Raw genomic sequence first — 72,089 nt, 5'->3', positions numbered from 1 at the left:
TTGCCCCTCCTAGCTGCAAAAATGTTAGAAATCCAAGTGTAGGAGTCAAGCAGAGCCATCAAATGCTATGGGATTTAGGTTTCCTAAATTCTCCAGCTGAGATCACGGTAGTATTCGAGGGCCATGCTATCCCTGGAGATATGGCACTTCAGGCTGTTGTGCCTTTGCTTGCCAACTCTAAAAGAAAAAGAGGGATAAATTAATCTCTTATGTGCTGCAGATGTGTTCAGCGATCCACCTAGCTTGGAAGGAGTTTATGAAAAGGCTCAATTCTACAAACATTTATTGCTACATTACTGTGACATTGTCCTGACAGAAAAAGTTGGCTTCCTATCAATTAGCCAGAAAAGAGAAAAACATCCTAAACCAGGCTCTTAACTCTAAATTCTCCTCTGTCTTTTGAGGAGCAAGTAATTATAACAGCTTGTGCTTTTATTTACTCAGGTGTAAATCAGTTGGCAGCCAATGGAGTTTTATGTAAGGAAAAATGTCACAAGTGAGACCAAACAGATCAGATAATCCCTGCTGACAGGGTGAGGTCAGTGCTTGCTTTAGCCCTTGCACCATACCAACTGCAAAGTATTATTATTATTATTACCATAATCTTATTTTTCCTCCTGCAAAGTGCATCCACGTGGCAAGATGCTGAGTACGTGGAAGTCATTTTCAATGTTCTTGTCTCTGCTTCTCTGTCCCTCACTGCACTGTCCTGAGAGGACTTTTTGTCAAGTGTAAATATCAAATTATTTGTGAAGCTGAGACTTTCTGATTTTGAAGTATCTGCCTTTGCCTGTAGGAAACCATTAAGTACTGCTGGCTGGCTAAAGAGCCAGGGGGAATGTCAGTATTTGTTGGTGTATACCTTATAAAACATTAAGTAACTTGGAGCTGTGAGACTGTGTAAGTGCCTACACTACATAGGTGAATGTTGCTGCTGAGATCCTGCTCTCCCTTGCTCTGCTCACCCCTGCAGGTACCTAGTGCAACTTTCCACTCCTTGGCATGAACAGACATCCTATTCAGGATCCAGCTGTGTTGATGGAAAAGATGCTGCTGGCAGGTGTCCATGTTCTTCATCCCTGCATCTTGCTCGTGGGGATACAGGTGGAAGTGCTTTGTAGCCTAATTCCAGCATTGGCTCAGGCCAGCAACTTTAACTGTTTTGAGTCATCCAGGATGATTTGGATTGTATGAGTCACCCAGGACGATTTGGACTTGCCTGCTTGGAAGGAGGGGGGTCCTCACATCCCCTTTGATGCTTACAGTGGGGAGGACAGCAATTACAGCTGCACCTAGAAAGGCAGGCTGCAACCCTGAATCTGAACAAGTGCAGTGGCTTAACGGAATCTATTTAAAGCTGCTATAATTATATTGATGCCTCTCTGTATGTGCAGAATAGGTGTGAAGTCTCACCTGGGCTGGTTACAGTTGCATTACATGAGAAAGAACTTGCACCTTCCTTACACTGGCATCTTTGGACACTTTTGCAATACTAACAACTGATCCCAGTGTTAATCTTGTTTGTTGGCCTTGTAACTGGAAAGAGACACCAGTGGGATGGTTTACACTGGGAAATTACATCATGTTAGAACATGTTGCTCGGGACTCCTGGTGACTACCACAGTGTAATTTCCCGTCATAAACAAGGCCTGTGAGACAGCTGTTGGGAGGCCGAGCATCAGCGGACTGGGCTGATCCTGCTCACGTCTGAGCTCCTTGGGCAGTGGGTGACTCAGCCACACGCTGCAGGCACCGCACCGGGGCAGGGCTGAGCCCCAGCCCTCAGCATCATTCCAATGGCATGGTGCAGGCACGTTGTGTGGTTTTGTTTGCTGGCTGTAAGTGCCAACAAGCTTTTTTTTTAAAAAAAAATAATAAAAAAATAATGGCCTTCAGAGAACTAGATCATGGGTGGTTTTTTTTCACAGTCTCAAAACAAGCAAAATCTCCCCTCTTCTCCCAATAGCTTTGGCAGGCTGCAGCCAAGATCAGAATAGGAAAGTGTCAATTAACAGACTGTGCATGCTCAGTTCTGTGGCTGAATGGGCAGCCAGTGCTTTTAGGCAATGATAAATATGGCAAACCATTGTGCAGGCTTTGAGGCTCCACTATTTAAAATTCAGTTGCTCCAAAACGCAAGGGTTCATTGGCTTCCTGCCTTTAGGCAGCTACAAAGAAATTAAATATAGCACCTACAAGAACTGTTAATTTAGAATTTAAATGGGAGCCTATGGTTTAATTATATATAAGGAAAAGTTAAATACCAAAGGATAGTTGGTTGTATTTCAGATTAGGTTAATTATTCCCAGGTCATGCCAAAGTGTTCAGCTCATATCTCTTCAGTCACCCTGTGCACACGCTCCATCGCTTTACACAGCGCCTTGGTGAGGGGTGGTGGTCGTGGGACTTCTCAGACCAGGTTCTTAAGCAAACTTGAAGTAAGGAGTTATTTTTGCATACTGTGCATAGTGTGTGCATATTTTATAGGGTGAAGTAGGAGATTTTTACATCAAGATAAGGGTAACTGTCAGCAGAAAATCTATAAAGATAACCAGAGGGAAAAAAAGGGGAAAAAAAAGGGAAAAAAATAAAAGTCTTCAGCCAGATCGGCTCACGTCTCTGATTTTCCACAGGGCTACAGGATTGCAAGAGCTGAAATGAGAGGAGGGAAGGAATGTACAGCCAGGGCCAAGGCAAGGGGCATCTGGAGAAAAGGAAAATCCTTCCAGTGGCAGTCCCTGTTAGGTTGCTATAAGTCATCTGTGAAACCTCAGGCCCAGTCACATCCTTTAGGATCAGCTTTTGTTCAAGGACAAAGTTTGGATAATTGAGAGTTGAGTAGAGGAAATCTAGATTACCTTTGGAATTGAGAAATTTCAAACATTGAAAGGTGGTAAATTGGGGACAGTCCTTGACATCGGAGATGGCAGGAAGACCACTTTGGACACAGGGCTCTCTTTTGGTTCAGCATAACACATAGGCTTGCTTCATACTCATCTCTGTTATTTAAGTCTACATCACAGCACTAAAGGTCCTGTGGATAGCAGATAGTGATTTCAGAGCCTTTGGTGTTTGGATGGAGTGCCTCAAAGTGATAATATTTTCAAGATGAGATGTACAAAGCTCCTACAAAGCCAGGTACCCATGAAGCATTGCTGTACGAACTGCCCAAAATGAAAGCCTATGAAACGGGCACAAATGAGGAAATGGGCACAAACTTGAATGTAAGAAGTTCCATCTAAACATGAGGAGGAACTTCTTTACTTTGAGGGTGGCAGAGCACTGGAATAGGCTGCCTAGGGAGGTGGTGGAGTCTCCTTCTCTGGAGACATTCAAAACCCGCCTGGACAAGTTCCTGTGTAACCTATTCTAGGTGGACCTGCTTTGGCAGGGGGTTGGACTAGATGATCTCCAGAGGTCCCTTTCAACCCCATGTGATGCTGTGATTCTGTGAAACCTCTAGTCACTTGAATGTCTAGCATTATTCTTCATTGGATAAATAGGAAGAATAAAGTGTGGGTAAGAGTTTAGGCTATGTAGGGACACAGGACTTGAGCCATCCCTAGAGGAGCTTTCTCTTTACTTAATTTAAAACCGCCTCCCTTTCAATTCCCGTGTATTTTTTCCCTTGTGGTTAGTATTGCACAGAATTTTACTGAGAAGAAGCTCACAATGAGCCACTTCAAAGAAAACTCTACATTTGCAAAGGAAGGAATTTCTCTCTGACAGTTCAGCAGCACCAGCATGTGCTGGAAAATAAGCATGCACCACCAGACGGTATGCTACACATGGGGAATCCTAAACAAACAAACTGCTTATAATGTGACCGCACGCAGAGATCTAACATGATTTCGAAGTAGCTGCTTTCAGTACCTTGGAGCATTGAATCAAACTGCGCAGAGCAAAGAGAAGTTGCTGTTGGTCTCCATGTGAAAATCATTATTAGGGGAAAGAGTTATCGTTTTGTCATGTTTGTACACTGGAATCTTGGTCTGTGCTAGGGAATTGTAGGTGCTACCAGAATGCAAATTTTTAACAGTAACAGACACCAAATACACCCTTCTTTGTTGAAAATATGGGGATTAGAGGAATCTGTATTCACATCTTCAATTAACATAAAATTGAGCTACTGGTACTGAGATAATTTATTATGAAAGCTTGATAATTGCAACAATCTATTTAAAACCACTGACGTATCTACACAGGGAACACTTGCAAGCCATATCCGAGGCTGATGGGTGACCTACAAAAGTTAAAATGCCTGGCAAATATGTTTTCCATTGAAATTTTTCAAATGAAATATTTTCTTTTCTTCACTCTTTTTTGTCTTTTCTGTGGTGAGATGTTCCTTCCTGGACAATTTTCAAATGTTCATTTGGAAACCTGAGCCCGAGTTGTGCTTTTTATTAGGTGTAATACAAAAAAAAACAAACCACCATTGCAAAAAAATAAGTATTCATTTTCCAAGCAGCCTTCCCAGTGCTATGATGGCTGATTAACGATAGGAAATTCACATTCAGTGATAGGTAAAGTAAAAACAGCTAAAGGTTATTTCAGCCCATTTTGACCTGAAAGTCTGTGCAGCACTACTGTACCCATGAAAGTTAGACTCCAACCCGACCCCCATCCTTTGCACAGTACAGCTCTACAGTGTGCCAGGCAGGCTGTATCAGAAGCTGCCATGCAGCAATCCCAGCTGAAAGCTGAAAGACAGCATGTTCCAAATCCCTCTTCCCTCCTGCCACCAGGGATGGGCATGCGTGTCTGGACTGGGAAGGGTTGTGACGTTGGCGTGGTGCCCGCCTGTCCGTTGGGATTTCTTGTCTCCCAAGCTAATTCTACAATCTTTTTAGCAAGCAATTATAACACCTTTTCTTCTTCTTTTTTTAGTAGTCTTTGTCTACATTTGGATTTTCAAAAGTAGCAAACTCAAGAGCTACAGGTTAAGTAAATGCAATCTCGGAACCACAGGCTTAATGACATAATACTTTGCCATTCCCATATCCCAGGACAGAGGGGAAAAAGGAGGATGTACACATATAAAAGGTTCATCCTGAAGGATAACACAAAAATAGAAAAAACAGGGGGATGAGACAAGACTTTACAGAAATGGCAAACACAGCTTGCATCCAATGTAAAAAGCTAAGGGAAACCTGTTAAAGCCTTCAAACTCCAAAATACCATTTCTCGAAGAGAATCTAAATCACCCTCAAGGAAAAAGGGAAAAAATAAAACCTCCTCAAAATGTCAAAGACCTAAAATCCCCTCTGGCTTACAGTTTCTATCTGTATCTCAGCTATTTATAAAGCCAATCTCCACGGTTTCTGTCATACATTTCAGTTATACGTGTCCTGCGCTAGCAAACTAGTGGATACAAACCTGATCTATATAACCATGGCAGTAAGTTAAGGTATCTGTGCACATCGTGCTTATTTAAATAACAAGAATTGCTGCATTTGATTTATAAAGAGATGAGTAGGTTTGTGCATGAAACTCTGCTAATAGTTGAAAAAACCTGTTCCGCTATGGACTGGAAATGGGCTCTCCCCACCCACACATGCATCTGGGATTTGATCACCGACCTTTAGGAGAAACCCACAAAACCTATTCCGCTTGGGAGAGTATATTACAGGGCAAAGGAAAACCTTGCATGCTTGAGATTTGGGTGGAATCCATTTACTCCACATGTGCAAAGACTGGATGAGGAATTGGAGGATCCGCAACAACCAAACTGAAACATCTCCATGTGTTACACACATAAGCCACTCTTGATTGAAATCCTGTAAATCTTTTCCTTATATAATATGCTTCCTTGTCTGGTAGAGCTTGATTTCAATTTATACTGTTCTTTTTTTCTTTCCATCATGTTCAAAACTATAATAAACAGTCTGTAAACTCTGTATCGCAAATGGCTTTCTAATAATAAAAAAGGTATTTTCAGAAGTAAGATCAGTTCCTCATGTCTAAGTTGAAAAAGGGACACTGTCACGCACTCCAAGGTAAAAAAAAATAAAATATCTATTCATCTTAAAATTATTATGATATGGTAAAAAATACAATAAATACAGGAAGGAATGTTCTACAGACTCTAAATAAGGAACCTAATTTCTGGCACGAAAAGAAATACTTTCCCCAAAGGAAGTTAAAACTCATGGAGCATCCCTGATGGAGGTATTTTCTATATGAATTGTTTTTAAGAACTTGAATACACATTCTAACAAAACTGTCTAGGTCTAGAAAAACCCCAAATCACAAACAAAATGTGTGTTTTCTCCACCAATGAACTTAGCTGCTTCTTCAGTGAAGCTCTTAAAATTCATCATTTGCCTGAATAAAATGTAACCTCCCCTCCCCCAACAGATACCCCCGAAAAATCCTGTTTACTTATACTGTGATAGTATTCCTCACCAAAGCAGACATCTGCATTTCTGCAGCAAATGCTTCGGGGAGCTCTACTTGCTCTTTCAGGAAACATCTGTGTCAATACACCTCAGTGAAGATGTTCTCTGCGAAAGAAATCTATCACCATGTTCTTGATTTATTATTATTTACTGTTGTGCTGTCCAAATAATCCAAAGAGTTTATCTCCATCTCTGAAGATCTGTACAGGTTTTGTTTGCTTGAATGGTTTTACAAGGATGAAAGCAGCATTTCCGAAACAGTGTAGTGAGTATTGCTGTAGTTAAAGCAAAAACATTGGACTTTGATCTTTGGCATTTATAAAAGCTAGTTTATAATCAGGATATCTTATCTGTTCTTCGAAGGCAAAGTGGTACATTTATGAAAACAGAACTTCTAAGGAAATAAACCTATTGAATCTTAATTTAAAACGCAAAGGCATAAAAAGATTTTGTCCTTTGTAATGTGAAGAAAGCTTGTTTCCAATTCCCCAAATATTTTAACAAGCAATACTGTGTATATACAAGCTTTGTGATAGCAATTGACTGGTTATTAAACATATTTGAGCTCTTCTCTCGCTCCCAGTACACTCTCACACACACAAACATATGTGATATTCATGTTAACAATTTATTTCTTGGAGGGAAGAAACCAGTGCTTTCTCAGTCCAGTTATCCTGGAGGTTGCCTCAGGTTATTTTAGTTTTTATGTTTAATATTGCAGGGATTTTATGGATTTACCAAAATACCATAATTTTTATTTTTAAATCACTTCTTTTTTTTTCCAAACAGATCCAATCCAGATCAGACCTTATCATACTCTGTTTCAGTTCACTGCCACCATATGTAAGTGTTGTCAAGGCTGTAATACATAAAGCATCTGGCTCCAGGGCTGGTTCACTGTGGTTTTGGAATACAGATTTTATAATATGCAGTTTCCTTCCTCTGAAGTCAATGGGCTATTCAATGGAATAAGGTTTCTGAGGCACAGGTCAGATCTTCAAAGGCACATAGGCACCCAAATCCTGTTTAAGGATATTCCACTGATTTGAAGCGAGGTGCTTGCCTTATCCCCTTCAAAGGTGGGGGGATTCCCCAAAACATAGCTACAGCCAGGTTAAAGAGGCACTCAGGCACTCCTCAGACAATCTCATGGCTACTTGTCCCCTAGCGTTACTGCTAGGCCTCTAACATAAGACACAGGCAGGACGTGCCCTTCTTTAGGTGAGACTCAATCGATGCAAACAGCCACCCTCAGGTTGCTCCAGCTCATGCTGTGGATTGAGATTGAAAGACCTGATGGATTTTTGGCCCTTGGATTGGCTGACGTTCCGTGATGTTTCTGCGTACACACATGCAGTGAGCTTGCTGCACAGATGGTCTGCATACACGTGCCTCTGGTATGGACATCTGACGCTTCTGGGAGGCACCAGAGTGGCTGAGCAGGAGCAAAGCAGCTGAACAGCACGTAGGCAACGGCATTGATAGTGTCCAGAAGCACTGTGCTTTTTGTGTCTTCCCTATGAACGTGCGACCTCTGAAGCTGCCCCAAAGCATCAGACCTGCTGTGTTGGTTTGTGGTGACAACAGCACGTGCCTGCAGCAGAATTTATCTGCTGCAGCACAGTAGCCACGGCTGTGAAGTCTGGAGGGGTGCCAGTGCACTTGGAGCTATTGTACCGGACCTTCAACCAAAGCTGCTGCACGCCCAGAAAGTCAGCCAAACACAGCAAAATCCTCAAAACTAAATTAAATCTCCAAGAGAGAAAAAGAAGACATGTGCTGGAAAACTCAGCTGTATGGCACTTTGACTCCCAGCTCCAGAGGAACATCACCTTGCTCAGCTGTCCCTTGGGCTCTGGCTATCTTACTTAGACTTGTACTTTCTGATAGCTCAGTGTTCTCTGACTTCTTGGGATGTGTGTGGACAGTGGCAGATTTAGGTCAAAATTTACAGTGGCAGAATAATGGCTTCAGCTCTATACATGTTCATTAAGAAAAACAGTTTTGAAAGGGTCTTTCAGGCCAAGGCTATGCTACAAAGCTTTTTTTTGCTTCAGCTGCTTTAAAAGGTGCATATGGCTGGAAGCAAAGGAAAATGTAAAACGTGTGCCCAGCTGTAGCAAAATGTAAATTGCCAAGTGTAAATTGTCAGGATGTAGACTGGGCCTATTTGGTCTGCCATAAGACAGGGAAGAAGAGACAGGGAAGAAGCCTGACTGCAGGTTCCCAAAGGTTTGCCCTTATTCTGAAGAGCTGTGTCATTGATTTCAGTAGGGGAAAAAAAAGCCCTCATACCTAGATTATAGTCTAAAACTTGTTTTAAGCAGGTATTCAACTAGGTATCCAAAGGACAGCTTTGGCTTTCTAGTGTTTGCCAGAGTGGGAAAGAGTGTGTCAGGAAAAAAATAATCACACCTCAGTTTTCCTGCTACTCATATTTTTTTCCCTAAGTCATCAGCAACCACTCTGTGTGCCCACCTCCTTCAGCCACACCTCGCAGGCAATTTATTTCAGCTAATCCCTGCCATCATTTTTCCCACAGCAAAGCTGATCCAGTACATCATTTCCATGAGACAGAAGGCAGTTTTATCGCTGCTCACTTCTCAGAGGTCTTAGACACTTGCTTTTAATCATATAGTGTATGCTGACATCTGGTGGCATTCAGTAACCAAATCTTCGTTAAACAAATAAGTTTCGGTTTTAAGCAGTCTGCATTCTTATTTTCCCTTAGTTGGGTCCAGAAACAGGATTCTTCCCAGATCACTTCAGATGTGAGATTAGTCTAACGCACACATATGGGACTGGCATGGTCCTGCAACCCTTGCGAGACACTTATGTGGGAGTGGAGTGGCCACTTACACTGGCCTCCAGGTAAGGAAGGGGCCGTCAGCCAAGGGACCTGACTTCATTCAAACACAGACCTTCCAGCACAAAATAGAACAAATGGCATCCTACCATTCCTCATTCTGAACGCAGAGAATCGTTGCACTAAAAAGGAGTGATGCAAAACTACCATGGGCTTTAGCGGGAGCAGAGCCACCGTAAAGTCTTAGGTGGTAACAGTTATCCTGTAATTTATTTTATCTTTATTTCAAATTGGAGAAAAAGAAGCAAAATGGCATGTATGAACAGCGAGTGACATGTACCAAAACCTTGTTTCATGGCAAGTGAGAATAAGTAGCATAGAGTCAGCTGTCATGGTTTAAAAGATATCCATGATGTAGCTGTTCCATTAAAATTTGGATTAAAATCATGTTTAAATTTCATTTCCTCCAGTCCTTATCCTGCTTTTGATTAGTTTTAAGAGCAGTTGATGGTCTTGTGATTTGAAGATTTTGCATTTTAAATTTTGTGTACATGGTCTGGAATTTTATGTGAAATTGTCGGTTTGATCTTTGACCTCTGTTTACTACAGTCCTGATTTGCCACTAATTTGATAGCAAGCCATAAGGGCCTACTGTAAACAAGCTGCTCACTTTACATAGCTATGTTTGGCTCCTAAATGAAGAAGTATGTATGGAATATACTTTGGGTACTGTAGCCTCCTAAAGAAATAATAAAAAACACATCACTGCTTAGCTTTCCAGGTAACGTTTACATTTGGAGAAAATAAGTTGCATGCTTAATAGAGAGAGAAAATGCAATTCTTATCCATCTTTGGTTTGTTTGTTTTAAATTGTTCTTTAAAGTATTTGAGAGGTCAGGCTGCCTCTTTTGATGTCAGTGGGAACTTTGCCATTGATTTTAAAAGATCAGGATTAAGCCTAAATTGGTAGATTCTAAAAGGTAAAAATGAAACTGTCCAAAGTCTACAAATCTCTCACTGATCCACCATCTAGGAAGGAAGGACAAACGCCTTCTCCAAGGTCTGTAATGTACATCTTGATTCCAGGACTCCTGGTTTTTGTACATTTGTAGACTTCAGGTTGGAAAGCAACTTCCAGTCAGGACTGTAATTGATAGCATATGGAGGAGTACATACTTCCACCATGGACTTGTAAAGCTGCTGGGGGAAGGGAGATGAAAGCTGCTTGTACAAATCATCAGACTGTCTGTACACATCTTCCACAAGTTGTTCTATGCTAACACTCCACAGTATACCCTTGCCTGCAACCCACCCCAGGCAGATTCCCCAGCCCACAGGTTCACTCTTACACACAGTAACTGACCCAGCAAAAGTCTGCTGGTGGACATTTAACTGAGAAACATGTCTGATCATCCTGCATGATCTTAGCACTTTTTGCATTAATCTGGCACTAGCAACCATGTCCTCAGAGCAGCAGGTCAAAGTAAGGTCTTCACCTTTCTCCTGTATCACCCAGCTGGGACTATACATCCCAGCAGTGAACTTCCTGTCACCTGGACTTTATCCTCACGGTGGGGAGCAGATGGTGGTAGAAACACCTAGGTACACTAGAGGAAGGATTGTTTTCCTACTTGGCAGAGGAGGAAACCATAACCTTTTTAATTTTCTGGGTTAGGGTGTTTTGGTAGCTGTGACAAAGGTCAGTAGTCAAGGATGTGGACTCTTCGCAGCTAAGAATGTGTTTCATCTACAGTGATGAAGTGTAAGCTCAGAGAAGTGATGGGACATGAGCAGGAAAACATGAAAGGCCCTCTTGTTTCCCCTTCAGACACCCAAGTGCCTTGCGTATCTGAAATGAAGGGACCCTGGTGCCAGGTCAAGCTATCCATGGATGACTTTAGGGGGCTAAAGAAACTAGAGGTAGGAAACTGCATAATGACCCTGTTGGTTTAAGTGGTCCTACTATCAGACAAACCAGAGTTCAGGGAGACACAGGGATCAAGCACCTTCACAGATAATCTGAACCTGAGGTCAGCAAAGCACTCATTGCAGTCTGCAAAGCCTCGTGACCCAACAGAAGAACATCATCATGATTGGGCAAAGAGTATTACATAGAAATACAGCATCAAAGTAAGGGAACACATGCAATTAAAATCCACAGTAGTCTCTTGTGTCTCCATTTTTCAGAAGTAACCCAAGCTGATAACAGCTTGATGGGAACCACTAGAGAAGGTGGATGTCATTTTCCAGGCTGTGCAACCCCTTCTTTTCTACCCTAAAATGACTGGCAAGAGAACGGGATGAGTCAAAGATTGCCATCTTGTAAATGGCTCAGTTTCATCATCCTTGAGATTTTCTAGCAATGCAACTAACTCAAGTAGCATCTACTCCATCTTCACCACTGCTACCTCCTGCTATGTGCTACCTAGAGGGACCAAGGTGTTACTCACAGGCATTGTGGTGGTTCAATCCTCTCCTGATTCTGATGTGGGTCAGTCACCACATCCAAATAAAACCCTTGCTTCTGTTGCTTTTGCCTAGGCTTAAGGACAGACCGACCCAGCAATAGCAAGTTAGGTCACCTTTCTGAAGATATTTTCCCTGAGGTATTTCTTTAGCTACCTCAGATTCCCCACAGTACAACAAGGACAATAACCAAAAATACACATGTAGGGAATCATACGTGGTGCATTCTGAACATGGCCCCAGTGATGCGTCCCTGACTCTGGTGCCAGATCTCTGCTGTGCTGTTTTGCTAATGTATTGTGGTACCCACTGAAAACACCGTGCATTTACATGGTTTTGAAGTGTCTCTGGTCTATTCTACTGGTGCACCTGGCAGAGGACACCCCTACTTTGAAGGACGCTCAAGCAGAACTCAACTTCAGGCAGAAGCTTGCAACACAGCTGAGCGCCGCTGAAAACTGGAAATAATGTTCCTCGTCAAAACATCCTGCAAATCCCATCTTCTGCTTCTACTCCATGGGACGTATCCTCGGAATATTTTAAGTGGCAGTCCCAAGAGCTTTGGTACCTTTTCAATCACCTCAGCATTACTTTCTGCCTGAAACCAGCACTGCACATAATGCGTTGGTTTTTCTAATGGAGGGTGGTAACTGAGCAGAAATAGTTTCCAAAATGCTGTTTCCCTTCTAAAAAGGGCTGGATTACAATGTAAAGAAAGGTTAAATAACTTTGGACTCTTATACATGCAAGACAATCAGAGATCTTTAATAAATAAAGGATGCCATAAGGGGCATAAGGCACATGTCTGTGTTTAGACAGAGTGGGCATATCTGGACTCAGTGTGGAACAGCAATCCATCACTGCTAGATCAACTTGAAAAGCAATTCAACAATGGCTCCACGTAGACAACATTACAGAAAACCTGTTCCAATAGCTTTCTTATGCAAGACAAAACCACAGTCACATTTGTATTTTAGGCAGTGAACCAGCAAGAACGAAGCAAAACAACCAGAATTGTCCTCAAGAGATATTTTGGGCTGCTCCTCTCCTCCCACTCCCCTTACACTCCTTTTCAATCTCTTACCAGTTTGTGCATTTTTGTCAACAGAGAACCATAGTGCAGAGGTCACTGGCAGGCTGGTGGGGACTGCTGCGGCTTTTGGCTACCAAAACCATCTTCCCCAGCCTGCCGAAGCATCAACCTCTTTGCTCCCCATTTTGAGCTGGGGCAGAGGTGGCTGTGGGTGAAGGAGGCAGAGGAATGGGAGAAGTTTCTTCAGCCCAGCAACCTTTGACAACCAGTTGCTGCTTTTCCTCTTCACCCCAGGATCTGCTATCCAACAAGTGCAAATTGAGGATGACAAATAAGAACATTAGCCTGGTGTTTCTGCTAAAATGATCCGCCTTGAAGTAGCTGATGTTGACACTTAAATTGTCAGCAGACTTCCAGTTTAGCGTTCCAGTTAGAAGAATAGGTCCATTCACACTTCCCTCTGAGCTATTGTTTCAACTCTCTCTAGACCGGGCAAATATCACTGTAGCCGTTTACACTCCAGTTCCACTTTAAAGGGTTTTTTTGCAACCATAACCCAAATTGCCTGGAAACTTTTTTTTTTTTTTTATTTTAAATATAAGCTTAGACTCCGGAGAATAATTATGCAATGCTGTAAAAATAGTCTGCAGCAATTTACATGGCCATGAAATATTGGAGCTGTTTTTTTCCAGTGTACCTATGTATACATGGCTGCAGCTAGCCCCAGTATTTACAGAGGAGTCACTGGAGCTGCGATCACAGAAACTGGTATTTCAAGTTAGGCCACACACGTGAACAAAACATTTCTTGTTATAACGCAAGGTTTTGTATTTTGGGGTGTTATATCACCATCTAACTGAAACACTACCTTGCCACTTCTGCCTTTCCTATATCAGCTGGCTGGATTCAAATAACATACTTGTGGCTAATGCAGGCATTGGTTATGTGGTCAAGTAGGAGAGTATTAATTTAACCTCAGTTTCTTTCCTGTAATTGCATGTTCTTTCCATTTTTGAACAAGTTAATCACGCTGAGGGGCTGTATCCTCATTTCTCTCTCTGCAGCCAACTTTGCTGCTGCTCATTTCTATTACCTATGATATCTCCTTTTCTGCTGGAAGCTCAGTCCCCCACCTGTTCTTCTGCATGTTGACTTCTTCTCTCTTGATGCATCTTGCATCTTGGTAGGACCACCAGTCCCACTGGAGCCAAGCAATCAATCCCACTTCTTAAGAGCAGAGAAAACTCTGCTGTATCAGGTGGTAGAATAACTGCCCACTGACCTTGTCTGCTCCACTAATTGTCAGGACTTTGGACATTTTCAAGCTCAGCTGACAAATGGGATAAACTAATATAACCCAATACTTCCAAGGTACAGTATGAGCTTTCTGGATTGCAAGCAGTGATCTTGTCCAGAGCCTGAAGATGCAGTGGCTTAATTCTTCCTGTCTGTGCTTCTCTAGAAGCCTATTTCTGTCTCCCATGTAATTCTGCCAAGCTCCCACCTTGCGAGCTCCTAATTTCCCTTTTAAGGAGCATTTTTAGTTGTTGTTTTCCCCAGGAGAGGATAAACGATCAAATGAAAACTAACAGAATGAATGGATAAAGCCACAGCCAGGGAACAAACCCCTTGCCTGAAATCTCTGCAAAGAAACTATTCAGGAAATACTTTAAAATGAATAATACATGCCAGAAGTAAGAATTTATGCAAGTGACTGTATGCATATGGGGACAACAACTTCCAACTCTTGCAACCTAGCAGTGCGGAATTAATAATTGACCATTAGATTTAGGCACTGATTTGAAGGAGTTAAATTCCCAGGCTGCCTTTTCAGAGCAGGGTGGGGCATTGGGGAAGTCAGAGAGAGGAAAAAAAAAGGCACCTGAATGCCCTGAGAAAGAGCCGCAAAACCTTCTGTCAAGCTCCCCTCCCTCTCCTATGCTACAAATACTCCCCAGCTGAGGGTCTCCTGGTGCCCACCGGCAGCTGCAGCCCTCAGCCCCACACACCTGCGAGCAGAGTGACCCACAGGAGCAGCCTTTCCCACACCAGGAAGAGAGTACCACGTCCCACTCCTGCTCGCCTCCCCTCACAGCCACCTGTACCCACTGGTGTGACAGCGCATGGCATGGCCAGCAGCAGGGGCCTGAGGGCAGGGACATGGGCATCCTCCCTGTTTCGGAGTGGGCATCCTGGAACGCATCCTTTGGGGGGCCGGGCACTGGGAGCGGGCCCCTCTCCGGCCCCTGGTACAGCACACACAAGGTAAGTGCCTGCCGTGCAGAACCATGCTGGGCCCCAGGAAGAAGTGGCTCAGGGAGAGCAGGATAATTATTTCAGCCTCTCCCCCTAGTCCTCCAACGAGCCTCCCTTCCAGCGCCTGTTTGCTGCTGACACCTGCTCCCTCGTCACCCTGCTGTTCAGCCCTCACTGCCCTGGCTTCCCCCTCCACGCAGTCCTTTCTGAGCAGCAGCCGGGCAGAGACCTGTGCGGTTCTGCTCTAAAGCATCGCTGGGTTTTGTCATTGGTGTTTCTGTCACTGTCAGTGCTGACAATGTATTTGGGCAACTGCAAAGAGGGACTGAGGTGGCCCCCGAGAACTAGCAAGTTGAAGCATCTGCTAACAATAAAAGTAAATTGGAGGTTGATTAAACCCTTTACCTTTTTCCCCTGCTTTTTGCTTCACAAACTAGGAGGCATGGGAGGAAACTCCACATTCTTGTTTTTTGCTGCGTAAGAGACAAACTACTTTTTTACAATGCAAAGTATTGGTATAAATTGTGCATAAAATGGCTTGCAACTAACTGCTCTCCGTTCTCTGCGAGCAGCCCAGTAGCAGGACATAGCCTGGGGAAGGTCCCCAAACCTTCCCCCTCTGGATTCTGCATTTGCTACTGGGTTGGATATCCAGATGGCAGGAGGCATTTCTCAGCCCCATGTTTTTGGAGGGAAGGAAACCTGTGAATTCCTGTGCTCAGGTCCCAGGAGCAGCAGGACTCCTGGGTTGATGGCTGGTTGCGGTGCTTTCCAGGACCAGAGCTGGAATCTCTTATGGGAGACAAGAGTGCAGAGCCAGGGATTGCTGTGAGTTTGGGAGTTAGGGCCCTGGGGCTGGGAGTGCTTGGAGAAGGCAGAAACAGGGAAGTCCCTTGGGATGGTGACACCCACCTGCACCTCATGGTGGGGTTATTGGTTTGCTTGCAAAACATCCCAGCCCTGCTCTTCCACTTCTTGGGTGGGTTGTGTGAGGTTTGTGTTTTAAATCTGGTAGTTTTCTGGAAAGACCTGAATCATTTTTCAGTGTTGCTTGGGTGTCAGTGGGCAAGACTGGTTTTCTCAGCTTCCATTTACTTGCAGAGTTGAAGCTTTGGAGCGGGTAATGGGTAACTATGGTTTGTGTGTTGCTGCCAACCTTAATTTTCCCAAGAGGTAAATTCTTCTGTGCATCCCCATTTTCACATTTTACATGCTCTTAAATATCAGAAACCATTTTCTCCCTCCATTCCCGGCAAATGGGCTGTCCTGGCTATGATTTAGTGGATCAGCACATTTTCAGGACTTGATGTAGAGGCTTTTTCCCTTCCCCTTTTCTTGAGGCCATTTCATCCTCTCTGTTAGGTTTCAAAGAGGAGCTCTTTCTTTTTTACCTCTACAAAGGACTATAACTGCATCAGATCTCATCTGTCTGGAAACACCCCAGGAAAGCTGAGTTGAATTGCTTTTGGGGGTGTATTTTTCAGCCTCTTCAGCCTCACAAACCATCAGGACATGAAAGAATGAGATTCCCTTTCAAGAGCCCCTAAGCATGAGGGGCTTGGCTAGGCTGCTGGTCACAGCTGCCTCAGTGCCACATGGGCATCACAGGCATCCACATGGGATCAGCAGCTCTGACACATGCATTAGGGATATCCATGGCACTAGAGTAAGCGTTAAATGACATCTGTAAACATGCAGTTCCCTGGAAGAAGTTAAAGTGCCTGTGTCCAAGCAGCTGTGCAGTATAATGCCTCCTTGTGCTGGCATTACATTTCCTTGTTTTTTATTTTAATTAGAATTATTCTTCGGCCAGGTCCCTGATTGGGCTAATTGGTGCTAGCTATTGGCGTGAGGGTAGCAGGGAGAATGCATGGTCAGGGGGGAAAAAAGGGCGGAGGTAGGACTTCTCCTTGGCATCCTTGGCATGGATGTAGCTTGGAGGATGCTGCTGGAGGAACTGCACCTCTGAAATCAGCAGCACAGGATCCTGTGCTCCCACAGCCTTCCCTGTCTCAGCCCTGCGTTGTGTGTCATGGGACATGGGTGTGTTTAACGGTGCAGTAAAATCTGATGAAATATGTACTTAGTTACCTGAAGTATTTCCTGACAAACTAAAATTATTGTAGTATTTTTGGGTCTGCTGGAGCAATGAATGTAAGAAGCCACCACATGTGGATTTGGTCTGCCTAACAGGAAGTGTATGTAATTGCTTCAGTTTAATCCATTTTTATTTCCCTCAGCACTTCTCAAAGTTTGTTTATTTATTTCCAATATTGTTGTTTATGGACAAAAATTTGCAAGATTAGTTGAGATTATTAACTACAGTATTGATCTTGGTTTGTCTTTGTATCGGAGAAGGAGAAAAGAGCTGGGGGGCAATAGCCAGTGAATGCCGGGATGTAATACTTCTTCTGTAACTCAGTAGCTCACATGACTGTTGTGTGTAGTCACAGTGTGTAGCTGTGCAAGTGCAGAAGCTGAGCTGGAGATGGAAATTAATTTCATTTCTGCTTCTTTGTCCTCCTTTGCCTGTCTCTTAATAAACTTGGAGTTATTACTGGCTGCCCAGACACTCACCTCTGGAGATTTGTTTTATTTCGTGGGTTGTGGTAATAAATCATTTCGGCTCTATATTTGAGGTTTAAAATGTTGACAGCTCCTTCAGATGGATCTGTGGCCTCTTGTCCCGTGACAATATATCACAGCCTGTCACAGGCCAATTGTGCAGGTGGTGAGTATGTGCAGCCAGGAAACCTGATCCTTGGTGTGGTCTAATCAGCGGGCAGTGGTGGCCGCTATCAGGTGTGACAAGAAAGCCCACGGATTAAACACATTGTTGTGAGGTCTTTCTACACTGCCTTCTATTGAATATAGAAATCTAGATTTCATGTGAAATGCCACAGTTAAGGTTTTTGGCTCGTCCTGTTCAAGGAGAAAGTCCTCAGTGCTTCAATTCACCCCGCCTTGCTAAGGGCTTGATGTCTAGTGCCACTGAGCCTCAGCAAGGTGTGGGTATGGTTCAGTCCAGTGGCAGCACAGTCCCTGCTGGTACTTCTGCTGCCGTGGGAGCTGCTGCCCCTGCGCTGTGAGAGACCCAGTGCAGGAGGGCAGAGAGCTGCCACCATGGAGAGGAAGATTATTTCTTCATTTCCCTCAGCTGAGGAAGCACCCCAGAAACAGTGAGGTCCTCTTCAGCTGGCACTGCCACTAGGGGAAAGAGTTCTCATGGCACATGCTACAAACATTCACCAGGATATTTTAAGCACTTAAACAATGAAATTTCCAACCATGGTTTTCAATCAGGGAAAGCTCTAGGGTAAGCCAAGGTGTCCATGGAAGTGCAGGTGGGAGCCAAAAGAGCAGCGTGGCCAAAGCACACGCAGGTTTCAACCAGGGCAGCTTTCCTCTGCAAGAAGCAACCACTAGATATTGTTAGACTTTCAAAGATGAAGGCAAACCCTCCTGTTTTTTTCCACTTCCAGTGATTTGTAGGGGTTTTTTAATGCCATTTTCTCACTCTCTTTTGGGTACTTCATACTGCAGTCTGCTCCCCAATGGACTGTTTCAGCTTAATCAGTAAGCATGTCCCCCAAGCATGGGGACAATAGAGACAAACATGTCCTCACCCAGTGCTCTGCTGCTATACTTATCTGTGAAGACTATGGTGAAAAGTTTTTCCTCTCCCCCCCCAGCTCCTTATTCTAAAACTGTTCACTGAAAGCAAACAAGGGTATCCAAGCACTGACTCTGTTTCATCATGCTGTTCTTTACCTGTCAGATTTGAAAGTTCCCACAGTTTGAGTGTCCTTTATCTTATGGAGGAATGTGTATGGGAGAAAATGCATACCATTTTCTTAGGTGGGAAATGTGTGTTATTTTCAGCTCTTATAAATCAAGTTAGGAAGAGGACTTTGTTCAGCCTTTCAAATGCATCTTGTTTGAATCGGTCATAGGGAATCCAAAAGTCAAAGCTTATAATGAAGAAGCATTGTAAACAGTTGCTGCCAGCACTGATGCACGCTCTTCTGGTGGTGTTTTGGTGTTGGGAAACCAGCAGCATTTCCATGGCTTAGACCCCATTTAACTAAGGTCTGCTAGAACAGGATGTGTGGCTCTGGGATATAAATGCAGGACTGTCAGCTGGGCCAGCTTTGCACCCAAGTTTTCAGGCTCTGCCAGAGCTGTAGGTCTGACCCGCTGGGGATTGTGCTCTGATTAGTGTTAGTGTGAGTGAGAAGCTGACATGAGAAAGCAAAAGAGAGCACTAGTTAGAAAGGATCGCCCATATCTTTTCTTACAACCTCATACATCCATTCTGCCTTGCCAAACATTGACTGCCCCTGCAGATGTAAAGATCACCACGTCTGGTGTGAAATGAGCACACAGCTTATATAAGCTGCAGCCTCCAGGTTAAAGAAAGATCAGCTGCTGCATGGGAACTCACTAATTACTCAAAGGTAAGGGTTATAAGTACAGGGGAGTCTTACCCCTTGCCTGTCCCCTTGCACAGTACCATAAGCATGTTTATATCATTGGGACTCTCAAATCCCTTAGGGAAATGTAGCAGTCACTGCAAGCAGAGTGGGAGTAAGCCATGGAGCTCTTTATACCTCTGAATATAGAAGAGGCAGGGGATGAGGCAGCAGGTCTGGAACAAATGCCTTGGGTGGGAAAGTAGTCCAAAGACTGGAGTTAACATGCAGCTTTCCAAGCCAGCCTGAGGAGTGACCTGCTTATCTGGTTTCCACCAGGCACTACTCTGGGTCCCAGAACAGTCTAATTTCCTGGTGCTGTTATTGGCAGGTCTTTATCGCCCTGCTTGGGTTTCTCCTACCAAGGCTGGAAGGAGTCAGGTGGCTGTGGCAGTTTTGCCCCAATGCCCAGCACGGTGCTGGGCAGCAGATACAGCAAACCAACTCAGCTCCCCATTTTGAGCTTGGAGCACACAGACCCAAAGCAAACCTATTGATGGGAGAGCTCATCCTCCATCTGTCCTGGACACTTTAATCTCTTCAGCATTGCTGTCAGAGCTGCTTGAATGAGAGCTTCCTAGCCTGACAGAAGCTGGTGAGCAAAGCCCTTTTATTTAGGCTGATGACTCACAGTTCATTTTGACCAAAGCAGTATTGGTGGCTCCTCCTGGACGCCTCAGCCAGGACACTGGGAATAACTGCCCTCGCAGGGCTGGAGCCGTGCTGACAACCAGCTAGAGCTCTGCCAAGTGCCTGTTCCCTGGTCCTCACTGGGCTGTTTTTCTCAAATCTCAAACTGTTTTCAATGCTTCCTCTCCCAACAGCTGCTACGGTAAAATGAGTTTTAAGTTTTTCTGAGGACGCTAAAGAACATGTGCATTTAATTTTTTTTTTTAATGATTAAGGTGACAGTGAGTTAAACAGGAGCTTTGTAATTATGCTAATCTGTTTTTAGAGGCTTGAGAATGTTAATTCAGAAATTTCTGGGCAGTAAGGAACATTACAATTCTTGTCGCTTATCAGAAAGTGGTGTGCAGTAGGCAAATGCAAGGAAACTTGAGTCACAAATTATACATATCCTTCCTAGTCCAGAAATTAGTTTTGCTTTGGACTGCTTCAGAATGGTATTTTACAGAAAGATTGTGGGCATAGTGCGCACTCTGTCTGATATCCAGCTCAGCCACCAACTGGGGCTTTAAACGTAGGTGTTATTCTTCAGCACAGTGTTCCAGAGCAGCAGAATCAGATTTAGTCTGGAGCCAGCAGAGCAGGGCAAGTGCTTCTCTTGCCTCAGTCAGCACTGACTAGGAAAGACCGGGCATGGGACGAGTCTGAATCCTTACACTGCTTTGGACGTATCTGGCTGAGTGTAGCGCCTTGCCCTCCCTGCCCCCAACTTCTAGACTACTTTGTAAATAATGGACTTTAAATTAAATTGGCCATGGTTACTGTGTTGATTTTGGTGTCTCACAGGCTTGCCTGGGAGCTGCAAGGTGATGTAGGGTGAAGGTCTGGCTGCTCAGGCAAACACCTGCCTGTTCCTAGATTTCATGAGGTTGCTGTGCAGATCTAGGACATCGCTGCCACCCAAAGAGGTGGTGTTGCTCCCATCCTGAATCTGTGCTTCTGCTGCTTCATTTGCTCTTCATTTGATTCCTTGATGAGGCAGTTTGTCTGGCTAAATTGACAGGAAAATTCCAATTGATATAATTTTTTAAATAAAAGTTGCCCTTCTCATAAAATCTCACCTGTGACACTGTGGCCTCTTACAATTTTGTGACCCCAAGGAAGACTTTATTGCTCTTTGAAGTATGATCCTTCTCTCCCTATGCTCTTGAAGTCTGCTTTGGGCATCGAAAAAAGAGATGTCTGAATCTTATCCTTGCATGTCTCCAAGAGTCTGCTGGATCTGATTAACTCCTGTTTGAAGGAATAAAAAGAATCCAAATGACTCAAGTAGAAATTTGACCAAACTCAAACCCCATGGCTTTAGAAAGATGAGCAAACAGCAGACTGTGCACTACAGTCATAAGGGAGGTGAGGACCTTTGGCTAACCTAGAAACTGCAGGATGTGATTATTCCATTTGGAGTTTTGGTGACATGTATAAACTGTTATGCTCATGTTTATAATGTCACCACAGATTGTCCCAGAAGAATGACATTTGTTAATGTGAACAGTTGGGAGATACGCTTTCCATTCTGTGACTAATCTGGACTTTGAAACGTGCTGCCAGCAGCTTCAAAAGACAGCCAGTTGGTGTGCAAAACAACGCCAGGCCTGGAGCAGAGATCTTAAGAAATGTGGCAGTGATATTTGCAGTGTGCTCAAAAGTAAATAGCCAATATCAAACTAAACAGATGTGTACTGCTTAAATTGAGGTTATACCAGTATAACCACATTCTCCTCCATGATGTCCATTGTCGATTTACATCATCTAGGCTAGCATCTTTGGCTTTGTTTAGTGATACGAGCTGTTTTGCCCATAATGGAGAAATGAAGAGAGATTATGGAACTGTGATAGAGAGAAATCATGGGATAGTCAGAATTTAACTCTTACATGAGGCACACAGTGACTCTCTGACTATATTCCCCTTTGTATCTTCAACAGCCAAGGATATCTCCACTGGAAAGAGGCTGCTGTGAAAAACAACCAAAATATGGGTTTTATGTACATAATAGACTTGCACCCAGATAATTAACTCCTAATCAAAACCTAGTTTAATTTTTTTGGAGGCTCCATCTTGGGAGTAAATAGGTCATGACTCCATTTACTTTGCTTTATGACTCTAACCTACTATTTCTTACCGTTTCTCTTCTGGTTTTGTGGGGGTTTTGTTGTTTGGTTTTTCCCCCCTGCTTTGGAATCATCACAAGGTTCTTGTATTTATTGACTTTTAATGACAGTAATCTCTTTCCTTTGTTTCTCTCTTTCAGTGACAATCTTTTGCTCCCTGCAGTGACTGAAGCACCATGAACATTTATCATTCGGTGTCTGTGTACCATGCAGCAAAGACTCAGTCATCTGTCAAGATGACAGAGAGCAAAACTTGTAGTGTCTCCAGAAGCTTCAGTCAAACAAATAATTATTGTACTGGTTTTGGCCAGAGTTAATTTTCTTTGTAGTACCTTAGATGGTGCTATGTTTTGGACTTGTGATGAATTGTGTTGATAACATGGGGGTGTCTTAGTTATTGCTGAACACTGCTTGCACAGCATCAAGGTGGTTTTTGTTTCTCACGCTGCCCGCCAATGAGCAGGCTAGGGGTGCACAAGAAGTTGGGAGGGGACACAGCTGGGACAACTGACCCCAGCTGACCAAAGGACTATGACATACCATATGGCGTCATGCTCAGCAATAAAAGCTGGTGGAAAAAGGAGGAAGGAGGGACTTTTGGAGTTATGGCATTTGTCTTCCCAAGTATCTGTTACGCGTGATGGAGCCCTGCTTTCCTGGGGATGGCTGAACACCTGCATGCCGATAGGAAAGAGTGAATGAATTCCTGATTTTGATTTGCTTACATACATGGCTTTTGCTTTACGTATTAAACAGTCTTTATCTCAACCCATGAGTCTTTGCACTTTTAACCCTTCCAATTTTCTCCCGTATCTTGCTGGGGGGGAAGTGAGCGAGTTGCTGCGTGGGGCTGGGCTGCTGGCCAGAGTTAAACCACAGCAACTACAGGTCAGAGGCTGCCTGGACAAACTAAAGAGCAATGTGTCATTTACAAATGCATAGAGGTGGTAGCATCTGACTCATGAAAAGAGTGCTCAGTTCTCCTGAAAAGGAGTAGAGAGAATTTAATTTTTTTAATTCCTGAAAGGGAGTAGACCACACTTATCTTCATGGCCTTATCTCTCTAGTAATCCCTGTCAAGAAGAAACTTTCTAACCATTATAATCTATACTAACCCTAAAATAGCAGAAAAAAAAAAAGACAGCAAGTTCTATATGGGAGAATCCACATAAGGTACAGTTGCTGAAAGATCAATAATGCTCAAAACTGGGGAAAAAACTCACCACCTTGTTATCTCTTTAAGTGCAACAGAGAACATAAAAAGGTGATAAGGGTACCTAGAAAGGATCATCTGGCTAAACTGATTTCTGTTATCTGCAGTAGAAGGCAACTACGTAGTAGATGTTTTGGATTCTTGTGAACTGGGCACATGCTCCTTATGTCAGCACCCGCCATGACCTACAAAATGGTAACCAATGCTTTAAACCAGATTACTATTTGTAGCAGGAAGTCAAAATGCACAACTGTAATGTGTCTCAGGGAGAGAGCTGGGAAAACAGGAGCCCAGTGCAGAAAATTTGCATATGAGGTCATTTCTTAAAAGAGTTTATTTATCTCCAGACTTGCATCTTACAGTTTTAACCAGAAGTACCTGCAAATTAAAAGCATCCAGTTGTGTGTTTGTGTGTGTATGCATCCATATACATACGTGTGAATATTTTAGAGAGTGCAAGACCTCTTGTTTTTAAATCACAACTGATAATCTAGCAGTTGTTTATATTAAAATGAATAATGTTGCTAACCAGAAGGTTCTGCCTTCTGGAGTCCAGTCATTTTTTTTGCATTAGGAACTATCTGTAAATGATTAACAGTCTCTGTGGAAATGAAACTAGGAGAGCCAAGCGCGTGAGGTGGAGGAAGGAAAGCAAGGAACTAATGTACGGCACCCCTCCTCTGCAGGAACAGCAGACTGGAAGGGCCTTTGGGCTGCCCATTCCCTACCATAAAATCATGTAATTCTTTTAACAGATGGATCAAACTTCATTCTAAATGCAGTCAGGTCTTTTCTTTTTTCCCCTCCTCTGTTGTTACTCCTGTTAGAAGGTGTTCTGAAACGCCACTGGCTTGGAAGTGTCCTCATTTCCAGCCTACATTTACCTCTGTCCCACACGTGTGACACACGGGTTCAACAGCTGAGCATGTTCACTCGGGCTGTGATGTGGAGAAGTGTTTTCTGTGCACATCAAAGGAAGGGTTAGTTATAGCTAACAGAGGATTAATTGAGACAGGATGGGAGGCAAGCCTGCCTTTGTTGGAAAGTGATGCTGGAGAGGTGTACACTGGAAGAGGCATGTCATTCCCCTGCTCCTCTCCGCTGGTGAAGGGAGATTTTTGTATAGAAGTTCTTCTTAGGATATGGTAAATAATGTATTAAGCTGGCTACATTGCTGTTGGGGTTTTGTGTATCTGATTTAAGTGGAATTAGAAATAGCTCATTTGTACTGCAGCAAGACTTGTACTACAATAATGAGGGGGGAATGAGCTAGCTATGTTTGGTTTGGAGGCATGTTTGTGTGTAGGCACCTCTCCAACAGCACTCTCTGTGCCTTGTCCTGCAACTTCTTGTAACACTGAACAGCACTATTTACTCAGTTGTTCAGACAGCCCCTCTTGGAGCTTGCCCGTCTTTCTGAGCTCAGGCAGAGCTAGCTCCGTCTTGCAGGTTATGAAGGGGTACACTCCAGCTTCCTGTGTGCCTTGTGTCCCCTCCTCGGCCCTTGATATAGGGGTCCAGGGAGCCAAAAGAAGCAGGGAGAGAAGCAGCACATCCTCTCAATGTGAGCCAGGCTGTAGCTTCTGCGTATTATTATACCTAGCCTTTCAGTGCTCTGGCTTGAACCTTACCTTGTGCACCAGGAATTACACAGGGTCTAACACAAATATACAGAAAGCCTGCTCCTGGGCAGAAATGGAGGAGTGTCCCCGAGCCAATTGGCTGTTTTGTAGGAGAAGGTGGTCAGGCAGTGCCGGCTTGCGTCCTTGTTTCTTCCAAGGGACCTGGAAACTGGCAAAAGTTTATAATCCTCTTCTTGCTTTTCTGGGTATGTCATTTCCATAGTTGCCATGGAGATGTTATGCGATGGTCCTTGAGAAAATTTTTCTATTAAAATGTTATCAAGTATGATTGAAAATTTTAGAGCCTCTGTTATAGAGTCATTGGAGAGGTTTTTATTTGTAATCTAACAGGCAGTATTAAAAGCATGAAACAGTCTTTGATTATACAGCAGGCTATTCACCTGAGGAACAGTGTAATAATCCATTCTTCTCCTTCCCCGTTGTCCCATTTATTTCTAATTTTGAGAGTTGTTTCCTGAGAATAAGAAATTGAAATTTAGGAGTTGGGAGGTTTGATTGTAACCCTTCAGAAAGGAAAAAAAAAATAAATAAAAATTACTACTCATAATGCTTGTTAACATTATAGTAGATGGATATATTTGTATATAGCCTTAGTGATCACATTGAAAGTTACTTTAGTATATTTCACAACTCCTATTATTCGACTCAGTTTGTTATCCATTATGGACATTAATTAATCAGACTGATGAATATAAATAAGATCTCATGAAAATGATTAAAGCATGGAGATGAGTAGAAGGGTCCCACTTCTGTAGTTGCTTTAACTTCTCAAGTTCCCTTACCTTTTCATAACTTACCAGGCCGTCCTTCCAGCCTTTACAGTGTCTCTTTTCTGGAAAAAGGTATATTTTAAATTGGTGAGGTAATGAAGGTAATGAAAGGTAAAACCTAGTAAAGGCAAGGATGCTGTAATATTCATGAGATATGAACTTTGTCTACTGTGGTCTGAAATCCAGCCTGGCAAGCTGTGTAAAACCTGCAGACTGTCTTGTCCTCACTCAAATTTATCCTGACTTAGTTACCAAGTCTCCTCTCTCCTTCTGTTCCTAACAAAGATGGTGCCAAATGTTTTATTTCTCTCCTTTTTGTACATTGAACAATGTCCTTTTTCTTTTATGTCACAATGAACAAATCAAATGTATTTTCATTACATGTTCCAACACTGGTAATTGCCCTTTTACTCTTATTTCAGCTCTCCTTCAGTACTTCATATGGGCCTGAACCCATATATGTGTATATGAAGTGTACTAAGAAAAACATTGAAACCAGGGACCTTGTTTTCTTTATACATCTGTAAAGCACTGAGTACAGCCAGAGCTCTGTGAAAAATAAATGATAAGCCTCTCCTAATTCCACATGGTGGCTCTTTGAAAAATATGGTTTTTGTTAAGGACTCTGAATTCCCTTTGCTTCAGAGTTAACTCAGAATTGGAATTTTAGAAGGCATTCCCCCCGCCCCCCCCCCCCCCCCCCCCCCCTTTTTTTTTTTAAGATCCATTGAGATCTGACAAAATCCTAATTACTGGAAAAAAATGTGTAGTTTTTGAAGCAGTATGTGACATTACACTTCTTTGAAACACCTTTAGATCACAAATAAATGCAGAAATAAAGAAAAATAGGAGGAACAGTTTAATTATCCCTGATGAGCGAGCCAGCAGCGTACATTTGAAGTGGGTTTTTTTCTGCACATCAGTTCAATTTATAGGCATAGCAAGTTTCCATAAATAATGTCCATATACTTTTAAGTCAATGCAAATTAACTTAATCTTTCTAAGTTTTCATTTCACAGGCCTGGCAACTGAAGCGTAATGTGCATTAGGAAAACATACGTGTAATATGGATAAATTGCATCACTGGGTTTCCAATACAGATTTTAGTGTGCAAAGGATAAATTTATTAGAAATAGTGCCAAAGATTTAGATTTCAGCCTAGCTTTCATTTGCCATAAACCCTTTAATCTACTTTGGCAATAAAAAGAGACCTTGCATGTAAAATGCCCTTTTAAAACACTGCCAGAATGTTGTGAAAAGGTGCTAGGGTAAATGAGCATCAGGTCCTGCATGAGTGCTCGAAGCAGGACCATAGGCAGCAATATGCCGTGCTGCCGCTCATTTATTTCGAATAGCAATATGTTGCCACTTCACTCGGCAAATGGATGCCTGCTGACCGATCCTTCAAACCTCCCTGCCCCACGCCTGGGCTTGTGTGAGAGCCTCGCGTGACAGGGTTGGGGGATGCCAGGCGAGCGCTGAGGATGCCTTGCTCGAGAGGTGTTTGCCCCTTCTTGAACTCATTGGCCCCCCCTCAGTCCCCTGTACAGGCCACTGTCACCCCTGGCAAACCGTGCAGGGTCACGATTTTAAAACCCTTGCTGTGGCTTGTGAATTTTGATCCTCCTTTTGCTCTAAACGTTGGCAGGTGGCTTATAAAGAACATAATGCTAATGGGCTACGTTTTGGGAGGGTTATTTCAAACAGTGGAACAGTTTGGAGCTGGAACAGAGCCTTGCAGGCCTCACAAATAGTTGTTTTAATGCAAACGAGGCAGTGAGGGAACAGGGGGGGGGGGCAGAGGAAGGCATTCCTCAAGCCAGCTCTGCCACCGAGGAAAATGTCGGCAGATCCACAGCCTCAGTCCATGGTCTGTGTGCTTGGTGACTGTCTAGAAAGAACCGCAAAGCCAGCAAGTGACTTCCATGGCTTGTTCCAAACCATATTGAGGTGAAGGAAATAAAATTTCTTCGGTGTTTTTATACTTTCTGGAAAACTTAAGGGCAGGATGTTTCTGTGACAAGCATTTGGAAGCACTGGAAGAATGCATCAACAGTTTGAAATCTGGGGTCCAACAAAATGGCCTGTATGTTCAGACAGATGTTTTGGTGATGAAGAGACTTGTATTTTATGCCAACAGTTTTGAATATTTAAGGATTTTTCTTGTAGAAGTCCTTAGTTGACTGAAGTAGCACTGTGGCTCTGAAGTTGTGTCTGCAACTGAATTCCCTCATGGAGGTTTGTCTCGAGACTTATGTGTGGGAAGCTGTGCAGTGCTGCAGATGATATCACAACTGGATATCCCAACTGGAAACTGTGTTCAGAGAATATCGTGTTTATTACTTATAAAGCTGGCTGTTCCACCGGTCCTCTAGCCTCTAAAGGATGTTGAATGGCAGACACAGCACAAATAATGAGGCCTTTTACGTGACAAGATGGGAACAAAAGGGTTGTGGTGGCCTTCAAGGCAGTACGGCAACCATTTTGATTTGATTGGGTGACCTATCTGCTGTTGCAAGTCATCTTTCACTCATGCATGGTTTTACTAGCCTGAGGTGGTATTTTTTTCTCTCCTGCTTTAAGCACTGCTGTATGTTATAGCTCTTGCGCTTTACAAATTGCCTGCTGATTTAAGATGCACTCTGATTTGTGAAGTTTGCAATCTAATTTTCCTCTTTAGTGCATTTTTGTTCCCTCTTGTTTTCTTTAATATTGGCATATCTGAGTATGAACCTGTACAAGACAGGTTTGCCATGCTATAGCTGCATGGCGTTACTGTCCTTTCATCTCATCTCCCTGAAAGGATCCGTGTGATATTTGAACTCCTTAGGGTATTGTACGCTGCTTTTAATCTTTAGGGGTCTGTCCAGCCCGGAGTTTAGAAGTATGGTGCTATCACCATACTAAACAGAGCTCATTAACACATGTCAGTCCGGAGCAGGCAGTGCAGTATATATGCCAACAGCAATGCTCAGGTGAAACATGTGGTCATTATGATAAAATGACCTGAGCAACGAGGGTGAGGTTTGAGCCCAGACTGCTACTACGGCTTTGACTTGATCGTACGCGCACTGTTTTTCCTGATGTGCAGACACGGGAGGTTGCCTAAGTTAGGCACATGGGAGTGTCACCTCAACAGCTTTGCACATGTTTGTCAGGGCCCTGAGGCCACGCACAGCCCTGCCCGTCCCTGCCCATCCCCGGGGCTCTCCCACCCTGCCCATGGCCCAGGACCCCATGTCAGCCCCCTGGGGCCATCAGCCTCTGCTCCAGCCATGCCACAGCAGGGCCGGTCTCCAGCTCCCCACAACCCTGCCCTGCCCGGTCATGGGTCCTGCTGAGCCAGGCCCACCCACAGACCCATGTCCCAGCCCACCCTCAGCTGAGGGAAATACTGATCTTGGTATTTCACAGGGAAGTACTGAGGCAATGGTCACATCTCAATGTTTCCCAGAAAAGGAGAAGAAGACTGAGAAGACCCAAGTTTTTGACCTGTTTTCTGTTCCTGGCAATTTCTGGAACCTGTAAGAAGAGGATTGACTTTTGTGAGATGATTTCTGTTCAGACATAGGGTGGCCATCATGTTAGAAATTTCGCGTGTCCCAGAAGGATATCTGAGCCAAGCTCACATGTACCTGAGGAAGCAACCATTGTGGTAACAAAGCAGTCAGCTCTGGAGAGGACACCAGTAATGCACTGGAAGACTTCCTGCTGGAGTCCCTATCCATGCAGCATGTAAAGCCATGAAAGGGGCATTTGATTCAGTCTCTGGAGTCAGATACTCAGGTCATCGTTGGTACCCATACATGGATTTCACATATTTATTTGGATGACACGTGGAATGTGTCATCTCATCCTCTGCCTACCGGCTGCATGCAAGTTTTACTCAAGAGCTGAATGGAGACGCTCCTTTGGGTTGGCTTGAGACCAACCATATGCCTTCCCTGGGGTGCTGGTTGCCTTCTGAGTCCTGCACGGTGTCTGTGACTCCCAGATGGAAGCTGGGAGTAAGGAGCTGCAAGGGTTTATCCAGAGATGCAGCCATAAGGGCAGGATTGGCCACTGAAATGCAAAGAGCCGCAGAGAGACTGGGTTCTCTGCTGGGAAATAGTGTAGATGTATCACAATTACTGATGTGAAAGCAATAAAATGGGGTAAATGAGGTGGTAGTTTCTGTTTTCTATTCCCTGCTGTCTCCTTTTTCTTAAACCCTTCATGATGAAGCTGACAAGGCCACTTCTCCACCCGCTCACAAGGGAGCATGTTGTCATTTAAAAAGAACAAGTCTTTGGGAGCAAGAAAACAATTTTGATTTAACTGCTGTTTTATTGAAGCTGCTGTGTGTGCAGGATGATGCAATAATCCACCTGTGAAGCGGCCAAACTTTGTGCAAGATGTAGTACCACCAGCATCAAAGCCTCAGGAAGGAAAACCCATCCCCTCTACTCCTGCGGGGCCCTGGGTGGGAAGCATTTGACAGCATTTCCCCAGTGTGCAAGGAGGCTGCTTGGCTGCTCGGCTGCTCATGTCCCTATAACAGTTAGGGCCTAATCCCCCAGCAGGGACATCTGTGCCAAGGCGTGCTGAGACGTCTTGTCACACACTCCCCTCTGCTCCAGTGAGGGGTGTTCCCAGAGCATGGAAAATACACCATGTGTGAGAGCCCAGGATGTGCTGCTGGAGCATCCACTGGGGAAACTGGTGTGGGGGGCAGAGGGTGCAAGATGGGAAGGACCTCCAGTAGCCAGGCACCAGAAGGTATGAGCAAAACTCAAGTAGTGCTTCTCATTGAATGCTTCTTGCACACCGGCTGTGCCACCGATGGCTCTATTACTTGGCACAGAGGGTGTGTGAGCAAAGGGAGCCATCACCTCCTGCATCCCACTCTCTGCATCCCCTTGTACCCATTGGTCATGTCTTGGTGACACCTGGCAGCTGGCCAGGCATTTCACACAGAGTGACTCTGTTCTACTTCTCCTTCTGAGTCTAGGCCAGTACAGAAATGCATGGGGTTGGAGACATGGATTCCGCTGTGTCTCTTAACTAAGAATATTATCATCCATTTATAATAAGGTGGTTGTTTCTTCACATTTTGGGGGATGCTTTTTCCTAGTCTGGGAATTATCTAGCCACAACAATGATCTCCTATTGTAATCTCCAAGAGTTTGGACCACATATTGCTCTTTATAAATATTGAAGGACAACAGTCTTTGTGGCTGGTAGGCACTGCCTGTTCATAGGTGCCCAGGTACCTTCTTGGAGAAGAGTCATGAAAGCTGAGGCTGCAAGCACTGTGTTGGATGCTACTTTACAGCTTGCAAGCAATACTTATGCTGGGTTATGTTACCATGACCTTGTCTGTAAAAACTCACTGATAGTATGTTTGTCTTCTCTACAAGCTAATGGGGCTCCTCACAGAGCTTACCCCAGTGACCTTGAATGGGTCTTGAATACACTTATGACAATGCACAAAGTGTTACAACGTTTTGAAAGTAGACAGGGAGCTCTACCATGTACCTGTTATTTGAGCTTGTTGAAATGGCATTTTTAAATGGCTGCTTTCCAAAATAATGAATCCTGCCTGAATGTTTTTAATTTCTCAGCTTCATAGAAAGTTTGCAAATCTTTCTGAAAATTAGACAGGCTGATTAGAAAATAATTTGATGAAATAACACAATACATTAAAGAAACTGTCAGGAGACCTATGTTCCTGGCTGCCCTGTCAAATGGTGGATATGTTAACACATAAGATAATTGTGTTCCAATATGAACGGTTCAATTGTTGTTGATTTTTCTTCTGGATTATGTAACAAAACAGGTTCTTCTTTTGGAAAAGAAGAATACCTTTGTGTAGTGTTCAACTGAGACCTGTCTAGTTTCCTTTTTCATGACTTAAATTTAAGAAGGTGTTCTACTGAAGGACAGCAAAACAAACTCCTGCACTGGGATGCCCTTTCCATTCCCAGTTATTTACTACTTAAGCCCTAGTCAACTGTGCAGAGATTTTTTTTTTTTGTTATCATTTTACTCAGCGTAGCATAAACTCAGTGATTGAAAAGTGCAATAATTTGTTTTTGATTGGGTTGCAATGTGCTGTCAGAAAATCACTGTTATATTGTTCTTAAACTAATAAATATTCTTGTATTTCTTTGTTTTGTGATCTTGCAGACTCAGCTCTTGGGAGTTTTACTCGCTGCTGCTTCAAATTTTCTGATTAGTGTCTCTCTGAATATACAGGTATGAATTATTTCTCTTTATTCAGAGTTTTTTATGTTTAGCAAGTAACTTGTGTTACAATTTGTTTTTATGGTGAAGTTCAAAATACAGATTTTGTTGCATTTAATAAACATTCCCTGTCTTTAACTGAAGTTTAAGAGTGCCCTGCTGGTAGCTATTGGCAGTACGCTAGCTCTCAACCTGTTCTGTGCTGTGATTTTCATATAGGAACAGAATAAAAACTCCTCCTCCTTGCTATGTGCCATGAGGAAATATCAGCTGTGACCCAATGTGGTCCCACTGGACATCACATGAATCTGTCTCAGTGTCCAAATCTAAAATGAAATTGACCACAGGGTCTTAGGTGCTGCTTAATGAAGTGATTAATGTAATTAAATGCATAGAGGCATATGATTTTTTTGCAATATTGGGCCCCAAAATGACTTTGACCAATTTAGTTTTCTTTCTGTAATTAGGATAAAATAATCGGAGTAAATATTATTTTAAATCATAAATGCAGAGGGAGGTACTGACCTTACCACTATAGCAAAGAGTTGTAAGATGGGATTTATAAAATCCTTTCTGTATTAATAATTAGAATATATACTAAGTATAAAGTCAAATAATTCATTACAGTCTGTATCTTGCAGACTTCATGATATTTTTAGGTCTTCTAACAAAAGTTTTTAAAGTGCAGAAGATGTTGCTGTGTAAGTTGTCCAGAAAAAAAGTGGTTTTGCTAGCTTGTATTTTATGAGTTGTATGTTTCATATAAAGCTACTTCTTGCTTTTTCTGTAAAGGATGAAACAGAAAGCTGTGGAATATGAAATCACCTATTCATGATAACCTGTTTTATTAATTCTGGAAGGTTCTTCACTGATTCCCTTTTCAGTATCTCTAGTTGGAGAATCCCATAGAAAGAAATCTGTTTAACCAGAGATGGCAGGCAGGTTGAGATGATTGCTGCCTCTCCAATATGAGTTCCAGCCTTCTGATAGTGACAGTACTAGGACAGGCTCTGTTTCAATTGAAAAACTGTTGTTGGTGAAGTGGAAATTCAGACTAGCCCATAATAATGAGATTGTTCAGACTTCATATCTTTTGTCTGCTGAGGGCACTGAGTGCTGAAGTGGCTGCTTTGCCAGGGGATGTACTGAGGCATGCAGACTTCTACTGACTTGTAATCATTAACGACATTTACTAGATTTGAACTATCTTCCAGCATTTTAAATGCTGTTTAGGAAAACCCAATAGCTCTGCATTGCCATTTGACAGACAGTTTCAATCGAAATTTTTATTTATTTTTTAAATTGGTTTTTCTCCATTTAGTAGCAACATCTTATAAATATGAGTAATGACTTGCCCTAGATGTCAACATTTATTTTCACACTCTCTTTCAATGGACAGGCCAAATTTTATTGTTCAGGATCCCTTTCCCACCATGTCAGTTATTTTCCCTCTCTTCCCTCTAGCTTGTCAGCTAAAGAACAGCCCACCATTTGCAATGTATTTCAGCTGGATTGTAAACAGCCTCCACCTAAATACCATCCACACACATTACTATGCAAAGGCGGGAGACATCTGGAGAAAGAAGGCAGTAGGGGAACCGATAAGCTCACCCTCCTGTATTCATTGCACATCTTCTCAATTACGCTGTGCCCTCAAGGGTTATTCCTACGAGAATCTGGGGAGAAACCAGAGTTCAGGATTCAGTTAAGAACTTATCCTATTTAGTTTTCAGCAGAAACTTGGATTCTTGATTTTAGTAGTATTTAATATTCATTTCAATTGGATCTTTATTGGGCTTCTTGTTTGTTTGTTTATAAAAATGGAACATGCAAAATCCTGTATGTTACTATAAATTGCTGGTCTGTGGCTCAGGGAAATATGATTTCCTTATGCTCCCTTTCTGCTTGGAGGACTAAACCTCCTCCTAGGATTTCGTCTCTTGAACATGTCCCACAGCATGAAGCTGCAATAATGGGCTGCATCTTCTCAACAAGAGGACTGACTGAGTCTCTGGTGTATCACAACCGTTAGTGTTTGGCCCATACTCTGTAGCGTAGCCTACAGAGTAGAATGGGAGTATGAGGAAAATTGTTTACAATTTCCCTGGGGCTCTGCAGGGACTCTTCCAAAATCAAACATCAAGTGATGGGGAAAAAAAAAAAAGTATTTTACCACCATTTATACTACAATAGTTGTATCATTTGGTTTCCAAATTTTTTGACCCATTTCCCTCCCTGTGCAGAGAGGCCAGTGAGGAATTTGAGAAAGGAAATAATATTCTGCAGAACAAATGTGGTAAACATCACATCCTTCCCAATCACAACACCTTCCCGATGGAGACTGCCTGGACTCTGTTTCAGAAGACCAGTGTGATCAAAGTCAGATTATCTTGTTGTATGTAGGTTATTGCTGTATAGCCAGAGAAAAAACAATTACAACATGTGTCAATGATACCTTCGCCATGTAACAAGAAGTGTTGATGAAGTATTACTTGACTATATATTACACCTGTTGACACAGGTATAGCTGGTTTTCCTTCTGAAAATAATGCTTTACCAAAGATCATCTTCTAAGGTCAAACAGGAGATTGTAACCAAATCCTAAATTCTACCTAATTAATTTAGAGTCCTCCCACAGCAGATTTGGTTAAGTGCTGTCTTTTTCTTTTTTAAATTGTAGTTCTGGCGAGGATGTGTATCAGGGAGCAGGAACACCATGGCATCTGGTCTCCTTCTCCAGTTTGTTGCCACTGTTCTGATTTTGCCCCATCGCCTGCCTTTGAGTGTTTCCAGATTCACAGCACAACTGACGAGCTTTGCTTTGGGAGAAGAACAGGGGCGTGCAGTGATAGCTAGGAAGTATTAGCTAGTATTCACTTAATATTTTTTGGGATTATTCAGAAGTCTAATTTTTCAGTCGCTAAGAAAGCATGTCTGAAGCAGCACTGAGTTAACACAAAGCAGTGTCTGCAACATCAAGCTGAAAGTCGTGTTTAAAAAGAAAACCTTGACGCATCTGGAGTTTGAAGTTGACAGCTCCCTTAATTATTCCACTTTTGTCAGACATTAGAACACAATGGAAGTCTTTCTTTTCATGCCTGTTCCTAATAATTAATTTTCTAGAAATGCTCTCATCTCCGACTGGCTTGCCAAACAGAGCCGAAGCCCTACTACACGAGCAAGCTGTGGTGGTGCGGGATTACCCTCCTGGGGCTTGGAGAGGTGGGCAATTTCATAGCCTATGGATTTGCCCCCATTGCCATTGTCGCTCCACTGGGATGTGTGTCTGTCATAGGTGAGATGGTTTGCCATTTTTTCGCTCGGGTACATACTTGAATCAAACGCTTGTTTGTGACGAGGAATAATACTGCGGGAACTGTGGCAGGAACGCAAGGGGAAAATGTTAATGTTGTGGTTTGAAAAGAAATTATTCATACAATTACACGAGCCAACAGTTTAACACAAACCCACTACTTAATCCAGAGACTCTTCTAATATCTTTTTTTCCATAGTTTTGTGTCTCTCTGTGCTCTGTTCGTTCCTGACAGTTGCTCACCCAGGGCTGTACCAGCGTTGCTGGCTCTGCAAGCCCCCAGGGCAGGGGCTGGCATCCTGCTGACTGCACAGAGCTGTGGTCTGATCCTGAGTACCTACAACCTGTTTTCTATGGTCACACCAAGCGGTTTCTGCTGCCTGTTCCCTGCCCATCACCATGATTCATGTTGACACGGGCAAACTTGCTTTACTCTCTGCAGTGTGTGACAAAAGGGCCTAGAAAGTTCCTGAAATGTTTAGTTTATTTTTGGACATTATCAAAGTTGTTCATTTGTTCCTTCGTGTGCAGATTAATTGGACTTTAGCAGAGGTCTTCTGCATAGGACTCATTTGATACGATCTTACTCTTTCCTTCATGTGCTTTTTTGTAGTTAAGGTATTGACAGGTATTAGATGTCTGTTTCTTTGATAAAGAAACATTCATTTTAAAATATGTTATCATGTTGTGCTAATGCAAAGCAAGAGTGTGCAGGGCAATATTGTACAGACACTGTGAAAACAGGAATACAGGTACAGCTGTATCCCTTAATTGAGCCACTTCATATCCACAGCTGAACCATCCAGGGCTGAGGTACCACAACAGCTCTGCGTATGTGGAGCTCATTCGCTTGCTATTGACAAGTGATAACATTTCACAGTCTGTCTCTAGCTACCAGTTTCGTGCTTGGAAGTGACATTGCAGTGAGGGATTCTGCATAGGAAAGTAGAAAAGATGAATTATCCTCCCTGTGGGCTGCCCGACTGTAGTGGAAGGAGCCAGCCAGCCATATGTGGGTGCAATTTAACAAAGAGATAGTGGGAGAAGGAAACTGCAGGCAATTTACTGTAACCTTTAATGTTAAACTATTGCAGAATTTTGGAGAATGAGACATAAAGCCACGGTAGTTCACCATTGTAGGAAAGATTTCTCAGAGAAAGGAATGAGATATTACCTGAGATGAAAATGTAAATTAATATGACATGTCCCAGTGCAATTTTGGTAGCGGTAGTTATATCTTTAACAATTGCAGACATTTCCAGATGTCTATGAACATAAAGGGGCATTGACCAACCTAATTTGTTGCCCAAACTGAATCAAATGCAAATATAGAAAACTAGAAAGAAGTGAAAAGCAGTGGGAGGGGAAAAAAATTCCACTGGTCATTAAACTGCTACAACAAGAGGTCACACTTAAGGTTGATTTTTATCTGGGCAGATTCCTTCTTCTTTACCTTTGCAATATGCAAAGAAATGTTGCATCTGTTTCCTCCATTCTCCACTTCCCCTTACTCATAACAAATACCAAGAAGCCATTTTCATAACTTTTATATCTTATCAAAATTCTCACCCACCTTTTTTTTCTTTCTTAAACTGACCCAAAATGCTTATCCTGGAAGATGCCAGAAAGCACTTTAATATCTTATATTCCATTCCCCTATATTAGCTGACAGTATCCATTTCATAGCCCAAACAATAGAGATATCTGAAATTTTATTTAGTCTAGCAAACATTCCCTTAAGGAAGGGAAAGTAGAACTGATGTAGACAGCCAATTACAACAATAACATCCCAGTAATACTTCCTACCATTAGATACTCTCCTGTCTTCTGAAATTAAAGCCAGAAAGAGAGAGCATCCTTTTCGTTTTACAAGAGTCCATGGTTTAGAGCATTGAAAAACGGACCAGGAGACATGTGCATCATCTGCTAACAACTGGGCAGAGGATAGTTTAGGCAGCAGGTCTTCCAAGTTAAAAGATTAAGAAATATTTTTCTCATTAAGTTGTGACCTATTTTAGGTGGACTTTGCACAGTCTAATTTGCAGCTGTTTTGCAGTATTGTTGAACGTGTGTCTTTGATAAGTTAATTTTTTAAATGAAGAAATTAAGCACTTGATAAAAAACTCCAAATGTGAATCTGAACCCTAAGTCCACCCTTCTGATAAGTATTTTTTTGAAATTTGGTGTCAACACATCTCACATGGTAGGAGCTGACTCTCTCTGACATTGGGTACTCAGTGCCTGTGGTGTACTGAGGGAAAACGTGCTTTGCAGTACACCCAGCCATCTAAGGGATTCTCTAAAGATCCCTGTCACTCTGGGTCTGCATGGAAAGTTTCCTTTGCTTGGAAACCAGGGTTTTGGAGAAGGAAAAGGCAGACTGGTGTCTCTGCCCAGAATGGATTTGGGTTGTACCCATCATATATCTCCAGACCTCTGAGACGGGAAGCATCCTGGGTCTTAAAATAGATGGAGCCACCATCTATTATGCTCTGCTACCACATTTAACTGCATCCAACTGAATTTTGCACTTAACACGGTATCAATTAAATAGTGAAAAGTTCGTGTCTCATTCTATTGAGCTGGGTGCTTCCGATGGCTCTGTTTTAGAAAAAATCCAACACCACAGACCATGAATTGGCATGACACCAGTAGATTTTAATTGTATTTTTTTTCTTAGAGTTAAGCGACAAAGACTATATTTTTCTTCTTTCACAGTGGAAGTATTTCTGTGTGTGGTTGCAATGATGCAAGCTCTACATCTGCTCAGGGTTTTAAATAGTTTGAGAAGACAGCAGTTGTTTTCTTCAAGAGGAGAAATTGGTAAATTTTTAATTTAAAAGTGGAGGAGTAATACATGTTTGATGTGATCATTAAAAAGCTTTTTATACTTAAAAATTAAAAATCATGTTTTACATGTAGCTTGGGTAATTTTAGGCTGCTGTGGTTTTTAGCTCATTGTCTTGCTTTTGCCTGTAGAAATAACTTGGAGGGGAGGGGATGAGAAGAGGCCAGCGGTATCAGAGATAATTTCTTCTGCAGGTTTCATAATTCTATAGAGAGTTGGTTTACACTTAACTCGCTTAGACTGACATTGTTGAGATCCCTTTGCATTTTCATGTGCTCCCTCTAAATAGCTGTGGGGCAAGAAATTGCTTTAGGCTTTGAAAATTTATATCCCTGATGGTGCTTTAGGAAAAAGATTCTCAAATATTCTCGTAGAAATGGATTTCTCCCACTCACTGTAATGTAACATCTTTGTGGTAAAGAACTTGGGATTTTGAGAACTCTGTTACAAATGAGAACTGGGAAACATTCACCAGATTATTCTTTAAAATAGTATATGTGTACTTGTCTAGAAGATGCAACAAAAGGTTTTTCAGGGTTCTTCCTTCTCTCTGCAGTGTGTATGTGCTATAATCCAGTTTCCAGAATTAAGCTCACCTTAATGGTCTCTCTTTTGAGCAATTCCTCTGATATTTGGCTTGCTTTTTTATTAGGATATTGGCATTAAATATGGGGAAAGCTGTTTCATGTTTTGTCCACCACTTTTCCAGTACTAATATTTAATCATGTTAGAATTGTTACATGTTCAGTGTGCAGGATAGCTATCAAGAGGTCATGTACCAACTGACTAAATTCTGTAATATCTTCCTTTGTATTCAGTACACCATTAATATCTATCACATAAACTAAGAATAGGTTTGAGTAGTCAATTAGCTGTGATGAATTTGTTCCCAAGTGCCTTGGGCAGAGCTAGCTCTCTGTTTAACTCTGGCTACGCATACAGGCATTCTTAGGTTTCTCCAAATTTGTGCTAATTCTCCTTGACACAGATCTATGTCCCTGAAGCAGACACAGGTCTCACCAGGTCCAAATGCACCCATGCTCCTCATACCTGATCCTCTCCCTCGTCTACCCCAAAATGACCCACAGTAGGTCAGCAGCCTGGTTTTCCTTGAGCTCCGGCCCTCCCCTTGAGCAAAAAGGTATATCTGAGATGTAGGCAGGATAAGATGAAGGAGGTTTTAAGCTAATAGCCTCAGGGCAGAGAGATTCTCAGGCTTGGATTTATCAGTCTGTATGCGGACTGCACCATGGAGATGGTACTACAGGTACTCAAAATCAGCTGTGATTTATCTGTCAGTGCCCACAGAGTGCACAGGGACTTGCCTGTCCTCCTGCTTTGTGCATGGGTATTAGGGGCTGTCTGTGCTTCCTGTCGTTCTGTCTCCCCCAGTAGCACTTTGCATGGGAGAGGTATATTTTAGTTTGCTTCAAGACTGTGAGCACAGCTCCTTTCTCCAAACCAGCTCCTTTCCTTCTGAATGTGCTTAATAAAAATGCTTGGGCACTTTTTAAAAATAATTTTTTCACACTATCCTTCAGCTAAACTACATTCCTCTTGTGACCAGAAACCTCCTCAGTTCAGCCTTTTTTCTTGCCCTCCTCTTCATGCACAGCCTCTGGATCCCCTGTGGAAATCATAGAATGGTTTGGGTTGGAAGGAACCTTAAAGATCATCGAGTTCCAAGCCCCCTGCCATGGGCAGGGACACCTCCCACTAGATCAGGTTGCTCAAAGCCCCATCCAGCCTGGCCTTGAACACCTCCAGGGATGGGGCATCCGCAACTTCCCTGGGCAACCTGTTCCAGTGTCTCACCACCCTCACGGTAAAGAACTTCTTCCTGAGATCTAATCTAAGTCTACCTCTACTGATACTTGCTCAGGAAGACCTGTTCTCCTCTGCCCCCTGTGCTGCAGAAAACAGCACAAATGCTTGGTCTCAAAGTGGAATGTTTTTCTTGTTGCACAAACTGGGAGAGGTGCAAACATTAAACAACAGTCTTTGAATCATGGCTAGTACTCTTCCTTTGGTATTTCATCCAGACCGCCAGTGAAATGGGTACAAAAGTATTCTGCAAAATGGGTGGATTTAAATGCCTTTATCTGGCTGAATCTGTTAAGCTTAACAGAATAAACATTGGAGGCAAATATTAAATTTTGTGGTTTTATGGGAAAACTATTGGACAAGACAGCAGCAGTCTATTATAGTACTAATCGATTTAAAATAGTACATAAAGCTCATCTAAGAACTGAAAAGAGGAAAAGGAAGGATATACTGATATTTGAACTTATGAACAGTTATGAAAGGAATTATTTAGTGTAAGACCTGACAATAAAAATAGAGGTAAAAAGATGAGATTCATAAATAGCCTCAGTACCAGGAAAACAACTTAATAATGAAATATACTTACTTGTGAAATAGTTTTAGGTAGGAAAAATAAGTGATGGACACTCTTTCATTTGAGATTTTTTAAGGTTGGATTGGACAAAATATAGAAAATACACTCTACGGTTCAGTATGTATTTTCTATCTTTAACTTCTCCTGTTGTGTATTTTCCCTTTCTTAAAGAAACAAACAAGAAACAATCCTAACCGCAGCTTTCACATTTGGGAGGCAGAGGAGTTGTTTTATGATCTGGGTTCTCACCATTCAGTGTCTGCTAGTGGCAGAACCCACATATCATGCTACACTTTATTTCTGGTTGTGCTGGAGAAAACCTACATATGGAGATAATCGTAAATGATCACTCTCCTAAGAGAATGAGCAGCTGACTAAGCTATATGTAGCACTACTACAGCCCTCCCTTAAGGCACTTAATTGTATATCAGAAATGGACATTTTCTACCATTTTTTTCAATTTAAATTGAAATTCACATACTGCAGTGATATATATTAATTTAATAATGTGAATATATTCATTCAATAATGAATACAGACCAGCCTGTTTTATGCTGATGTATGAGAAGATGAAGTCGTTTCAACATAACTATTAAGCTCCTGAACAAACTCTTTTTTTTCCGTTTTCTACCCAATAGTTTTTATTTGTCATGATTTTGATGTAGTGCCAAGTCATAATATTTTTTCATTTGAAATACTCTGTATTTCCAGATTGAAGAGTTTAATGAGCCTACAGAAAGGCTCTGTCATACAGATATAGATATTTTTACAGGACCTATCTGCTTCTCAATTTGTGGATATTAATATAAGCATGATGCAATCAAGGCATGAAACGAACTCAAGGATTTCTTTAGGATGTGTTGGCTCTGTAATGTTTAATCCTTGACAGATCATCTTGCAGATTTTCTGCCCTTCTCTTGATCTTGCAGGCTCTCTGCCACTGCTCCCAGTGGGAGTAGGACCTGTGCCTAGCTTTGAAAGTTTTACCTTAGTAATCAGTTAAAAAGCTAAAAATGTCCTGATTCACTCAGAAGTATACAAGTCTTCTCAGATAACCAGGGATGTAGTCTTTGCTGCAAGCTGACAGTTCGGGCTTAGAGTTGTGTGTGTGTCGTATTGCTAAAATCAGTGGCTCCAAACCAATGAGGCTTCAGAACAGTGATAAATGGCTTGTTTTGCTGCCAAGCTGTTGCCAGCTTACACTTTGACACAATTGTTTTTGTCTGCATTTCTGTATTGTTGTATTCTATTGCTGACCAATTAAAAAAAAATAAATCAGAGGCTATTCCTCCCTCTGACACAGATCTCAATCTCTGTAACTGCCTATAGCTTTTTAAAAAAAACAGGCAAACAAACGAACAGTTGCAAAGACACATTAATACTTTTCAGCACAGCAATTGCCCAAGTTCTTTGGTCTATTCATCTGTAGATCTGAACGTAATGTTCAGTGATTTATTTCCCACATCAGTATAATGGCGTGGGAGGAGGAGGCACACAGCTTCTGTGACAGAGGGGGGAACAAGAGGACTTCGGCATGGGAAAGGGAAAATTGGGGCTGGGTGGTAGGAAGTTAGACTCATGCTGTGGTGATGGTGCGAAATCATGGTGAAGGGGAAGCTGGCTAGGATGAAAGCATGAGGGTGTAACATCACTGGTGTTGAGGAGGAGAGGTGGGAAGACAGGAGACGCCTTGCCTGTAGTCTGAGGGATGGTAACGAAGGGGCGGAGAGTCTGGGGAGTTGAGCACAGGGATTTCAGCAGGGCTGCATTTGGGAGCTGAATGTGGGACACAGTAAGGTCTTTAATTCATATATCTGGTGGGCTTAGCTGTGGCCTCTGGCTGCCCGCTTACTCTTCTGCCAAGGTTTCACAAGGTCTTGGGATAACTCAGGTTGGAAGGGACCTCAGGAGGTTCCTAACCCAACCTCCTGCTCACAGTGGGGTCAGCTTGGAGGCCATCAGGCAGAGAGGAGATGGTGGGGCGAATGTGTTGGTCATATAATGTATTGTCTTAAACTGCCTTTTCTGGAGGAGTTAATATCTTAAGCAGCTAAATGCACCTGAGGCTGTGAGCTGGAGCCCAAAGGAGTTAAGGAAGAAGGGCAGAGAAGCTGTGAGGGCTGTGAATTTCTCACTGGGCTCCCGGGGTGCATGTTAGTGCCTGCCATTTGTGTTGCTGGCCAGGGAAAGCGGCAAAGCGAGTAAAGGGCAGCCTGTGTTCCTGGGGCTCATGGGCTCCCTTCATCCCCCTCCTCCTCTGGCTCGTTGTTTCTACTGAGCTACTGTCTGCGTCAAGACAATCTGTCCTTAGTTTCTTTAATTTAACCTGGTTCAAACCTACCCTGCAATCTGAAGAACATAAAAGGCTATCTAAAAGTCAAATGTATGGAGCTTAAACCCCAGAAAATTAACAAAATAAATAAAAAAAATTAAATATTCTGTTAGGCAGTGTGTAGTAAGAAGGTGCTCTCTTGGCTGTGCTACTGGAACTTCCTTAAAATTCAGCCCTGAAGGTAACAGCCAGAGTTTGCCAGGCTGCTGATCAGTCATGTATGTCCTCTAGCATCTCAGCAGTTCTGTGTAACTGTTCTCTGGTTTTTCACTTAGATTTACCCCATTTGCTTTTCTTATTCACTTGAATGCATATGAAGTGTTGGTGGCTTATCCACAGGGGTAGTTGTTTTCTGTGTTCAGAGTCTCTCCTGAGTCTCACTCTCCTCACCTTGGTGTTGTGCCTTCCCTCCTACTTCAGTTTTACCTCCAGTCATCCCAGATGGACTAATCTATGTTCTTAAAACCTCTCCTATTTTTAGATTCCTCTACACATTACACATCATAAAGAGCATTAATTATACATACTTTCTGTTAAGCTCATGATCTCTTGTGCATTACCAGCTATCTCTGGAGAAAGAGCTTTCCACATTTGAATGCATTATTAAAGTGGATGACAGGCTGATTGACAAGTTTCATTATCTGGATGCATTCCAGTGCTTCCCTGTGCCCACTGCCAACCTCCAAGATTGTGATCCCCCCAAGCTGCCATTTGCCATCTCCAGAGAAGCAGGCAGTGGAATCTTGGGCATAACTCATCTCACCCCAAATTGGATGCCAACACTGGAATTGAACCCTAAATTGCATTTACTAGATCTCTGCTGAATGCAGAGAGCCCAGACAAAGGGAGATTAAAAAAAAAAAAAAAATATCACTGAGGCATCAGTTCATTAAGCAACCAGTCTTTGCTGTGACAGTGGGTGGGCTGAGGTGGAGTTTGGGAGAGCTGCGACAGCAGGGAGACAGAGCAGTAATTAATTCCTGCACTATCTTGGGTTGCTGCTGCTTCTTTCCTGGGTTTTGTCCTCTCTCTTTTCTAAACGTAGGTAGCTCTGCTATTACCAGTGTTGCCTGGATACCACTGTCTTTTCTCCAGCAAAGTTGTCATTGAAATATTGAATAAAGAAAACCATGTCAGTCAGCTTACTTTCAGTGAGGCATTTTCAGTTGAAGATTCTTTTATTGCACTTATTTGTTTGCATAGATCTCCATCACCCTTGATACAGGTTACAATTATGACTTCTGCTATATCTGGCTTTCTACTGACTGGATAACATGACATGATGCTGAATTCCAGTTCTCTGTTTACCTCTTGGTATGAACCTCCCTAGATTTATCTAGAGTACATCTAGCTAACCACAAATTATATTTTCCATCAGAACAACAGAGATAATGAGGCAAAGATGGTTGAAAAAAGGTTGAACTGTCATTTCAAGAATAAACCAAGAATTTCATGCTGTAGGCAGGAACAGAGCTCTTGTAACAGAATCCCATGATTTAGGTTCAACGTGTCCCTTCACTGTCCCTCTACTCTGCCCTGGTGAGGCCCCATCTGGAGTACTGTGTCCAGTTCTGGGCTCTCCAGTTCAAGAAGGACAGGCAATTGCTGGAGAGGGTACAGCAGAGGGCTACAAAGATGATTAGGGGCCTGGAGCATCTCCCTTATGAGGAGAGGCTGAGGAACTTGGGTCTTTTTAGTCTAGAGAAGAGAAGGCTGAGGGGGGATCTGATCAATGCTTATAAATACTTAAAGGGTGGGTGTCAGGAGGATGGGGCCAGTCTTTTTTCAGTGGTTCCCAGGGATAGGACAAGAGGAAATGGGCACAAACTTGAATATAAGAAGTTCCACCTAAACATGAGGAGGAACTTCTTTACTTTGAGGGTGGCAGAGCCCTGGAACAGGCTGCCCAGGGAGGTGGTGGAGTCTCCTTCTCTGGAGACATTCAAAACCCGCCTGGACACGTTCCTGTGCAACCTGCTCTAGGTGGACCTGCTCTGGCAGGGGGGTTGGACTAGATGATCTCCAGAGGTCCCTTCCAACCCCATGCGATTCTGTGATTCACTGTCCCTCCTGGGCAGAGTCTTTTTTTGAGGTTTCTAAATGAATCTAACACTAGCAATGGACCTCTCCCTAAGGCCTTTCCTCATCTCTTTTCCATAGGAGCTATTCAGCCTCTTTTGCCTCTCCTTAGAGGTAGATGCTCTAATGTTGTCTGCTGGAATAGAGCCATTTCTCCCAGGTGGCCAACAGTCTCATCCTTCTTAAGTCCAAACCCCTTCTTCCTCTCTAGCACGTCCACGCTGAGCTGCTTACCAGAAATCCTGGCCCGATCCCCACTGCTGCCCGCCCACCCACCCACTGCTGCCCTTCCAGGAGAGGCAGGGCTAGGAGCTGGCACAGGAATGATGCGAGAGCTGGACAAGGGAAGAGTTGCCCAGAGAACAGGAGGTCATTTCCAGGGCTCACTTCCATTTTTGCCTTTCCTCATTACAAGTCACTCTAGAAAACCATGGGCAGTGCTCCTCTATGGTACATATATGTTGGTTCTTCCACCTGCTTGTTGCAGACATCACGACCGCTTTCTTAGTTCATACTAAATATTATGCTTTTGCGTTAGCTTTCTTCCTCTTTGTTGTATTGCTACTTTTCTCGTATTAATACACTGAAGTCTAAATAAGCAGAATTTTATCCTTCTATGAGGCAATTTGCCTTGAACAAGTCCATGCAGTGAGTTGGTGGCAAAATGGGGAGTGGAACGGTAAGGCGGATCAGTGCCCAGCTTTCCTGACACTTCCACATATGACTGAATCAGAGCAGTTTAAGCAGTGTCTGCGTAGGAGATGGGAAGGGTATTGCATCTCTTCAACCATGTAAGAGCCTGCGGGATATTTAAAATCTTACGAAAACTGAGGGTTGGTTGGTTGCCAGAATGGACTCCTGGCTGGTTGTATCATGGTATGGTGCAACAACAACAACCATGAGATATGTTTGTAGTTGGCCCAGGGCAGCTTTTTGCTGTAGCACTTGATATTTTACCAAATATAAAAAATGTCTTTATATTTCTGCTCTAGGTAGTGCATTTATTTCTGTCTTGTTCCTAAAGAAGACCATGAGGGCTGCTGATATATTGGGTAAGTAAGCTTTTGCTAATATGGCCATGTGTGTTGCCATATGCTTAGCAAGCTGTAACTCTCACGCAGCCCCCCACCTTCCCACTCCCACTTTCCCGAGCAAGTGTTTCGAGGCAGATACTTACAAAATTGGGAAGAAGTGACAAAAAGAGAGAGATTCTTCAGTGCATGTGGAAAATACTGCATTCCCAAATCCTCTGCTCTTATAACCATAACTCATTCCTTGTGTCCTTATTGCTCAAATTTATTTTCATTGTCTATTTTTGCCTCTGAGGTTGTATTTAGTATTATATTTATGAGTACAACACATTTTTAATAAAAACAATGAAGTGATTGAGTTACTCATTCAAATACATGATTTTTTTTCTTACTGCATAGACATTGCACAAAAATTCAAGCTCAATTAAAAGTGACAACCTCCCTTTTGGTATTAATTTTATCACTTCAAAGAACAAATAATCATGTTGTCAAGTGCTCTGCTGGGAAACACGGTCTTCACTGTAAAAGCATGTCAACTTTTTGTCTGTGTCCAAGATTTTTTTGCATATCAAAACTGCCCAGCTTGAACACAGTAATAGTGAGAGACAAGCGTATTTCAGGGGTTTGGGCACCTGATGTTGCTAACGGGCACCTGATATTTCTGTGGGGTTCCTAGCGTCTAGAATTGATTGTCCATACTATAACAAGGACATCCCAGCTGTTCTTATGAATGTTTTGGAGAGAGCTGTTCAGTATTGTTCCAGGAATACTATATAATATTTATTTAGGTTTGGGGTCCAAGTTTGCCAGCTCAGTTGCTACATTCAAAATCCCCCCTCCCTGTACTGATCATGTTTCCCTTATGGCCTTATACATTGTGTGTTTCTTTAACTAGTGTTTGAGCACTGATTTATTTTATTTCTGTGAGTTCGACTTTGCAAGAAGGATTTAACAATGTTGCTACATTCCATAGGAATGAGCTGTATGATGGGAAATATGGTGATGTTTTTGCAAGCACATAAATATAGAACAGTTCTGCTTTTCCAAAGGAACTATGTGCAATAGCAGTGCCAGCAAAGTCCTCCGGATGTGCTTTGTTTTGTATTCCTGAGCCTTGTATTCCACACCGATTTGTAGGTTTGCCAAGAATTTTAAAGATTACTTGAAAAAAAAAAATTGATTAGTTAATATCTTCCTTAATCCAATACAGCTTATGAGCTGAGGATCGGCTCATTTCTATCTCGATACCTCAATGAACATCTGTGTTTGTCAGCTGGCTGTCCACAAAGCAGAACTTCCAGATTTTTATTAAAAGCACAATAATGCAAGTTCGACCTTGAAAAGGGGCCCTGGCAACCTAACGGCTGAACAGTCTTTTGCAAATCAGCCTTTTATAAAACAGTTCATAGGGCTGCAAATACAACAGGGAGCGGCCAAAGTGTTGGCTCCATGACAGGTTCGGATGAGCATTGGACTGGAACATATCTGTTGCGCTTAATGTTTCCAGGGCAGGTCCAGAGCTGGTGCAGATCTCTATGGCCACACTGATTTTGGGAGAGTGGTGTTTATTTGCACTGATTAATGATATAGCTGTTTGCCTCAGTAAGTAAGTTGTCCATTTGGTTTAGGATGAGTTTACGTGACCTGCTTTGTGCCTGTGAGAAATACAAAGGATCGATTCTCTTTTGTGGTGCACTTGGTATTAGAATTGAGAATATTTGAAAATGCATTGCATAGTTGGAACCCTAAATCATGAGGCTTTACTGATGGCTTTTTTCATATTTCCAAAATCCTTTGAGTCTTTAATAAAAATTACTCTAGATACTAGACTACAAATACAAGGCAACTCAAGTACCTAAGCCCAGATCTGATTAAGTGGACTTAAATTTTCTTCTAGAAACTATTTCCTAGTCAGCTGGAGAGCAAGGATGGCCATGATTAACAAATATTATTGTACTAAAACAGTGTGTCCTTTTCTTTAAAGGGGGAACGCTGACAGTAACAGGGACATACTTGCTGGTGACATTTGCTCCAAATGTACCCCAAGAGCTCACAGCAAGACGAGTACAGGCTTACTTAGTGAGTTGGCCTTTTTTGGTGTATTCGGTGAGTATCTGGTTCATATGACTCCTTAAATCAGAAAAAATGGGGTTCTTGGGCCTTTTGCAGCATTATGAAGTAAAGGCAGAGAAACTGCCCCTGGAGATAAATTGTGTGATTTTCACAGGAGAGAGAGCAAGTCTCTGGGTCATCACTCCCCTCCCCAAGCTGAAAAAATGCTGAACCAAAAGATGTATTTTGAACTACATGCCAGGGGAAAGTCACAGTTGTGCAGGATTGACAAGAATGGAAAGATTTTGGGTTTTGGTGGGCTTGTGGGAAAACCTAAATATTGGCACTGCTTATATTTCCTATGTATGTGTTCATGCCGTACTATCTGCATGTACATCTAAGTTACAGTGCTTTTCTGGAATGTGATGGACTTGTGCTTTTAAAAATCAGGCTATGTATGCTTTTGGTCCTGCTTTTTTCTTTCATATCACAATCTGAACCTGAGTTTGAATTCAAATACAAAAATACTGTTTTGATTAAAGTATCGGTACACAAACTTCAAATACCATACGTCGTCTTTGATGTATTTAATTAGCATCAGGAACAAGACCAGAGTGAGTAGGAGGAATTTCTCGCTCTCTTTTCCTCTGGAATACTGAAAATTTCTCCAGCTGAATGTAAAAGATACAATACAGGAGCTTCAGAAGCAGTTACTTTTTTCCACAGTAAAGTGACTCACTTGGGTTAGATTGTTACTGCCCAGGCTTTTCTCGGTAGGAAGCTCAGTTAGAAAGCCACTGAATAGAGAGTTTAAGGACCTTAATCTTTTAGCCATCCTGCAGACTTTAAATATATCTCACTATCCATGACACTACTGGTTAAGCAGAAAGTACCACAAAAAACGTTGATTGTCTTGCTCAATTTTTTTATGCATTTTAAAAGATGGCGATACAGTTCAGTGGAAGAAATTAATGATCATGCTGCATAAATCACAACATACGCTTTCAGTCAGGCAGTAGAGAGGCTTTTGAAGGCAATGTCCAAGAGTTTTGGGGTGCTAAGTAAGGGTAGCTTTAGCCTCAGCAAGAGCTTCAGCAAACCCACGTAACCAGCAGAGAGAGAGGGACTTCTTTAGGAGGGGGTTCAGAAACAGGGGCTTGGTGTTCACTGGAGGACCCTCTCTCTTTCCTACTGAGTATCACCCTCTACCATGCAGTTCCACCTATAGATACTAAAACAGCCTGGAATTTTAGGTGCTGATTTTAAATTGCTGACCTATCCTTTTGTGTAGAGGTGGTGGAGGGAGAAAACTCCCCGTCCAGACCCAATGACACCAGAAATTTCTGTGCCATGTGCTGTTCACATTTTCTTAAAACCAACAGGTTGCTGGAAAAGGACTTTTCGGACCTTTTTTTTCAGGAAAAGTTAATAAGAACACAGTTGAATGTCTAGGAATACTGTGGTGAATTCTTCTTAGGAGACTTGGTGGTAGGTAGGTGGTAGGTAACCCCTGGACTTTCTTTCCCCTCTTCTCTCTTTTCCCTGCCTCAGCCAGCATCCAATTCTACATGTACAATGTGGGTTGCAGGGAAGGATGGAGCAAGTACAGCAAATTTTGTTGACTCAACAACATATCAAGCTTTATTTGTTCCTTCTGCTCCCTGGATTCATCTGTTTTGAGCTTCCTCTATCCAAAGAAGAGGGAGGAGTGAAAGGCTCCACAAGAGACTCTCAGATACCAGCCTGATTATCCTGGTATGCTGCTGGAAGTTCAAGCAAACCCTGCTGTAAACATTCTCTTTGGGCAGGGAATTAGCTCTTCATAACTTTGTAAAATGCCTAGCACAGGTTGGCTGCTGCGATGTAAAAAAGTGCAGCAGAAGTTGCAGAGTTTCCAGTATAAATATATAGCGAAGAGACAGTACAGCAGTATAATGCAGTCCAACAATCTTTCTAAAAGCAGCCCCAAAGTGTGGTCTGCTGAGAAATACAAAGCCCCAGTGGTACAAAATGTTCTGTGTGGGTGATAAACCATCCCCATGTGGCACTCCACTGGCATCAGAGGAGTTCTGCAGAAATAGCCTCTAGTTCCCACATGAGACAACTTTGAGTCACCTTCTGAGACTCAAAGCAGTAGCATAATCATGTCTGAAAAGAATGACTACCCTAGCCTGTTTTTATTTCTCTTTTGCCTATGTGCACTTTGAGTCACTACAGAAGACATCAATTATAGATGAAGCTCTTACGTTTCCCTAAACAGAAGCATAGTGAGTATTGGGTCGTTAATATTTAATCTCTGTAAAATCAGGCTCAAAGCATTTCTGCTTTTCCTTCAAAGTGCATAGAAGGCCCTCCTGGTTCATTGGTCCCTATGTTGCTGTATATCTCAGAAAAAGAACTGAGGCAGACAATGTGGTATTTTGTTCTGGAGCCTGCTGGTAATGCTTAGAAACATGGAAAACATCATGATTATAAAAAAATGTCGATGAGATGTGGGCTTGAGGAGACTTCAGCAGAGATTAGTTATAATAGCAAAAATGATTGTAAGCAGGTCAAGGTCCTTTAATTCCTCCACAGACTATGTGAAGCTGATATAATCTATGCACTTCCCATTCCTGGACTTTGTATTTAACACTACCACATTTATCAACTATGAGAGCAAGCACTTTTTTTGGTAATTCTCAGGAGACAATCGTAGACAACAGCTGGGGCATCCCAGGAGGGTCCCTGTCTGCGTGAGGTCTTGTTAGGAGCCATGAACTCCGCTTTCAGTGTGACTCAATGTGATGGTCTCCCATGTTTTGTGGTTAAAGGTGACCTGTTGGTGGGTCACCAAGCAGCAGAGAACCATGGAAGAATAGTTTGGCTGCTGGGCAGCACGAGGTGAGAACTTATTGTTTGTATTTCATGCATAGTGTGCAAAACTTGACAGAGCTGTGTAAACTTACGTAACAGCCCTGAAAAGCAAACATTAGCTTTCCCCATGTTCAGCTGCAGGACTGCCATCTCTGGCCCTACACCACTGCTGCTTTTGGGGCTTCCCCAGGAGGCAGAAGCATCCAAGCATAGAGTCCTGTGTGTCCCTTCCAGAGCTGCCGTCAGGGACTCTTTTGTCCTTTTGATGGTTTTTCTTGGCTGTTTGCTTGCAACAGTGAGTCTTCTTGGTGGGCTTGTTTGCATTTAAACAGGAGGAGACCACAGTGGAACGTTATGGTAGCTTTAGCAACAGAAGAGCTTATGGCAAGATGAGGACTGACAGAGGGCTGATGGACAGAGGCAGCAACAGTGACTTGGCTCAGTTGAGATCAGTGGTGCTTGGCACTACCTGCCGCTCTGGGGGCCAGAGTGAGGTGGAAGAGGGAATGGAGCACCAGAGCTGGTGTGTGCTGGAGCGGTTTGAGCAAATGACTGTCCCTGGGCTTGTTTTTGGATGATTATTCTTGCACAGATTGCTTGAAATGTGACGGGGCAGATGATGGTGCTTCGCTCTGTTGGCATTGTGATTAAAGTTGTCTAGGGGATATAAAATGAATCAATACCTGAGGTGTATCTGGCTGCCTACAGTAGGGCTGTCTCATGGGTTTCTGCACGCTCCGTGGCAACCAGTCCAAGGGTCTGGGAGAGGTGATGGGTGCTCAGGTTTGCACTGCAGGGGAGGAAGCCGATCTCACAGTGCTGTGTCACCTGGTGTGTCCCGGTTTGAAGTAAAACTGAACCAATTTTCTGTTCTGTAACTTTACATCCTAGCTAGGCCTCCTCTAACTCTCTGAAATTAATAGCATATTGTGGAGAAAACTGCTCGTTCTCAGAATGATAAGACCAATGTTTGTGCTCCATGCCAAGGAATGGTATGCAGAGAGGCCCTTGCTTATATTTATTGCTATAACAACCAAGGTCAGCCAATTTCGTTATTTGCCCCTTAGAGGGTCGGAAACGGAAAAAACGTAGAGGGGTCACATCGGTGGGGAGGAGTGGACAGGACAGGTGACCCAAACCTGACCAACTGGGGTATTCCATCCCATCTGCCCCATGCTCAGTATAAAAGCTGAGGGATCAAAGGGTCACCCCCCTTCCTGCGATGGCCGACATCCAGAGAGGACTCTGTCTGTTCATCTGCCTTTGATCCCGATCCGTGTGTTCCTGACTCCAGATCTGGAATCCAGTTCCCATCCATCACTGAGTCCAGTCTGGGACTTCCCCAGTGCCTGCCGGTGATGTGACTGTCATCCTGGGAGCTTGATACGGTTTTGTATATATTGTATCTATTTCATTATTTTCATCTTTATTTTTATTTTAATATTACTTCTTCATTAAAGTAGTTTAGTTCATTCTAAACTTCTGAATCTCCTTATCTCTTTCTCCTCCTCTCTCCTCTTTTGGGGGGGAGAAGGGGGGGGGAAGGGTCATCTGTCGGTCTGGTTTTGGTAAATTCGGCCGAAACCACGACATGGTGCCATGGCCCCATTCCAAGTCACACCATCCTCTATGCCAGTCCTGAACTGACGTGTCATGGAAGAGGATGCCTGGAACATTTCTGGAATGTCTTTCTTAGCCTGGGTACCTTTCCATGTGGGGAATATTTATTTAGCACAGCTTTCTTCTATTCTGTTAGCAATTGTTCACTGTCAAAATAGCAACTGAAGCTATTTGGAGGCTGCTGTAGCTGCAGGCTGATAATGTGGTATTCCCCTCTGGCCCTAAGATGTGTTCGCCAGTGGCATGAAGAGTGAAGCTGCTACCTTTACTTCTGCTCTTGAGTTCCCTCAAAACCCTGTCATAGTTTTCCACAGGGAGGCCAAGATGAACTCACATTCCCGATTTAGACATACCCAGTGTTACCCTGTTGAATAAAGCTGGGGAGGCTGGCCAAGTTACTTACTGTGAGACTGATACTTGCTGTGAGGCCTCTTTTCTACCAGCTGGTGGCCCAGCTTTCACCTCTGGGTGCAAGCCTGGTAGGGAGGGAAGTTCCTCTGGAGGGAGTTGAGACCAGCACTCCACGAGAGACTGGAAAGATTGTTAAACAAGGATTAGTCCAGGAATGCATTTTTTTAACCAACAACAAAATGCTTTCATAGATTCAACACATTTTACAAAAAAAAAAAAAAAAAAGGTTTTTTTTTTTTTTTTAGTCTTGCGATAAATATTTGACATTTTTAAAAGAAAGGTGGTATAAAATCCAGATTTGTGTTTGTAATGTTCTGAGATGCAATTGTCTCTCATTTGTCTTTGGGAGCAAGGGACCAGTGTGAAGGTAAATAAAAAATAAAGCACAATTATGTTCTGTTCATATTTTTGAACACTGCTAAACTGGGGGAGGTGTGAGTTTGTTTGAAAATTTTAGTAACTAAATGTGGCTGATGACTGCTTTCCTGCTGCAGTCACTCTCCAAAACAAGAAATGGGCTATCTTACTTTATGTAACTGCCACTAGTAACTGTTTGGTCGCTTCTTTGGGAAGTTCATCAGCGCAACACCCAGGTCTTTTCGAGTCTAGTGCTGCTTTATGGCGACTGCGGGTTTAAGAGTGGAGTGGCATTATAAAACATAAATTAGTACGTAGGTGATGAAACCAAGGAGATAGACATGAGGTTTTTCTATGACTTGTTTTGTTAGTAAAAAATGATAATAACCGGGTTCATTAACGATGACGATCTCATTTTCTGTCTTATTTCCCCCATTTGATTACTTTCCAACATGCGCAAATGAACTTATCTTTCTTCCTGCTATCTCTAAGTCTACCGGGCTTCTGAGCACCTCTCAGTGCAGAGGTCCATCATCCTGTTTTTGTAAGTCTTCTGGCCTTCACAGAAGCTTTTTGGCTTTTGCACTTGCTGTTTTCTTTAGGCATAGAGGGGTATTTGGGCAATGTGGGTAGGACAGAGAATACCCACACTGTTGAGACGGCAAAAGGCCCGAGTTACTAAGGGAGTCTGCAAAGAGACACACCAACAGCAAGTCAGTAAATTTAACTGTCTGCTCTTTAGCTGCTGTGTAATTGAAGGAGCAGGTTTGGACCACGCACAGTGTAGTTAAAGCTGCTTCAGCAGCTGCAGATGTCCTGCAGTGTGGTCTGCTAGTGTGTCATTGAGCTTTTCAAGGTAAGCTCTTGACAGGTGCCTGTGATTTGAGAACCCCCACATGAAATAAATGTTTTCCTCCTTACAGTGTATGGCAGAAATTTTGAACAAAATGACAGTGTTTGGGGCGATTCTTTTTAGTAGGACAGGGGAGAAGGGCAAAGAGGGTAGAAAAAATAAGCTTGTATGTCACAAAGAGTGACACTAGGAATACCACACATAGAAGGAGAGGCTGCTATTCCTCCAGGTAAGTGCTTTATTCCATAGGAATTATAAACAGAGTTTCTGTAAGAATTATTACTACTAAGTATGGATATCTTTGCTGTCACATTAAAAATGCTACCAGTGACAAAATATAGCTAGAAGTGCAAAAAGAAAAGCTAAAGAAATAAGAAATACTCAAAGTTTAACTTTTGCTGTAAAAGATAAATGACAACAACTGTTTGATAGCTCAGTCAACTGGCAATAAGGTTAGTTTTTAGCAGAAGATGCTTAATACAATAATTCTCCTTTGAACCGTTAGAGCAGAGAAAATGAATGTGACATCTCAAAGACTTTGAATGAAGCATTTATTACATAGTTTCACAGCTCTAACTTTTCTTCCCTTTTATTTTCAGATCTTAGAAATTATAATATTCTGCATTCTCCTCTATTTTTACAAAAGAAAGGCTGTGAAGCACATCCTGGTTTTGTTAATGATGGTAGCACTACTGGGTAAGAACATATTATTCACTTTAATGTTCTGTCTGTTACTTGATAATTCCTTGTCACTCAGTCTCCCCAGCTAGTTTAGATTAGTGCCATTTTAAAGCAGTGTGCTGAAGGAGAACCATTGAAACATTTCCCAGGATTTTTACTGTGGTTTCTTTTTGAAGAGAAAAGCTGGTTATGAAACATAGATTCTATGCTTATTGCTGGGACTATCTCTTTTTACAGATTTCCTGAAATTAATACCTTGTGTGCAATGATATTCTGTAGCTTTTTTAAAATAACACTTTAGCTTTAGATCCTGGGAAAGGTGACTTTGAAACATTGTTTTGGAGGGCAGGCTAGCTTTGAAAATAAGTTCCTTAAAACAGAGCAGCTTAAGACCTTGTAAGCGCTCTGTAAGCAAAGGCAGTGATATGCTGTACAGGAACTTTCCTTTGAATTATCTATGCCAGTTTGCACATGCGAGATTTCATACTTTACCACCTTTCCAGAAGCATAGCAAGAACTCAGTGGGCCACTGAAGCTTGCCTTCTGATTAACATTGCCACAATCAATACCCAGGGAAGCAAGGGAGATAATTTTATCAGTCAGCTTTCAGTAAAGTTAAACTTGAGTCAGTTTTGAAAAATGTCAGGCATCTTCCTCTAAAGCTTCACCACTTGCAGGAATATATTAAGAATTTGTCACTACTCTGTATCTCCTGCCATCTTTGTCTTCTCACTTCTCCGTGAAACCCTAATGGGACACCACATTTCTTTGGTTGAAGTGAAAAGTGCTTGAGCTGTGCCGTTGAAGTCAATGGTTATATTTTCACTGAGTTCATTGGGTGCAAAGACTTAGAAAGCACATTTCTAATGGAGCTTTGGTCATGAGTGGTCACTAATGGTCATGAGTGTTTTGATAAAATGGAATTTCGCTAAAGTTTGCCAGTTACACAATTTGGATTTAACTAAATGAGAAAAACCTTCACAGATTTATTAACTGCCTTCCTTCAGATCCCTCACTGGTTTCTTATCAGCTGAAAAGCTCAGACTTTCAGATCAACTTGTTTGGGACAGTCTTCCCATTTAAGTTTCCCAGGGCTAGGAACATCAGGATCTGTAGCTCTGCAGAAGCCTTAAAGGATTTCCATGGTCCCTGCATGAGGCAGAGATGGAAGAGCCCCAAAAGCCTTAGGTTTAATGTTTGACTGCTCTTGGTTTGGAGGAGTGAAGTGTGAGTCCAGCCAGCCCTCAGCTCCATGTATGGGGCCTAGGACCTTCAGCAAAGCTGACTTGAGCTGCACTGCAGTTTCTTACACTGCCACGAGGAGCATGAAGCACTGCACACTTCTGAGCGATGAGCGAGTTCAGCCTCCTTGTTGCATATCTGAAAGCCTGAAGATCCCCAGATGGGCTTCTACACTTGACTGCCGCAGTTCTGGGCAGACCCACCATGATGGCTGCCCTAAGCAAGGTCAATACATGGCTCTAGGAGACATTGGCCATTGGGCTGCGTAGCCCTACATGCCTCTTTTGCTATGGAGCCTGCCAGCCTTGATGCCACTGGTGCCAAAGGGATGCGTGGAGCTGCTGAACAGCAGCAGGGCTGCAAACCCGTGCCGCAGCAGGCGCTAACTGCAGTTTGGTGGTCAGGCTGCAATCAACCAAATATAACAATTTCAGCTGGTGGCTGCTGACATTTTGGTGAGCATATGCAGCTTCAGGAAAAATGTGTCATTATTTCTGCTCTATTAAAAAAGACACAAACAAACAAATCCTGGTTCATGGGAACTTTTGAAATACTGACATTTCCCTCAAGCAGGAAACCCAGAACTGTGGCTGGCTCTGGTTCCTGCAGCCATCCTGGTGCCTGGCAGTCCCCACAAAGCTACACTTGGAGCCTTCTGCTTGCTCTCTGACCTTTCTGCTGAGCAAAGTGATGCGGGGCTGAGAGAGGTCCCAGCAGCTTTGCTCCCAGCTGTCTGCTACATGCACTGTCCTCGGAGGGCCCTGGTGTGGGAGGGGTGGATGAAGCTTGGGGTCTCTGTGCAGAAAATTCTCGGTGGCAGCTTGCAGAAGGGGATTTCTGCCTTTTCTCATATCTGCATAGATACATTCCTGGTGGAGGGTCTGTAGAGATGTGAAATGAGAAGTGAAATGTAGAAAGATTTCTTTAAAAAGAACGTAGCCTTTGTGCTTCATTGGGTATGAGAGCTACTTTCATTATGAAGAAAATAGAGGTTTTTGTAAAATCTGCAAATGTTTTGCTTAGTAAAACTAAGCAAAAAAAAAAAGTAAGTTAATTTGTTGAGAATTATTTTACCTCATGTATATACTGGGAGTTATCATAAGTTTGGGGGGAAATATTTGAGATTAAAGTGGGATTTCTGAGTTTCCTGCCCTAACAGCTGGAAAGTGACATCATTTGTCACACTAGCCTTGCAGGGGGGTCATTCTATCAGCGATAGGAAAACCATTTCCTAGGTTTAGAAACTTATTCCAGGGCTACTTTAACTCATAAGTTCATTCCACTTTTCAAAAAAACCCAAACCAACCAACCAACCAACCAAAAAAGCCCTGATGCTTTCTTTTCTGGTTTGTTAAAATTATAAGGGATGGAAGCTGCCCTTTCAACAGAAACAATTTTTTGTCAATCTTTACCCTTAGTTGGACAATTCAAACTACTAATTTTTACCTGTAAGTGTTCTTTTAAAATAATAACTCCCTCACATTAGAGTGCAAATCTCAGTTTTTATGTAGGCTGCTTGTTGGGGCTTGAGTGTATTTTTTGGCTTTTTATCATACCACTAGCACTGCCGCAGGCCAGGATTTGACCTCCTCTGCTCACTTTTATTGCTATGTTTGTTAAACTGCTCCACCTATTTCCAGTACAGAGCAAGAAGTGAAGTACTAGGTGGAAAGGTTGTCATGAAAACAGGATCATCACAAGATGTACGCAGCTCTTAAACTCCCCTTGAACTTTTGGACTTGCTAGAAGAAAAATGCTCACAATCAAAACCACAGACCTGAATCTGTTCTTCTTCCCCCACCTTTTCTCCCAAGCCTTGGCCTGAACTTTTTGCACAGTGCAGCTCCTCTTGCCAATCTGAATTTTGCTGTTAGAGGAGGATGAATCAGACCACCGAAATCCAACACTCCGCAGCTCCGGGAGAGGCTGGAACTGGATCCCAGCTGGGGGACAGTGCTCCTGACGATTAATTACCTTTCTTCAAAGGTCATCTCCGCACCCTGACTCTTCTTATAATTTTTTGTTTATTTTGAATTTGTTACATTTTACTTGCAGTAGAGCCTGGCCCTTGAAACGAAACACAGAACCCTGTGTTGGTTGATTGCTCCGTGTGCAAAACCAGTGGGGAGAGTTAGGTGCTTCGTGATGCGACCCCAAAAGTCAGCTTTGCCCAGCTTTGGCTGGCTCCTGTCTCAGCAGAGAAACCCTGAGGGTGAGGAGTTATTTTAGGCTGCTGGTGTCACATGCAGGCTGCTATTAGGAGGTGTCCCAGCCATTTTGAACAGATAAAGAGACCTCTCAGACCGCTCCTGAATAATGCATCATGGGCTCCAAATTAGCAACTGGAGGATAAAGTATGTCTGGAAGATGTGGAGACTGTTGTACCACCTCCATCTGGTAGTCCAGTGTTTATGATTTGCCCAGCAGGGGGAAATGGATCCAGTTCTTTCCTCTAGCTGTGCTCAGCCTCTCTCAGACACACACTCAGAGTCCTACCTTGCAAGATTTTATCTGACTCTAACCTCAGTTACTCTGTTGAAAATGGGGAAACTTTGAGTAGATGCAGGGTTGCAGATTTCAGTGCTACAAGAACTTCCAAGCAAAACACAAAGCACGCGTGGACTTAAGGACACTCTGAGTTTAGGCAGTAACTTGGTGTTTGTAAAACCAAACGCTTGGCTTTAGGTGCCCAAATCCCTCCTCAGTGTGTCTTTAGGTTATCGGCTCTGTGGCTGTGACCTGGCACCTTGTCCTCCTTCATGGATGCTCTGAGGTCCCTGCTGTGAATCCTGCTCTGCTAATCTCTCCCTTTCCCTTTCAGCCTCGCTGACTGTCATTGCTGTAAAGGCTGTGGCCAGCATGATAACACTCTCTGCAAAGGGGAAAATGCAGCTAACTTATCCTGTCTTCTATATCATGATTGTTTTAATGGCAACTTCTTGTGCTTTCCAAGTCAAGTAAGTGAGTTTCTACTTATGTCCTAACATTTGTACCCGTTTATCTGTCATTTTTTTACAGTACTGATATCAACTCCAGATCCAAGTTGCACTTAAAGGCAACAAATTCCTGGCAGAACCTTGACAGATGCATGAATTGCCTACAGCTGATTGTATTGTTTATTTTGGCTTTATTTCTCAGTTTATAATTAATTAATTATACAGAATTATATTATCATCTCATTATCACCTTATACAAGGTCTTACCAAATTTAGTTCTAGTTTTGGCACAAGTTTTGAACTCATGAAATGAAATTTATGTTTGTGTAAATTTTTTTTGCTTACTTTTGGCAACTTCCATTGCTGAATAATCCAATGGCCACGTTTACCCTCATTTTTTTTCCCTAGCCTGTGTCACCCATCAGACCAAAAAAGAGAGCTTACCCCAACTTTCTCCCTGCCTCTCTTAAATCTGCCTGTTGTGCTTTGCTACCCTGTATGTCTGTACTTTTTTAGGAAATAGTTAACTTTTGGTGAGCAGGGGACACCCCAGTTTTCCCTGCTGGCCTCTGGCCTGTTAGGTGATTGTTTTATGCTGCCTTCACAGATTGCTGGGGGTGGCAGCATGGTAAAATATGACTTGCAGCTGAACCGAGAGTCCATTCCCTTTATGTCGGTCCCTCCGCTTCAGGTGCTGATACCATCATTCAGTAATCTCATCTAGACTGCTCCAGTGCAAATCTGAGTGTTTACTTGCATGATTATTTTCCGGTAGAAGAGCCAACCCAGCTTTCTTGTGGCAGAACATACCATTCCCATGTGGAATCAGAAAGTCCATGCGTTATTATGCAGTGACTCTCCATGGCTGACTCGGGAACTCCCCTGAAACAGATTATAAAGTGATTTACATCCAGCTTGTCTTCGCTGGGAGAACAACTCAGGGCGTTTAAAATAGGAAATAAAAACTTGGTAAATGGGAAGCTGCTGAATTAACCTCTCCTTCTTGCCAGTTTTTCTTTCTTTCATTTGCTGGGTCAAAATTAAAACAGAAGTGGAATGTGCCTATTTCATTCCCTGGGCTCAGTGTCTCTTTCTGTCTTCTCAGTTGGACACGTTTTCTAACAAAGACAGTGCTGTCAGTCTAAATTTTTCATTTTATTTGTTTCCTCTCTTATTTTATTGGACTGTTGTGTGTTAGCTCAGAACAGCCTGTGCTGCAACATCCTCCTGGATTCAGTGCTGGGCCTTGGTATCACTGTTTTGGTCCCTGTGACCAAGTTTGTTGCAAATGGGAGAAAATAATGAGGTGTTTTCAATGACTTCAAAATCCTGACTATCCTGTGGATATGTAGGATTTCTTTATTTTTAAAGCACCATGGAGACTGTTCAACAGTTGCTAAAATAACCATGCAATTACTTTAATGGCTAAAACAGATCCAAGCTTGGATTTTTACTGCGCACATATATTGTACCAGTGAAACATTTAAGCGTGGTTCTTTTTATAGGTTTTGAATACATTCTTCAGCCTCCTGATTTTTTTCTTTTGGTCTGAAATGCACCGTTCACATAACAGAGTATCTGCCGGTGCATCCGAGAGTTCACACTCATGATTCATCACCCTGTGTGTAAATGTTGATAGCTCTGGTCTCTGTAGAAGTGCGTTAGTTGCTTTGCCTTTTTCATCAGCTGATGAAGACTGGGCGGGCTTCTCCATGGCCAGTGTCTTAGTCCTGCAGGTTTGTGTGCAGTCTATGCTCCTGCACACTCTTGCTCATGATTCTGGTGAGGGTTTGTGTTGCCTTTCTGAGAAGCACAGCAGAGAGTTTCCAACCCAAGGAGCACAGCCTTGGAGCCGCCTTCCTGGACTTTCCCAGCAGGACAGAGTGTGTCTGGGGTATGTTTGCATGGATAAACATACAAATATGTGTTTTAACCAAGTTGGATTGAGCAGTAGCAGCAATGGGGACTTCAGCAAAATGAAACAGTTCCTATGAGGACTTGAGTGTTCATGTCCATGCTGGAAATATACCCTTACACAACCTGTTTAAATTAGAGCAACTTGTCCCCGGCTGCTCGCAGGCAGCACTGCTTCCAAGAACCAATGCAGGCCATAAGCAGTAATACCCTAGCATTCCTTCCTTATCTGTGGCAGACAAAATTTTTCCCACAGTGCTTCAAAGGACTCTCCAGTGACAGCCTATGGCCAGAAGAATCCACGGCAACCTTCTTGCTTTTGCCTATTTGTTTGTACTCTGCAGAGTCAAAACCAGAAGGTAAATTCAATAGACATATACATCTCTGCAGGGCTACTTGTTATTGTGGTAAGAAACGGTCACACTTAATTGTTAAACCGACATAAAGTGGCTTAACCTGACTTAAAGTGCAGTGAACCTCCTCTAGGCATGAGGTGCAAATAACGCTTGTTTTCCAGGTTCTTGAATCAAGCAATGCACCTGTATGAAGCGACAGCAGTTGTGCCCATTAATTTTGTGTTCTTCACTACCAGCGCCATCATTTCAGGTTTGTTTCTGGCCTTCTGCCTCTACAGAATGATTTTCTAAACATCAGGTTTTCAAGAATAACTGCCTGTGAACAGAAACACAAACCAGTCATGTTTGTCTTTAAAAAAAAAAAAAGAGAAGTTTTTCCTAAGTGACAGGTGTTTAAGCTCTGAAAAATGAATAAGTTCCCAACCTTAGAAGCAAAATACAAATAATCAAATTCTAGCATTTCCAGAATTTATATGTATGGTTTACTGTGCCTTGCATACTAGAAGTACCTGCATTTATCCCAGCCTCATCTTGACATCCAGTAAATGCATTTACCATGTGCACACCAGCCTCTCCATATCCGAACTGGTAGAGTAATTTTAACAGCCTGGCAAACTACTCAAATGACAACCAGCTGTGTTAGTGTATATTCAGTTTCAGAAGGTGGAATTCTAGGTTAAGTAAAGGAAATAAAATGACTCCAAAGACCTTTTAAGCATTTAACATTTTATTCTGGGTGAGAACTTCGAACTCAGTGTTGTTAAAGAAGGACTGCAAATCTTGGGAATGATGCGCAGCGTAATAACATGAGCAAGGAGGACGACTAAGATGCTGCATCAGCAATGAGCCAAAATGATCATGTTGTTAGAACATTTATGACTCATTTTAACGCACACTAGGGGCTTTCCTGTCATTGCTGTGCCGGAGTTTCTCATGCAGAGCTGCCATTAATGAGAAAGGGAGTTAGCTTCGTGCACAGATTGCCTCAGCACCTGTGTTAGACGAGACCTACACTTTGTGACTGAGAGAAGACTTGTGCCAAAGGGGGGTTGCATTCTTGAGACCATATGGGGAATTTGGCCTTGGGCCGCCTTAAAAGATCAAGTACCTATTCAGGAATGGCTTAATAGCTTTGAGACTGGATACACATGCATTTGCACCAGGTTAGTTAAACCAGTGTAGAGCTTAGAAGAACAATCTCTGCTGAATCTTGCTGGGGTGCTTATAGAAGACACCTCGTCTCATGATACCCCCAACCCAAGTTACAGCCTTTGAAGATACAGTCACACTTCAGCTGCGCTGGTTCGCACTCTGGCGTTTCTAAGCAAAACTATGCTCATCAGCAGTTTAAAGCTAATATTCTTGGCTGTGAATTGGGGCAGCTGAGATCCAGATACACATCTGGTTCTGTCACCTCCACTGCAGAGGTGCTAATTCCTGGAAGAGGGGTGACCAGAAAGAGCTAGTGATCCCTTCAGCCAGAAAGATTTGGCAACTTTGGCTGCTGGAGCTCTTAACTTGGTGTAAACATCAGGGACACAGCTAGTTATAGAAAACCTGTTCCCAGTTGGAGTTAAGATGTCCACATGGTCTGCTGGAGTGGCTTAACTAAATCCATGAAGAACCTGTTAGCTATATTGGTATGACTTTGCTTGTGAATAAGACCTTGAGTTTGACCTGCATAAAAACTGTTGCTGACAATGCAAAAAATACCTGCATCTGTGCAGTTACTAACACAGCACATGTTCCAAACGGATAGACTAAATCTTCTCCAGTCCCATCCAGTATCTTGAGAAAGCCTAAATAATGGAATATGGGCACATGAAGTGAACCCATCACAATGTGTATTAATACCTTATTTGGGATTTTTTTTGCTCTGCTTGAGCATGACACTGCTCCTGACCCTCCCAGCTGTAATTCATATCACTTGGAAGCCAGTCAAGATCTGCAATTCTTGTTTCTGTCACATTCCAGGGGTCATATTTTATCGGGAATTCCAAAGTGCAGCTTTGCTGAGCGTGTTCATGTTTCTGTTCGGGTAAGTGTATCGGCCTAAAATCTGCACTAACGTTTGTATTGAAACAGCATTGCCTTGTGGAATCCCTTCTTTTCTCAGTAAGAAGAAACCCGTCTTGTTATTAAAGTATTATGGAATAGCCATTATAGTAGGATAAAAAAACATTAAAGGAAAGATCGATGTCTGTGCTTTGGGAGTTTGGAGGCCTGGTTTTGAATCCAAATATGTAAAAATGTGAGACGCTTATGAACTACTAATCTCATGACGGAATGAAAAACCAGCAGCATGTGTTTCTCCAGCAGGAAGGAGAAGTCACTGCTCTCCACAAAAGGGTGGGGGTGCTTTTACAACTGCGAGAAATCTCTTCCCATGTTACCTTCCATTTGCGTGTCCGGCTGGTCTTTGCTGCCACTGGGCATGGGCAATTTTATGAGATGCTTGCCTACGAGGCAGTACTATAATATCTCTCCCTCATCTTCCTGTGCCAAGGAAGAGACAGCATGCCTACGGAAAAGTTCAGAGCATGCTAAGAAGCTGTTAACAATAAATGTTTGAAGAAGGGCCTAGGTGTTGTGAGAGCAGAAACCTTCTGCTGGCTCCCAGCACCTTAATGACCCTGAGGACAGGCGACAGTTACTTGATAATGGGTGTGAGATGGTTAAAAGCATCTCCCAGAGTTGCTGGAGGTGTCTTGCCACAGTGCTGTCAGATAAACAGGGCTGATAAAATTACAGACGTCTTTGTGCTCTGCAGTCGGACCAGAGTAGGTATATACAACCTCTGTGTTGTTTGACTGCAGGAAAAGTGACAGAAAATGGAGATGAACAAATTCAACCCATGTATTTGGCAGGCAGGAATTAGTGGTTGTGTGTCCAACATAGAGCAGATAGAAGATTTATCCAAGCAGAGCAGTTTCTCATCACTCCTGGCTTACAGCTTGCCCCTGAGACACACAGTCAAACGAGAAAAACAACAGAGATGTTGATTATCTGCAGCAAGACTGAGTTGTTAATGAAATTGCAAATGCTAGAATGCTAGCTTAGATGCTCTGTGAAGATTTGCTCAGGGATTCAGATGTTGTAGTCTCACGCTCACAGGCATTTGATTAGGTATATATTGCTGAAAGTGTAATTTTGGCTGCAGAGCCTTTGGAACTGATAATAAAGCTTCAGGAGGCAAAAACTAGACTGAAAGGGAGCTCAAGATGAATTTATAGGGCTGCCAGGAAGAAAAGTTTCTTTATAAACTGAGCAGCTTGGGTTTGGAAGTCCTTGAAAAAGAAATGTGGAAAGACACTGTCATCTCAGATGCAGTGAACTGTTTCTAATGGTACTATGCCACTGTTATTTTGCAGGTGTCTCTTGTCTTTCCTTGGTGTATTTGTAATTGCAAGAAATAAAAGAGAGGAGCATTTACAAATTCGGTTTATTGACTGTGGACTTATTCCTGGTAAGTAGGGCTTTTTTTCTGTCTCTGTTTAAAAATGAGGTATCAGATAATGGGATGACCTAGGAGAGTTGAGTCACAAATGTGCTCTAGTCATATTTAATAAATATACTGTTCCCTTAATTTCTATTTCTGTTCCCAACAGATTTTTCAAAGAATTTTTCAGAGTTTTTCCAAGCTATTGTTACAACCAGTCAAATGAAAACAATGATTACTGGAGCAAAGAATGTTTAAATGATGGATTGGTGGGGGATTTGTTTTATTAAAATTCTTCACAGAGTTGTTGTTTTTCCCTTCTCTCACCCCATTTCCTTAGGAAAAAAATTGACAGGCAAAATACAACCAGATTCTCACAGTTCACGCTATGGCACTTTGAATAATGAAGACGACTCAGTGAAAAGTCAAAGCTGAAAGAAGAAAGCATCTTACATGCCAATTAACAGGAGGAACACCACTGGAATGAGGATCAGCAGCACCTTTTTGTTGGACATATTCAAGCATATGTTGAACTCCTGTATGTTGATGAGTCATAGTATTATTTAATCCTACTTAATTTATCCCATGGCTGTCCCAAATATGTTCTGAAGATAAGGAAGCCTTAAGAAAAACTAAATAACCATTAATGAAATGGAGCATTCTCGTAGTATCAATGCCTCTTGGGGATATTTTTAGAATCTTAATTGCCTTGAAATGCAAATAGGCACAGAACAGCATTATAAAAATTCGCCTTTGAAGGCCCCCAGGTCTGTGTAGATGCTTAAAGACAAAGCCAAAAAATGAGGAGAATTTTCATAAATTACTTCAACGTATTCTGCTATATGTATAATACCTTTAAAAATCTGATCCTTCCTGTTCAAGAATCAAAAATGTGGGCTTATATACAGTATACATAAGTATATACACGCAAAGTATTTTATATTATGTGTAGAGGGAAAATCTTGACTATCTTTTGCCATCAGGCTAATTGTCTTATCTTCCAAGGAAATAAATACTTACATGAGGGGGAAGGAAGAGAGCCGTTGCCACAACCATAGACACATGCATGCACGCACAGACATGTTTGTGGTACCCAGTGAAGGCAGGGCTAGGAAGTCATGCTTGACATTTTACATCCTCCCAGGAGACTCCTCTGCACTGGCCTGGGCTATACTATCTGTTAGTTAAGTGTGGCCTGAGGTTTAGCCTCTTCTGTTTTTGGGAAAACAAGGTTGTAGTTAACAAAGTGCAAAATTCTCCAGAGGGACTGGGGTAGCCAGTCTCCCTCCCTTGATGCGTCTTGGAAAAATACTCCTAAAAAAGAAAAGTAGGACAACTCCTGCCTCCTGCTTAAACTGCTGGTAATCCTGGATAAGGAATGGCTGTAAGAAACAGGGTCACAAAGAGTCATGGTAACACAACAATTTTTCCTTCATTAGATGGTAGTGTCTCCACACTGATTTGAAGAGCCAGCAGTGATGGAAACCATGGCAATACAGGCTCTGCATTCAGGTCTGGGAGGTCTCTGTGTCCCTCAGTCCCTGCCTCCCAGCAAGAAAGCTGCTTCTGGGTGTTCATCGTTGGTCCATTTACCCCTGCCTGGTAGCACTGATCTGTCTCAGATGGCACAGTGGGGGTCAGGCACCTCCTCTGCAGAAAGAAGTGAAAGTGCTCTTGAAAAGCATTTGTGTCTTGGACACGATACTTCTTTTAGATTTGAATTAATCTGCAGTAATGGGTAAGGGCCATAGGCTGTGTGGATTTTGCTTCAGTGGCATATGAGGAAATGAGGTCTCCTTTTTTTCTTGGAATAATTGTTTATTTAATTTCAAAGTAGGTACAATTGAAGGTCCATAACACAATTTCATTTCAAACCCTACAAAGTGCACAAAGAGCTGCAGTTTTTCCTATGCAGCAATATCGCGGGAGCCAGGGCGCAGGGTGGGGGATTGTGAAGTTGTTTTCCAACCTGGATCTTTTCCAGCTGGCACAGGACAAGGCTCTGTGTCTGCACCTTACTTGTACCAGCTGCCTGGCTGTGGCCTTCCTTTCCCCTCTTACAGCTTGAGTTCAAGTTTCTAAAGCTTAAAATAACAGAAAAAAAAGGCGCACATTCTTTTTGCATGCATTCTTCAGGGAATAAGGGCATGCCTCTATCTTTCTTTTGCAAGTCAAATTTAAGCCACTTTCTAAGTCTCAAGTGAGAATGTGTGCTAAAGATGGAAATAGGAGGCCTACAGTTTTTCATTCTGTGACCTCAGAAACAAATGGGTGAAAGGATTTGGTTTTGTTTCTTTTTTAAATGATTGGCCTTGGGCATCTTTCCGAAATCTGTTTCCATGATTCAGGAGGCTGGACAAGATAATACGGGTTACCTGGTATAGGATTTTCTCTTTAAAGCAGGAACCTCTAACCTCTTTAAGGCCCCTTCCAACCCAAACCATTCTATGATTCCATAAATCAAATGTTTAAATCTGTGGCAAGTTATTATTTATTTTAAACTACTGTATTTCTTCTTGAACAACACTTCTTTTCTTCCTATGGGTTTATAAAAAAATTATAAGGGTTAAAATGTTTTCTGTAAACTTGAATGTAATTGAAATTAATTTAAGGAGCAAAACACTGGTGGGAATTATGTACAATTAAAATTTGTGATTTGACATGATTTTTGAGATGTGAGCATGTTCCAACTAATTAATGTATTACAAGATTGGAAAAACTCAGAGATGAGAATTCATTACTACTCTGCCAAGAAAGGGACATGATTTGTTTCAAGAATCAGTTTCTAATCAATGTCATTTTCAGATTCTGCTTGCGATATTTAGGTTGCAAACATCACAGACAAATGCCTGCTAAAAGAAAAGCCTTTCCACTGGAATACAAAATGTCTCTGGAGCACTTCTCTTTAATAATGAGTTATTTTCTTGTGATGTTTTTCCTGACATCAAAAATGTGGGCCAGACATAAAGCTGCAAAACTTGCACCTGCAGACTGAGCTTTCTTGAACATATCCTCCACGGGATGTGAGGAAATCAAACCACGGGAAGGCGGGGTGGGCAGGCGGCGGCTCACGTGGTTCCCCAGGCTCCAGCTTGGGATTTTTGACAGACCAGAACCAGCAGGACTCGTTTAGTGCTTGTTCCACTGCTGGTCACGCTGCGGTAAGAGATGAAGTATTAACTGGCCAAGGGCCTGGAAATGGGAGCTCTGGAGTAGAGCGAAGCTGTTTAATTTTTGCCATAAAATATCAGGATGCATTTACCAAACGTTTTCAGCTGGCAAAAAAAGTAAATTAATTTTGGACTGGATTTGTATTTCTGCTCATGGTAGGGGCCTGGCGTTCACCTGGCAGGCTTATTGCCTGCTCCTTGCTACAACCCAGCTTTTGGTGGCCTCCTGTTTTGCAAGTAAGTGCACTGGTCAGCAGAACCAAAGGAGGGAGGTTGGACATTATAGGGGCTTGAGTGTCTGTGCTTTGAAGCTGTGGTTTCATGCACCTGGTGAGCTGCTTGAACGGTTCAGTGCTGCGTGACCTCTCATCCTCTTTTTCCCAGCTGTGAGGTCCTGTAAGCCAGTTCAGCTCACTCAGCCTGCAGAAACCATCTGCTTTCTACTCCTTGTTGGGTTGGCTCTCTGAGCTTAGCCAACTAGACTGACTGGAGCGTTTTTGGTGGGAAGGAGGGAAAAAGGAGGACAGGGAGTGAGACCTCTCTTCTTTAGGGGAAAGTATTACATTAGTTCTCTCCTTCTGAGGAGCTTCACCGTGCAGCAAGCATCCTGCTAAGCTCACTCCTCATGTGTCACCATAGTGAGCGTTGAGGGCTCCACATGGGGAGGAAGATAGGTGGCACAAGGAGTGCCCAAAGGCCAGCTAGAAGCCTGGACAAGTATCTGACTGTACCCCTAAGGAGTGATTTTTTATTTTCCATTGACTGTTTGCTGTAAGGTGCATGAACAGTGGTGGAAGGATGGACTGGGACCAAAAGTCTTCTGAACTCAAAATGGTCTCCCCTTGTGGTCTCTCCTTCCAACCCATTTTATGCAGGAGCATTGGTTATTTGCAGAGAAATGTGTTGACTCTGATAATACTGGGGTGCAGACGATTAGACTGAGCTGTCTTTCAGTTTGCCCTTTTGTTACCGTCCTCTGAGGCTTGGCCTTTTTATTGTTTAAATTTGTTTGTTTATTCTGTTTGGAGAAATCAGCTGGACTGTGTTAGCAGCTAGCCCAAAGAGAGAGAGGCTAATTACCATAATTATTATTGGAGGGCTAAGCTGGAAGATTTACAACCTGGGGCCACTTCAGGAGAAAAAGATAGAGAAATGTTTAGTACTCTGGATTCTCAGGAGTTTGAGAAATCATGTGTTTGAAATGTTTCTGAGTTCTGGGATAGAATTAGGGACATCAGTGAATAAATTTCATATATTCCATATAATTTTGTATGTGGTTTTAGTTTGCTTGGCTTTTTTTTTTTTTTTTTAAACTGATTTGGGAATGAAGGATGACTATTCTCTGCCTAGACAATCAGAGAGGAAATTAGGTATTCCCTTGGCAGATGGGAGATGTTTCAACCCTTTGAAGCTGGGAGAAGTGTAGAGACACCTTCTGAGCACCCTGGCTGAAGTAACCATTGATACATACAAGGAGGCAGCACTGTGGAATACATCGCTACACATTAAGCAGTCATGACCATTTAGGAAAAGGATCCTTGTCCTCTTGTCATGTTTTAAATCTGTTCAGAGCACACGTAGCTGATCTGTCTCCTTAGGCTGCACATAAATGTATTTTTGAAACGTGCTGAACCAGTTTCTGGGGTCTGGGCCCCTTGAGCATCCTATCGATGCCGCTTTGGCATATACTGTCTTGCATGCAGAGTTCTTGCCAGGTCCTCCCTGTGTGGAAATTAGACTGTGTTGTAGGTACACTCTGATAAGAAGATTCAGTATTGCCAGGGCATTTCCCTTGACCTGGGAAGTGTTTATAGGGTACTGCCCTACAAGGAAGTTGCACAAACCTCCAGTCTTTGATTACGTTTCCTTTACTTTGTGATTGGCACTGGAGTAAGCAAGGGCAACTTTGAGTATCAACAGAAGCAGAATTATTGGCACCTCAGGAACTTCCAGGCACAACATATGGACGCTAAATCAAGAGTTAGGTGGCTGGTTTCTTATTTAATCTAAATCCCAGTTTTTCAGTTAGACCCATAAAGTTTGTCTAAGCCTTTCAGGGAGGAAGTGCATTTAATAGTATAAATCTGCAGTAGCCTTGTGACTGCTGATGGACTCAGGCGTCAATGCCAGGGGAATTTTTATCAGTTCACAAGGTAACGATGAGGGTGATGGTGTTCAGCAGCAGAATCAGAAATGTATCGTGGTGGCAGGAGAATTTTGCATGAACACAGAGGAATGACTCCAGGGGACGACTAATACATAGTGGTGTCCTGGACTCCTTGTTGACAGTGTCAACAAGGCATTTGTTGACAGTTTTCAAAGTAGAGCTACTGTAAAGGAACGATTAAACAGGTGGTTCTAACACTGACTGTTTTACATGAAGTTGATGTATCACTGTAGCTCATGGCACTAATACCTTAAACATGAAAAGTGGCCTGTGGCCATTGATGAAGGAGCCAATTTCTGTACTTTGCTAGATCATATTGGGAAAAATAGAAATGATTGATTTAAGCCTCCAGCACAAACATGCATTTGCCAGTTCTCCAGTTGGAGAATTACACTCTTGGAATAGGCATTGCCTTGCCTAGATGAAAACTTTGGCGTCTGCTGCCAGGTCTTTTGCCAGAATCATTAAACTGCTTGAAAGAACAGCACTGTCATTTGTATTCTGTTTGATAGCTGGTGGGCATAAATCCAGAGCAGCATGAACACAAGATCAGGACTTTTCTCTCCATTTAAAAAATAAATTTAAATTATTTTCTTGGGTTTCAATAGCATGTGTACCAGGCCCAGAGCTTTATGCTGTCTAATGCTCTGTAGTGCCCTCAGCCGAGAGTAAGAAAGCAAGCTTGCATGGCACAGAGGCTGCTAATAAGGCAGTTCCCACCTGTCACTAAAGGTTACTGCTGGTAACACATTGTACAGCAATAGAGTACAACAACAAAGTCCTGGAGCTTCTATTCAGTTTTCCAAGAACAGCTGTTCTGTGTTTTACAAGGGAAAGGATCTGAGGAATATGATTTACTATTACTAAGCATCGCAGTTACCCATGTGTTTATTTTTTCCAGACAGTATTTAACAGTTAACTAACAGGCACGTCCTGACAATGCTGATGGGACGCTGGGTGCGTGGATGTGCTGCAGGGTTCGACGCAGCGGTGTGAGTAACGGCAGGTTGCTGATATGAGAAGGAAGTTCGATGTCATCTGGGCTGGCCTCCTGCACAGCTACAGTCAGACAACCTCCTCCAAGCACTTCTGCATGAACCTTTTGGCCCATCTACAGAAGAAGGCACCTTGTCCTCTCCTACTAGTCAAAGTAGAGGATCCACCAATGCCATTAGTAATTTGTACTAGCAATGAGTCATTGTTTGCTTTTGAACTGTGCCTTATGACTATTTTAACTTGTCTGGACTTAGCTTGCATCTATTTGTCTGTTGCCAGTGATTTAAAGCACTCGGTAAGTCCCTCTAGTAAAATACAGTAAGATGACTTGGGCTACTCACTAAGCCAAACAGACGGACCTTTTAAGTCTCTCACCATCAGACACTTCTGTCAGCCCTCAGATTGTTTTCTGTGGTTGTTTTCTGCTTTCTCTCCATTTTTCCAGCATCTGCAATTGGGCAAATACAGAGTGAAAATCAGATCCTAGCAGCGCTGAAGAAGTAGCATGGAACTGGACCAGACCCAGTGCGCTGTGATGGGGTGCCTGGCTTCCCTTCTTCCCCAAGCTGCAGCCCTGCACCCAGCTCAGCTGCCACCTCTCCCCAGAGGTGCCTACGCTTTCTGGTTTGACGCTAATTTAATGGTGGCTGTCCTGCACTCCCAGAGATGCAGCAGCCTTGATTATTTCCAGTGATTTGACTTCTGACTCATTGCTGAGTTTGGCGATGGTCCAAAGAGTAGGTGCCCCTGGTCAGAGGTCCCCAGGAGGTCCAGCACAGCAGGACACCCTGAAACCCTCCGGCCCAGGGGCTGGCACAGACATGGTGGCACCTGGCAGTGGTAGTAAGCAACCTCACTGAGCTGCTCTTTCTCCAGCGCCTGTGGGACTTGAGGGCTCAGCCCGGATTTCAGAGGAGGGTGACTCATTCAGCAACTGTTTAAGGTGCAGTAAGTAAA

The 72,089-nt window shown here is 42.7% G+C and overlaps 1 protein-coding gene across 1 annotated transcript; it reads left to right on the top strand.

The window, feature by feature from the left end:
* Positions 1 to 14,592: 14,592 nt before the first annotated feature.
* Positions 14,593 to 65,727, top strand: NIPAL2 (NIPA like domain containing 2). Its single transcript, XM_074145505.1, is given in 13 exon segments — positions 14,593 to 14,691; positions 14,694 to 14,888; positions 14,891 to 14,971; positions 32,025 to 32,093; positions 35,205 to 35,376; positions 46,044 to 46,103; positions 48,067 to 48,188; positions 54,831 to 54,927; positions 58,976 to 59,111; positions 61,522 to 61,610; positions 63,335 to 63,398; positions 64,732 to 64,826; positions 65,140 to 65,727. Coding segments are annotated over 13 exon segments (1,374 nt in total). The 3' UTR covers positions 65,235 to 65,727.
* Positions 65,728 to 72,089: the final 6,362 nt, after the last annotated feature.

The sequence above is a fragment of the Numenius arquata genome, chromosome 3, assembly GCF_964106895.1.
Source record: "Numenius arquata chromosome 3, bNumArq3.hap1.1, whole genome shotgun sequence".
In the NCBI taxonomy this organism is placed as follows: Eukaryota; Metazoa; Chordata; class Aves; order Charadriiformes; family Scolopacidae; genus Numenius; species Numenius arquata.
The sequence above is the reverse complement of the archived record's forward strand: the minus strand, read 5'-3'. Positions and strand labels throughout refer to the sequence as shown.